Raw genomic sequence first — 72,089 nt, forward strand, 5'->3', positions numbered from 1 at the left:
AGACTCAGGGAGGGGGGTTGCGTGGTTACCTCCCAATTTAAAAAAATTGCGCGCTCCCAGGTGGTGTTTCACAGGGCCTAAAAAGGCTCAGGGAGAGGGTGCCATGCTGCCCCCTGCCTGTTTTAAAAAAAATGTATAACATATTTTATTAAGGTTTTTGATATCTTATACAATTTAGTATTAGGTTGTGCATCCATGTGCCCTTTTTATTAGAACTGGCCTGGGTTATTGAGACCCTGCAGAAAATATAGGTTCAAGGAGAGGGACCAGACATCCCCTCTCCTTAATATATAATGGAGTCCCCAGGGCCTGAAGTCCAACCTAATGCCACGCACAAGAAAAGTTGTGGGCATCATGCTGGGGTTTGGCACAGGGTCTGGCGGCAGGCCAATCTATGTGACCAACACCCACTGTGCAAGGCTGATGCTTGTCAGCAGGATGGGGTTGGCTGTCTGTAGTGGGTTAGCTGCAAGCCAGGCCCTGTAATCGACCCCCACCACTCACAGCAGAAGGCTATGTGCAACAGTTGCTTGACTGTTGTATGGTAATAAAATATGACTTTACAGGAAAAAAGAAACGTACCAATTTATGAATAAAGTAAAGCTAAAAGTAACATTAGTGTTAGGAGTGATAAAAAAGATCAGTTTTTGTTTAAAAGATATATGATGTTATAGTTAGGTGAATATGTCAGTGACAACATCAACATTTTGAACTATAAAAAACACAGAAATTCACCAGTTATTGTTAGCAGAGCTAACTATAACTTGCGCCCCTGCAATGCACTGATTATGACCTCACATATTACAACTCATCACATGCTCTATGACATCATTTAATACATCACTGATGACATCTCAAATGACATCATTGATGACATCGCTGATGAAATTCTCCAAGCTTCTTTTGTACACATTGCTCTATAAACAGGCATGGCATTAGAGTTATGAAAGAAAATAAGTGAAAAAAAGCTCATCATACATAAATCCCCACAAAGGTGAAGCAAGCTTGTGTTATGTGCAACATTGACCCTACACCATACACTTGATGGGTTGCCAAGTTCATGTTGACTATCAACCACATATAAAAAGGGAACCTGTATTGTACAGAGTGTTCAATATGTTTATACCTGTTCAGGGAGAACCAAGTTCCTCTAGATACTCAAGACTTGTTACGTAACTAATGCCCTTCTGTGTACAGTCTTTATCTGAATCAAACCCCTCACAGTCACTGAACCTACATAGAGAAAGGTCAAGTCAAGTCAAGTCAAGTCATAAAATTTATATAGCGCACTACATACCCAGAGGGTTTCAAGGCGCTTAGGAAGGGGTGGAGGATTATTTGTCAAATATCCACGTTTTAAGCTGCTTTCTGAACGCTAGGTGATTCTGGGTGAGGCGAAGGTAGGCGGGGAGTGAGTTCCATGTTTTGGCAGCCAGGTATGAAAAGGATCTGCCTCCCATGGTGGTCTTGTTGATGCGAGGTATAGTGGCGAAGGCTTGGCTGGAAGAGCGAAGTTGGCGGGAGGGGGTGTAGAAGGACAGTCGAGAGTTGAGGCAGTCTGGTCCGATGTCGTAGAGTGATTTGTGTGCGTGGGTAAGCAGTCGGAAAGTGATCCTCTTATTGACGGGTAGCCAGTGGAGGTCTTTAAGGTGACCAGAGATGTGTTCGTTGCGTGGGATGTCTAATATGAGCCTGGCTGAGGCGTTTTGGATTCGTTGTAGTTTCTTCTGGAGTTTAGCGGTGGTACCTGCGTAGAGGGTGTTTCCGTAGTCCAGTCGGCTCGTGACTAGAGCGTGGGTGACTGTTTTCCTTGTTTCGGAGGGGATCCAGCGAAATGTTTTTCTGAGCATGCGAAGAATGTTAAAGCAGGAAGAGGATACGGCGCTGACTTGTCTGTTCATTGAGAGTGAAGAATCCAGGATGACGCCAAGGTTCCGTGCGTGGTCTGTCGGGATGGGTGCTTTTCCGAGGGCTTCCGGCCACCAGGAGTCGTCCCATGCAGAGGGGGATGTACCTAAGATGAGGACTTCTGTTTTGTCTGAGTTCAGTTTCAGACGGCTTTGTTTCATCCATTCGGCGACTTCTTTCATTCCTTCGTGTAGGTTAGTTTTGGCGGTGCTGGGGTCCTTGGTGAGAGAAAGGATCAGTTGAGTGTCGTCCGCGTAAGAGATGATGTTGAGGTTGTGTTGGCGGGCGATGGCCGCGAGGGGGCTCATGTATACGTTGAAGAGGGTGGGACTGAGTGAGGATCCTTGAGGTACGCCGCAGATGATTTCAGAAGCCTCGGACTTGAATGGTGGGAGGCGGACTCTCTGGGTTCTTCCGGTTAGGAACGAGGTGATCCATTCCAGTGCTTTTCCTTGGATTCCGATGTTTCTGAGGCGTTGTAAAAGGGTGCTGTGGCAGACTGTGTCGAATGCTGCAGAGAGGTCGAGGAGGATGAGGGCGACTGTGTCTCCATTGTCCAGTAGAGTTCGAATGTTGTCTGTTGCTGCGATGAGGGCGGTCTCAGTGCTGTGTTTGGCTCGGAAGCCAGATTGTGAGGGGTCGAGTGATTTGTTGGCTTCGAGGAAGGCGGCGAGCTGGTTGTTGACGGCTTTCTCGATGACTTTGGCCGGGAATGGAAGAAGCGAGATGGGGCGGTAGTTTTTGAGTTCGGTGGGGTCTGCTGTTGGTTTTTTCAGAAGGGCGGTGAGTTCAGCATGTTTCCAGTCTTCTGGGAAGGTAGCGGAGTTGAAGGAGCAGTTGATGACGTCTCGGAGGTGCGGAGCTATGACGGAGTCTGCTTTGTTGAAGATGTGGTGAGGGCATGGGTCTGTGGGGGATCCAGAGTGGATGGAATTCATCAGGCGGATGGTGTCCTCAGTGGAGATTGGGTTCCAGGCGTTAAGGGTGTTTACGGGGGGAAGATGGTCAGCAGATGGTAGGGTGGGTTGGCTTCCGGGTTGGTTGTCAAAGCTGTTGTGGATGTCAGCAATCTTGTTGTGGAAAAAAGAGGCTAGGGAGTCGCAGAGGGTTTGAGAGGGGGTGATGTCGTTGGAGTTGGCCGAGGGGTTGGAAAATTCCTTGACGATGTTGAAAAGTTCCTTGCTGTTGTGGGCGTTGTTGTCAAGTCGATCCTTGAATGCTGTTTTCTTGGCTTTTCGGATCAGTTGGTGGTGAGTACGGGTGGCGCTTTTGAAGGCGTCCTTGTTGCTGGTGGATGGGTCTTTTTTCCAGGCCTTTTCAAGGGAGCGGCACAGTTTCTTGGATTTTTTGAGATCATCGTTGAACCATGAGGCCTTCTTGTTGCCAAGTTTGTGTTGACGTTTTTTCAGTGGTGCTAAGGTGTCGGCGGTGTTGGATAACCAAAGGGTGAGGTTGGAGGCGGCTTCGTTGGCGTTAGAAGAGAGGGCTGGGGAGGTTCGAAGGAGCGATGTGGAGATCTGATCCGTGGTGATTTTGTTCCAGTTTCTTTGTAGAGTTGGTTGGAGGTGGATGATGGGTTTCGGCTTGTTGTAGGTGAAGTGAACGCAGCTGTGGTCAGTCCAGAGGAGATCCGTAGTGTGGCTGAAGGAGACATGGTTGCTGGAGGTGAAGATGGGGTCGAGTGTGTGACCTGCGATGTGGGTGGGGGAGGTGACCAGTTGTTTAAGCCCGAGGTTGGCGAGGTTGTCTAAGAGGGTGGCGGTGTTGCGGTCGTTGATCTTTTCAAGGTGGAAGTTGAGGTCTCCCAGAAGGATGTAGTCTTTGGAGGGGAGCGCGTGTGGGGTGATGAAGTCCGTGATGTCTTCACTGAATTTTGCGCGGGGTCCTGGTGGTCTGTAGAGGAGGGTGCCTCTAAGAGTTGTATTGGGGTCGATGTGGATCTGGAAGTGAAGGTGTTCGGAGTTAGCGAGGTTGGCGTCGGAGCTGGTAGAGATGCGGATGGATTTCTTATGGACGATAGCGATTCCTCCTCCTGTATGGTCGGTGCGGTCCTTGCGTGTGATCTTATAGTCATCAGGGATAGCGATGGCGATGTCAGGGGCGGAGGAAGCGTTCATCCATGTTTCCGTTAGGAAGGCGACGTCAGGAGTGATGGTGTCTAGTAGGTTCCAAAGGTCAATGGCGTGCCTGTGGACCGAGCGGGTGTTGAGAAGGATGCATTGTAGGTGGTTGGGGTCGGGAATCTGTGGTGTGGTCGTAGCGGAGATGTTGTCGGTGCCGCTAAATTTGCAGGAGAGGCAGGAGAACGGTCCATGGAAGTGGATATGAATAGAAAAGTGGTACTATAAACACGGTTTGCACTAGGGAGAGTGTTTACTCTGTACCACACTGTTTGCAGACATTGAAACTTTCATGGGAAATACACCACAGAGAACATAATCATCGCAGCGCACCTCCGCCAAGCACAGTTTTCTGGTCAATAATTTAATAGCAAATGTTGCAGTGATATTATCAATGAAGACATAGAAGATGCCTTGAGTGATGTAATATGTGGAGCAATTAATGTGCATAGCAAGGGCGCAAGTTATAGCTACTTTAGAGCACTATGGGCCTTTCTAAATTATAGGTTGGTGCACCGGTGCCCACTCGGGGCACCCACCAAGTGCCAAATTGAGGGCTAAGAGGTAACCCCAGGGCCCCCAGGGCCCCCGTGGCCCCAGCCAGATCCCGGGTTGGTGGGAGCTCCACCATTGCTCCCACCTCAAGGGAGCAGCTGTTTTTGCTTGCTTCCTCGGGGGCCAATATCTGTTTCCCTGAAGGAGAGCGGGTAGAGAAACAAAGGTCTGCTCCCACCCGGCAGGAGCCTGTTTAAAGCTCCCGCCAAGTCAGAGGATATATGCCTTCTCTGACTGCACTCTTATAGGCAGAGAAAGTATGTTTGCTCCTGCCTGGTGGGAGATTTGAAAATGCTCCCACCAGGCAGTAGCCAACATATGTTTTCCTGCCCGTACTGGGCAGGGAAACTTCTCTGTCCCGTAGTGTGTTCCCCAGGACAAGATAATTGAGGTAGTGGTGGCAGATGGGGTCCCTGGGGCCTTTAGAGGCTCAGGGAGGGGGTGACCTTCCAGCCCACCTCCCTTTATTGTATTTTGACCCCAGGGAATGGGGTCCTGGGGCCTAATAAGGCTCTGGGAGGGGGGATGCATGCCCCTCCTTTCATTTTGTACCTTACCCCGGGGGATTATTATTAACGGAGCTTGTAGAGTGCATGGCTACCTCCAACGGAAGTGTTCCAGCGCTAGCAGCTTGTCCAACTTGTAAAGAGTGAACCGGACTAGACAGTGAGCTCTAGGGCAGGCCGAAGAGCCATGTTTTTAAAGCTTTCCTAAACATGATTTCCAAATTAGTCATCCTCAGATGCTCAGGCATAGAGTTCCATAATGTATCGGTTTTCATCAAAAAGCACGGCCCACGATCCTGGCCTTTGCAAAATGGGAAATCGCCAGTAGATTCTGCTCATTTAATCTGAGTACTCTGGCCTGGCTGTATTTCTGAAGTCTCCTCTTCAGGTTTTGGGGCCCAATACCTCTGACTGCTCTATAAGCCAAGGTCAGTGCCTTATACTCTATTCTACACAAAGGGGGGTAATGTGATGTTGCAGTGGCACATTCCTAACTAGTCTGGCTGCTGCGTTTTGAATCATCTGTAACCTCCTGAGCAAATACTCAAGGAGACAAAGGTAGGGGCGATTAGCATAGTAAAATTGAGAGGTGACTAATGCGTGCACCACTGTCTTCCTACAGTCCATTGGCAGGAAGTGAAGGAATCTCCGTAGAGCCTTCAGTTTCCAGAAACACAGTGAGGAGATATGAGCAATTTGCGACTTGCCAGTAAGTTGAGAGTCAAACTTAAACCCTAGTTTTCTGGCAGAGGCAACTGGCGGATTTAGCTCAATCGGCCACCAGAGTACCGACCGAGGGGGAGTGGGTTGATTAAAAAATAGGACTCCATTTTGTCAGTGTTTAATTTTAAGCAGCTATCCGTCATCCACGACAAGATATTTAAAAGACATTACTTAAATTGGCAAAAGCTGTCTCGTTGCGTTCCCTAAAAAAGAACACCAGTTGTGTGCTGTCAGCATATGGGACAACTTTCACCCCACATTGCTCAACAGTTGCCACGAGGGGAGTAAGAGAAACAATAAAAAGCGTTGGTCTCAAAGCCGAGCCCTGAGGCACACCACACATGAGGGGGGTGCAACTGGAGACGGTGAGGTGGAGAATCACTTGTTGTGAGCGACCCTCAAGAAACTAGCGGAACCATGCCAAAACAGTACCCGTCACTTCTAGATGGTTAAGCCTATATATGAGAATCCTGAGTGACACCATATCAAAGGCTGCGGACAAGTCCAACAGCACCAGCATCCCGCAGCTGCCCTGAACTAAAGTTTCACAAATCAACTCAGCGACTTCGAGCAGAGCTGTCTCCGTGCTGTAGGAGTCCCAAGAGCATCAGCGAGGCTCAGGGAGGGGCGTCACACCCCCTTCAAAAAAACACTTTGTGCTGCCACCTGGGCCCTTGCCCATCCCTGTTTTTGTTAATTTGTAAACATTTTTTTCTCAATGCAGGGTCCCTTTAGTACCTTACCACTAGTCCTAGGAGGTTGGGGTATTACTATCCTGCCCCCCTATGTCTCTTTTTCACATTGTGTAAGACTTATGATGGCTCATTTAATCCCTATTTGACCCCAGAACCCAATACTAAAATTAAAAGCAATTCAAAATTATAATAAACATTTCAATAAACAAGAACAATTCAATTAATATGCAATTAAAAAAATACAACCCACACAATCTCCTAATTAAACTAACAACTCCCAAAAAATTATATATGACTATAATTGTATTTAAAAATAACTAAAAATGAATTTTACAATAACACAGAAAATTCCATAATCATAACACATTATATTATAACAAGGAAAAAATCATATTAAACACTAATTTTAACTTTGATATTACTTTAAAGACCTTAAAAACGGGCATACCTACTGTCAATCTCCTGCCGGCGAGAGGGTCCTTGGAAGAGCACCATCAAGGTCATACAGTTATCATTCAAGTAAATACATTGCTCAGCCCCATATAGTCCTTCTAAATACATCTGACCTTTTTATTTTGCTGTTCATGAAGCAGGGGATCAGTATCAATTGAAATTGACTGGATTCACTTCCTGTGCAGGAATTTCACCCACCTCTAGTACCATTCTCTATCTGTCAACCAAGGAGAGCTACAATTTATATACACAAATCAAAACACAGTGTATTTTTCTTCCTTGAGCTAACATATAACTTGAAATGCTGAACACATTGTTGGAGATTACAATGTGCATTGATTTTTGAAGATGGAAATTATGATAAATGGAGTGATAGACTTCCCTTTATTTATTTTCCTTCCACATTCAAGGTGCCAAGTAAAGAATCTTTAAGTGCATACATGTTGCTGCATAACAAGCCGTCAATGTGTCAGCACCCAGATTTCTGCGAAATGATTCTGTTAAATGCCCTTGCACCATTATAAGAACTGCTTGGCAACAGTGTGCAGGACTATTTTAGAAGCACTGTTATTGTAAAATAATTGCCTCTAATGGATTACACAAAAATGTCCTAGCAAAGCAGTCAATTATTGATAGTTTAAAGATATATAAAGCATATGGCGGTAGACACAAGGCACCAATGAATAAGAAGATTACCCATGCTCACTGGTAAAATAACATGGCCCACTGGAATAAAGCAGCCTGTAAAAACCTACTTGAAATAAATTACCGGATTCCCATCGAGGCAAGATGGCCGCGGATGGGTTGAGGTGAACGGTCACACACATCCTCTCTCCCATCCTGTGGAGTCATGCACTAAGAGGTTGACATGCTGAATAACCCCCAATGGCCTCTCAGTGGTGGGTCTATGCAGGATTGAAAGGATACGCTTCCATTCAGATTCACCTTGCACAGCTTAAGGGGAAGTTGCGCTGTGACCCGGTGTGGTTCAGGGTGAAGTTTGAAACCCTGATGAATATGCTTGGGGCCAAAAAGAAACAGCAGCACGTGGTGGAAATGCCCCCCCGACCTGTCAGGATGGAGAAGGGGCAGGAGAAGTTAAAAGAGCAAGTGGACTCGGCAAAAGCTGCTGCAAAAGACACAAAAGTCACCACGGAACCCACAGCAGCCGAGGAGACAGCAATGGCAGGCGGGCTGGCACGAACCCTCGGGGCAATACGGAAAACATCGGCCCCATTTCCGAAGATGAAAACAGACCTGCGGGGGAAGGGGAGCATGAACCTGGGTGTCAATCAGGACAGCCCAGCGGAGCTCCGAAGCAAATCGCTGGATAAAGCAGGAAGACCCAGTGAAAGAACAAAAATTAAGGAAACTGCCCTGCGACAGCCTACCATGACGGAGGTGTTCATACCAAGGAGTGCAGGACAGCCAGATGGAAGCGCTGGAGGCTCCGGAACGATCGATGGAGGCACAGGTCTCAGCGGAGAACTGGATTCCGGCAAAAACGTCCTCGAGGACGCTGAGGACGAGGTGAACGTCGAGCCTAAGGTTGCTAGGCAACGACCCGGCTCCTGCCTCGACAGCAACTCCGCTGCATCAGCGGTGGCTCCGGTGGCAGAACGAGGACAGAAGGGCTCTATACCAGGCACGGTGAGCACAGGAGTGAGGTTCCGTGACGATTTGAACCCGTGTTTTCAATATTGTCGGAAATATATAATATTGGTATCAGCGAACCGCAAATGATCCATTTAGCATATCCTGGTGTTTTCGCTACGATACGAGCAAGAGCACTCCTGTTATGAACACATTTCTGATCTACCCACGGCATCCATCTTAGATCATGGCAGCCATTTTGTGTTTCTTGCCCTCACATACGCAATAACCTCTGATCACTTCATTTCGATTAAGGACACGTAGCCTTAGCCGGAGATTCACCTCTTTCATGACACGTGCACCTTAAACCAGATCACGCTGTAGCTGCATGACTCGACAAAGGCTGCCTCCTCTGCCCGAGGCCAGCCCTACTGAACTGGTTCTCGTGTCCATTGTCCCGATCATGATTAGGCGGCCGAAGCCGGTAGCCTTGCCCATTTACAACCCACAAACATCTCTTATCCCGCTTTTCTATCTTCCACACCTGGCTCCGTTCCTTTCTTTCTGAATCTTTATTAGGGGGAGGTAACGAAATTTACGATGAGGCGGTCCGGCTCTTGAATGCAATATTGACAAGGGATTGTGATGAACTAGTGGGAACCCCTCTTCGTAGATGTTTTGTATCAGATTTTATCAACGGTTCCTGTGTACGCCAAATATTTATTGTTTATGACACAAAGGTTTTGGGAATGTACCAACATGTGAAGAATTCGCCTGAAGGCCAAAATTTAGTATATAAGGAGCAACCCTCTTTGTACAAGTTGAACAGGCTCCTAGTTACTGCCCATGCGTAGTTTCTGTGACTTCTGTGTCCCTGCAGTAATAAACCTTTGGTCTTTGACGCCACCATCGAGAAGCCCGTGTTTCTGTTCATTTGCGCACCAAGGCAGGTGGAACTCCGGGGTCTTTGGGTGTTGTTCCCTGACACCTCTGGACGGAACCAAAAAGTCCAGAACTCCAATTGGCGCCCAACGTGGGGCGACGTCATTCGGTACCGGTCCAAAAGCCTGAAGAGTTCGAGAAGCTTCGTGTGAAGATTCCTGAGGGAGGCGCCCCACTTCATCGATCCCGGCATATCGCAAAAGTGGCCCGAAGTTCTCTTCCACGAGGGTTCCCGTTCAGACGGCTGCAGTGGGCCGTTGCCTTGACCGTCGCCCTGTCTTGGACCCGAGGTGCAGTCCTTAGTACAGCGAAACGTGACGGGTTTCTCCTTGGTGACGTCTTCAGTGCCTCAGTTAAGTATTTAGTGGTTGCTAGTTGGTTACTTCGTGAGGGTTGTTAAAATCCTTTTTGGTTCTTAGTTTGGTTTAGTTTCGTAAGATTATCATTGGCTGTTCTAGTTACGATAATCTATTTGGTTCAGTTTGGGTATCGATACATTAGTTCGTTTTGGTAGGCCTAAGTTCTTGGTTCAAGTGCACATATCTGTTTTGTGTTTTGTTTGTTTTGTGTTCCGGACTGAAAAATGGTAAGTCGGAGAAATTGTATGTTGTCTTGTTTTGGTTGTACCAGTGACTCACGATTGGAGGACTCATGTCTGGTTCCTCCGATTGGGACTCCCCTATATGACTTATATTGTAAACATGGTGTGGGTCCTATATCCTATAATGAGGTGTGGGTCCGCTACACTGGGAAAGACGGTGTCCTTAGTTGGCCACTGCATGGTAGTTTTGAACCCGAAATTCTTGACAATTTAGAGGCGAAATTGTTTAGGAAGAAAGCCCGGCCGGCAATGTTTGATTCTTTCCGTTATTGGCGAAAAGAATCCAAACAGAGAGAAATGAAGAGATTAAAGAAAGAACAGAAAGAGAAAGAAGAGTTGACTCTAGAGCAAGCAACTAAACAGTTGCAAGATAACGAGTGTGAAAAGGCCATAGAGGTGGCCATTAGAGAGCATAATTTAGCGATCGACAAGTGCTATCCTGCCTTGCCATCGAAAACAGCTAAGATACTAGAGGACCCCGAAAACGATCCTCTGTTGTCTTATCTGTTACGGTCACCTCCACCGTATGCACAAGGTGCTACGGCTCCACTTGTACCGAATGTTCAATTGCCAGTTGCTGGACAACCTGGTGTTCCTGCTCCTGCCCCTCAGAATCAAGCTCCTGTACCTCCTGTAGTTAATGTGAATGTTCCTACGGCTCCTCCTCTTCCTGGGTTGCCGACTTCTATACCTGTATCTGTCTCGCTTACACCTACTGCTTCACAAACTATTTTTATCGATACTCCTACTGTCCCGCTATCTGTTCCTACTTCCACTGTGTTTTCTACGTCTGCGAGTGTGTTGACTCCACTTTCTGTTCGTCGAAGAATCACTGATTCTGTGTCTAATATGCTGTCTCCTTTCTATAAAACTCTGATTAAGACTCCTACTTCCGACTCTGTTCAGAGACGTAGTCAGCATCCAAGCACTGAGGAACGGGGAATTTTAGATTCCACGGCTCTCAGATGGATTTCGAAGAGTAGGAGATATAGTACGAAAGATGTGCTAGATACATTTATGCAGTGGAAGGAACCAACGCAACGGTACGTCTTTGACGAGATGTGCTCGCTGCTACGTGAGGAGATAGAGGAAGATGATGTTGAATCGGATTTAGAAGATTTAATTAAGGTTCAGAAAGAGTTTGCTGCTGGTATGATAGTAGGTGAAAATATAGAAGAAGCGATGGAACTGATCTTAAGTTTTAGGAATGATCCATCTCTTCGTTCACCGAGAGATTTAGTGAAAGGTAAGACGAAGCTGAGTCGCCAATATCCAATGAGGGAGGTTCCTCCGATTTGGCGCGAAGCTGTGCAAGCTGATGCTCCTAATGGTATTGTAGCCGCTCCGGCGCAATTCCAGAGAGTGTGGATACACATTCCGTGGAAGCGAGCCGAAGTGCTAGCAGTGAAACAGGCCTTACCAGATCCGCGTAAGAATCCTGCTGGATATTACAAGGAATTAACGCAGACAGTTGAGGCTTGTATAATGAACTTAGCAGACATTGATATGTTATTCGGAAATGTAGTCCCGCAACCAGTGTGGGCTAAAATTCGTAGGGAGGATCATCAAGTTGCCTTAGGTGGTGATTGGGCAGCTATCACTGCAGCAGATGGTCAGCAAACGGGTGGTGCAAAACCTGAACCCCTAATTGCTAATCTTCCGGGTAGGATAATCGACTTAATGAAGACTCTGATGCCCGCATTACGTGTTAATTGGGACAAGTTATCCGCATGCAGGCAAAAGAAAGACGAAAGTGTCTCCGACTTTTTCACGAGGTTCGAAGAGACTTTTGTAGATCATAGTGGTCAAGATATGAGCACTGAAGGAGGACAGAGACTGTTTGTTGATAAATTTGTGCATAATTTGTTACCTGAGTTATGCAATAAATTAAAGGATTCAGAAAGTGCGTGGGCTGTTTCTACAACTGCGCAAATACTTGCAACTGCACAGTATTACGAAAATAGAGATAAAGAGGAGAAAGAGAAATCAGACAAGAAAACGAAAGATTTAAAGACTAAAGTTCTTTTGCAACAGGCGTATCCGCCTCGCACAAATCAGACTAATATGCAACAGAATTCGTATCAAAGGACAGATTATAGTTCAACGAGGCCTCAATACCAGTGGAACCAGTGTGCGTATTGTAAGAAAGAGGGTCACTACAAAAATGAATGTCCGATCTTAGCGCAAAATAATGCAGCAGCAGCTCAGAGAGGTCGTGGTGGTTTTGTGCAAAATTCTAGAGGTCGCGGGCGAGGTGCTATGCCTCCACAAACGAATGATCGTCCTTCCAATCACTTTGATCAGCGAAATGGACAGTCTACTCAGCAGAATAGATCTCAACAGTATCTTGTTGAAGACTATTGTGAAGCGGATGAGGGATTTCAACAAAATGGGTACTAGGACAGCCATGGACAGAGAGAGGGAGTAGTATCAGTTCCAGTGGATCAGAGTGGGCCTTATGTCGCAGTAGCAACATCAGGTGTAGTCGAACCGTTTCTGTTGGATACTGGTGCCGCAAAAAGTTCTATCATTCATGCGAAACTCCCTGGCGCACCTTTGTCCGGCTCAACAAATGTTTCTGTAGGTTTTTCAGGCGCCCCTGTTTACAACCCCATATCTGGCCCTTTGTCTATTTCTGTTGGACCGTGTCAATTGAAAGCACCCCTGATTTTGACGACGGGTTGTAATGAAAATCTGCTTGGTTTAGACTTGTTAAAACGACTATATGCGACATTGTACTGTTCTCCGGAAGGGGTACAGCTTACATTGGGTAAAAGAATCACCTCTCCGATGTACTTATCAATGGACGCACTCCCACCAGAGCTGCGTTCACTCCCTGATTCTCTTTGGGCGACTGGTCCTAATGATGTAGGCCTTTTAGAAATACCACCATATGTAGTAACTTTGAAAGCAAATGTGAGGTTCCCAAGAATTCCGCAATACAAAATATCTAGTGAAGGTGAGCGTGCACTTTTACTGATTGTGCAAGATTTGATTAAGAAAGATGTGGTCGAAGAAACTAGAGGAAATGTTTGTAATAGTCCTGTATTACCGATTTTGAAACGAACTGATCCTACAAAGCCTCCAGTGTATAGGTTTGTCATCGACCTCAGAGAAGTCAATAAGATTGTGGTCCCGCAGTTTCCTGTGGTTCCAGACATTACTGCCTTGTTAACATTGATTCCTGCTACAGCCACTTGGTTTTCAGTCATCGACTTGAAGAATGCCTTTTTCAGCATTCCGATAGCCGAGGAAAGCAGAGATATTTTCGGCTTCTGCCTAGGAGGTCGCAGCTTCAGATTTAAATGCGCTCCACAGGGCTACTGTGAGAGCCCATCTATTTACAGTCAAGCATTAAAAAGTCAGTTAGACTCCTTTGTCCTTCCTCCAGGTTCTGCTCTAGTGCAGTATGTAGATGATCTTTTAGTGGCTGCCGATGACAAGGAAACTTGCAAAGCAGCTACGGTTTCGTTATTGTATCACTTGTCTAATTTGAATCACAAGGTATCACCTTCTAAAATGCAATACTGCTGCCAAGAAGTGACCTACCTAGGTCATCTCTTGTCAAAGGAGGGAAGGAAGTTGACCCCAGAGAGAATAAAAGCAATTACGCAGATGAGTGTTCCGCGCACACAGAGAGAAGTACGTGCCTTTTTAGGTATTACCTCTTACTGTAGGCAGTGGATCCCAAATTTTTCTCTTTTAGCGAAACCATTGGTAGCTTTGACTGGGAAAAATGTTCCGAGTCCGGTGCCATGGTCTGATGAATGTCAAGAGAGTTTTATTGAGTTACGAAAAGCACTGTGTTCAGCTCCTGTATTGGGTACACCCGATTACAGTAAGCCATTCACGCTCTACGTTCACGAGAGAGAAGGTTGCGCGTTGAGTGTTCTGACACAGAAGTTTGGTGATAAACAACGCCCCTGTGCGTATTTCTCATCAACATTGGATCCGGTAGCTAGAGCGTTACCTAGTTGTTTGAGAGCTACAGCGGCAGCTGCGGCTTCCATTCGACAATCTGCTGGTTTGGTAATGAACAACATGCTAGTGGTTATGGTTCCTCATGCGGTGGATACACTCATGAATCGAACGAAGACACAACACCTTACTAGTGCGAGACTATCTGGTTACGAGCTGACATTACTAGCGAGTCATATTCAGATCAAAAGATGTAATGTATTGAATCCAGCAACGTTGTTGCCGGCTAATCAAGAGTCGAGTGATTCTGAACCACATGATTGTTGCTTTAGAACGGAGGAAGAGACAAAAGGACGTATCGACTTAAAGGATACTCCATTATCAGATCCAGATGGTACATTGTATGTGGATGGGTCATGTTTTAAAATGGAGAATGGTGATGTGACTGCCGCTTACGCAGTAACAACCTTGAAGACGATTGTGGAGACTGCAAGAGTGAATCAGAATTCTGCCCAAGCTGCAGAATTAATAGCTTTAACCAGAGCGTGTGTTTTAGCTAAGGGAAAGAGAGTGAATGTCTTTACAGATAGTCAGTACGCATTTGGCGTGGCCCATAGTTTTGGCCGTTTGTGGAGAGAAAGAGGTTTCATTACGTCCCATGGGACGAAGATTCAACATGGTCAGCTAGTTAACGACTTGTTGGAATCTCTAACCTTGCCAACTGAAGTTGCGATTGTGAAATGCAGTGCTCATAAAGCAATCACGGATGATGTTGGTCGTGGAAATGCTTTTGCTGATGAAATCGCTAAACAGACAGCTAGAGACATAATGAGCAGAATGTATGTTGCTACGTCTGCAAGGTGGATTGCTGAATCTGGAATGTGGGAGGATACAATGGAAAGTGTGAAAGAGATTCAGAAAGAAGCAACTGAGGAAGAGAAACGTGTATGGAGAGAGAGTACGGGCAAGTTGGATTCGAATGGGTGTTGGATTGATTTGACAGAACAGCAGCGTTGGATGTTGCCTGATGCGTATGTGCTTGCAGTGGTGACGATGGCGCATGGAGTAGCGCATATAAGTTCTAAAGGAATCTGTAAGATGTTGGCTCCGGTCTGGAAGAATGATGGGATCAGTAAGTGTGCAGAGAGAGTGGTGAAAAATTGTATGGTATGCCTGATGCATAACCCTGGTAAGGGAACTCCAACTCCTGCTGGTCACTTCGCTCCTCCTTCCTGCCCCTTTGAAGTGATTCAGTTAGACTCCATTCACATGGATCGCTGTAATAATTTGAAATATGTCCTGGTGGTAGTCTGTGCTTTTTCCAGATGGATCGAAGCATACCCACTAAAGGACAATACTGCCCTATCAACTGCCAAAATTCTTCTCAAAGAATATTTCCCTAGATTTGGAATGCCACGGATTGTATGGTCAGATAACGGAAGTGAGTTTATAGGGAAAGTCATGCAGAGTGTGTGTGTAGGCCTGGGTCTGAAACAAAAGTTCCACAGTGCGAACCATCCCCAGTCTGCTGGTTTAGTAGAGGGTTACAATGGCACCCTCAAACTGAAATTAGCTAAGATACAAGCATCCACAGGTTTAGCCTGGCCAGACGCACTTCCTTTGGCTTTGTTATCAACGAGAGCAACTGTACATTCTAGAGTGGGGCTTAGCCCTTATGAGATAGTGTTTGGCCGCCCGGAAAATATTTGGGGTGTGCCGAGGCCTAAGGAGTTCAGTTCTCTAGAATATCCTATGTTGATAGACTACCTTTACGACTTGACTGCTAAATTGAGTCTTATTCATCAACAGGTTTTCGATGCTTTACCAAAGCCTCCGGAGAGTCCAGGGCATCAGCTGAAACCGGGAGATCAAGTAGTTATCAGGAACTTCGCGAGGACGAAGAATCTCCAGCCCAGATACGTCGGTCCCTTCCAAGTCCTGCTTGCAACGAGGACAGCAGTTCGCGTAGCTGGACGCAAGCACTGGGTGCACGCGTCCCATGTTAAGCGTGTCCCTTTGCCACTCCCTTACGACGACTGGGTGAAGAAGGGAATTGGTGCCTCCGAGTCTGAACGCACGCCAAAGTTCATCCCTTTCAGCGATGCCGAATTGATCACTGACACTCCGAAATCTGACTCTCCTCCTGAAAAGACTCCTTTGAACTCTGAACATTTGTCTCCTGTATCAGAAGAAACTCTGCCATCTGCGAACTTGAACACTGCAACAGCTACCAGTGATACGCTATTTGCCGATCAAACAGTACCTGCTAAGCAAAGATATAATTTACGAAACCGTAAAATGGACAAATAAAAGCAGGCAACTGCATATTGTGATATCTTGAAATATTTAACTTTTGCCTTCAGCCAGGAAGTTTGCTATTATTTTATTGTTTTTTAAAATTGCCTTGCCGTCTGGGTAGCCGTAGGGTCGTGGCTGTGTGCCTAGTTGAATCTCGGGGGTCTGACACAAGGTCGATCTTTCTGTTAGTTCTGGGAACTCCCAGGGCTGATAGAGGCATTTTCATCTACGTACACATCATCAGTGGTCGCGAGCGGATTGTAGAAGATGGAGCTTCCTGCGCTGCAACGAGAAAATGTGATTTATGTTAGCAGAAACAGACTTTACAGAATTCTTCACAGCAAATGCTTTTTGATGCAATGTGCCATTACATTTCTAATTGTTTTGATAACATTGGTGGGTGGAATCGTTTTTGGTATAAATTTGATTTATGTGCCAGTAACTACAGTACCTCCCCTTAATCCTGTTACTTCTACTGTTTCCTCTATACACTCTTTTCATTCGTTTCCCGAACATGAGCAAGCCCGACGCTCAGAGTTCATTAACAACACTTTTGTACAGCTCTTGCATCAACACCAACTGGTAGTTAACACTACAGACTGCTGGGTGTGTGGCTTGATACCCCACACTATGGATAAAGGCATTCCCTATCTGGTTTTGCCTTTCAGCTACAATGGATCATTTCAGGCCCTTCAAACCATCTTTGCTTATGCCCTTGAAACCTATCCTCCGCGTCCACCACGTTCCACTAAATATAACTCTGCCAACAAAGCCTTAGTCCAGGGAATTATTGACATGATCAAGGACGTCAATAATACTCCATCATACCCTAGAGACGAATTGCGAGTATATTTAAGTTGGAATTCTTCAGAGTACCGCCTTAGTTTGGGAGAAAGCAAGCGTAAAAGCTCAACTCCAGTCTGGGTCGTACCTCATCGAGGTCAGGTCTGTTTGCAAGGTAATGGGAGAAATCAAAGAGCTCAGCTAGGGAGGAGTGAGTGCGTTGAGACTTATGTGTTTCCGGCTAACTCTTCCCCTGCCTTCCTCACTGCTAGGGGTACCTACTTCATCTGTCGAGACCGAGCATATACATGGTTGCCTGCCGACTTTTCAGGTTCATGTTATATTGCTCGATTGTTGCCTCCAACATACACTGCTTCATCTGACTACCACAGAACCAGAGTAGCGAGAGGTGTCTTCAGCAAGGAAGATACCGCTGGTCAGGAAGCTGGAGACTTTTTCAAAGGCTTCCTTCCGTTCTGGGGGCCTATGGCCAATAGTAGAAACATACGTCAGCTAACACGGGTAGTTGAATCTACTATTACCGAAACTGCTGGTGCCCTTAGCAATTTGACAGCTGAGCTTCAGGCGGATAGACTCATGACGTTGCAGAACCGTATGGTTTTAGACGTTATACTTGCAGATCGAGGTGGGGTATGCAGAATGATCCAATCGAGCTGCTGTGTCTTTATTCCTAATAATGCTCCAACAGTCTATGAGGCGATCTCTAAGCTACACAAGATTTCTGACTCTATACACATAGACAAGGGAAACTGGTCCTTCATGGAGTGGTTTTGGACTCTGATCTCAGCGTGGGGATGGAAGGTTCTAATGGTCATTGGTGTCATCTTAGTATTCCTATTCTCATGTTGCTTGATTATCCAGTGTGGTCCTGCTCTGTGTGGTCTTTGTACTGCAACCTGTTTTAGGAAACCACCTGCTTTTGGAGAAAAGGCACGAGAAAGGATGATGATACAACAACATGTCACTGACCTGATGAGCATAGAATTAGATTCTGACATAGACTGAGTAATTGCCTATGTAAGGGCAAAAGGAGGGTCTGAGGTTCCGTGACGATTTGAACCCGTGTTTTCAATATTGTCGGAAATATATAATATTGGTATCAGCGAACCGCAAATGATCCATTTAGCATATCCTGGTGTTTTCGCTACGATACGAGCAAGAGCACTCCTGTTATGAACACATTTCTGATCTACCCACGGCATCCATCTTAGATCATGGCAGCCATTTTGTGTTTCTTGCCCTCACATACGCAATAACCTCTGATCACTTCATTTCGATTAAGGACACGTAGCCTTAGCCGGAGATTCACCTCTTTCATGACACGTGCACCTTAAACCAGATCACGCTGTAGCTGCATGACTCGACAAAGGCTGCCTCCTCTGCCCGAGGCCAGCCCTACTGAACTGGTTCTCGTGTCCATTGTCCCGATCATGATTAGGCGGCCGAAGCCGGTAGCCTTGCCCATTTACAACCCACAAACATCTCTTATCCCGCTTTTCTATCTTCCACACCTGGCTCCGTTCCTTTCTTTCTGAATCTTTATTAGGGGGAGGTAACGAAATTTACGATGAGGCGGTCCGGCTCTTGAATGCAATATTGACAAGGGATTGTGATGAACTAGTGGGAACCCCTCTTCGTAGATGTTTTGTATCAGATTTTATCAACGGTTCCTGTGTACGCCAAATATTTATTGTTTATGACATAAAGGTTTTGGGAATGTACCAACATGTGAAGAATTCGCCTGAAGGCCAAAATTTAGTATATAAGGAGCAACCCTCTTTGTACAAGTTGAACAGGCTCCTAGTTACTGCCCATGCGTAGTTTCTGTGACTTCTGTGTCCCTGCAGTAATAAACCTTTGGTCTTTGACGCCACCATCGAGAAGCCCGTGTTTCTGTTCATTTGCGCACCAAGGCAGGTGGAACTCCGGGGTCTTTGGGTGTTGTTCCCTGACACCTCTGGACGGAACCAAAAAGTCCAGAACTCCAGGAGGAGGAGGAGAAGGGAGTGGAGGGTCGCTTGAGCTTGACTTGGGGAAAGCAGACATGCTGGGGGCCATTCTGTTGTTAGAAGCCGAAATGAAAGCCCCACAGAAACCTGGGTCCACCTGGGGGAGCACGGTGAGCCTGGATAACAAAAATAATGGAAGGAACAGCAGGGGCCAGGATATGCTCGAAAAAGGTGAGGGAGGTTCAATTGAGGGAGAGTGCTTTTTTTCCCTCAACGAGGATTCGGAATTGGTGCAATCCAGCGAGGGGAACTCAGATGAGAATTCTGTCTCAGAAACCAGTACTTCAGACAACCTCTCAGGTAAAGATACTACTCAGAAGAAAAAGCTGTTGAAGGTAAATAGGCAGATGCCTGGCTCACCTCGGGGCACTGAAAAGCGTCTAATATGGGATTATTCAGCAACTTCACAGATATATCAGGATGAGGACAATGCCACGGAAGACTCGCCTGGGTCTTCAAAGCAACATGCACCATTTGACTTATTGTTTAACATGCTTAAGCAAATGCAAGCAGAGGCTAGGTCAGCGAGTCAGAGAGCAAGACAGGATTAAAAGAAAATCCAGCTTACTATGAGGAAAATGAACAAGCTGTATGACGAAATTAAGGACAGAGTCACGGAGGTTGAAGAGCAAATGGGCAAGTTGGAGGACGATGTTGGAAGCTGGCAGACCTTCAAGGGCGCTCAAGAAAAACTGTCTGAGGATCTTCAATGGAAATTGTAGGATTTTGAAAATTGGCAGAGACGGAATAATGTTAGGCTCTTGGGCGTGGCGGAAGGGGCTGAAGGGCAGGACACTAGGCTTTTTGTGGTGAATCTGTTAAAGGGAGCATTTCCAGAGTCGGAGTGGAATTGGGAGAAGGAGGTACAACGGGCACACAGGTTCCCATTTACACTGAAGAAGGAGCGAGAAGCCGGGGGGTGGCCAGGGCTCCTTGCCCAGGGCTATCCTGGTGAATGTAGGGAACTTTCTGCTAAGACAGGAAATTATTGATAAAGCTAGGCCCGACAGCAGGCGGTCCTTCAAGGGCACCACCTTTTTTGCTAGGCCTGACTTCTGCCACGTTACAGTGGAGAGAAGGTGGAGGCTCAGGCAGATGATAGCTCCGTTTCAAGCATTGGGCTCAGAGGCGTACCTTCTCTTCCCCGCCAGACTGAAGGTGATCACCAAGGGAAAAGTAAGAATGTTCCCGTCAGAGATTAAAGCCCAACAGTTTTTGGATGAGCTTAAGAGTCAGAAGGGTGGTTAACTTAATTCTAATCTGAAAATGGACTCAGTCGGGGTAAGGCGATCTGAGATCTGGCTAGGGGAGGCTGGGGGGTGAATCAGCATAGTAGATGGTTAGGTGGGAGAGGGATGTGACAGACGCAACCCAGAAACGGTCACATATAGGTCTTTCTTGACCTATTTGCCTGTACAGGGGGGGAAGGGCTAGGAAGGGAGGAGGGGTAACGGGGGGATTAAAAGGGGTTAAGGGGTAGTAAAAGGTGTACAAGATTTTTGGTATTTTTGGTTTGAAACAGCACATTGCTACTGGTGGACGGCACAGTGTATACAGTACATAAAAATTGCAGATGGTTGCTTTTACATTTTGATTAGATTCTTATTGGCAAGGTTTTTGATGTATTTTAATGTCCTGTAGGATTGCATCAATCAATACCTGTGGCCTCAATGAAATTAATAAGAGACTGAGAGTTGCGGCGCTGTTTAGAACTCTGCACCTAGACCTGGTTTGTCTCCAGGAAACCCAAATAGAAGGAACAAAGTTATATCTGTTGGATCAACTGGGGTTTACAGTTTTAGCAAATAGTAAACAGGGGACCAAAACTAGAAGGGTGGCAGTATTGGGGAGGAGCAGGGAGGTAGTGGTAAGTAGGAAAAAGGAAGACCAATGGGGAAGGTGGGTTATTCTGGAAATATGTTTTAAAGGTCAGAAATTAACATTGGTTACAATATATGGCTCCACAGAGGATGATCCGAATGTGTTTCAGTTCATGGACACAGAGTTGGCACAGTGGCCAGAGCCTATTATATGTTGTGGTGACCTTAATATACATGATTCAAGGAGCAATTTTTTACAGTCAGGGGGAAATTATGTGGGGAGGAAAAGGAAGACGTATAGAGCCCTTTCAAGCATGATATGTCATAATACGTTGGGGGATCCTTGGGTTAAGCTACACCCTTATTTGGATGGTAGTACTTTTTTCTCTGCCCCTCATAAAATTTTGGTCAAGCTGGATTATTTTTTAATATCTAACTCCTTGATCCCTGGGGTACAGATAGAGAAGCAGCCCAGGATTTTTTCAGATCACAGTCCTCTGGTGTTGACATTAAAGTTGGCCCAGGTCCAAAGGAGGAATACGCAGTGGTCCTTCGAACAAACATTATTAAAGGATTTGGCGTATCGGGAACCTATGGAAGCATGGATCAAATTTTTCTGGGATATTAACAGAGGGACAGCGTCTCCGGGGATGGTCTGGGACACTTTTAAGGCTGGGGCGAGGGGGGAGACATTGAGTTTTGTTTTAGCAAGACAAAGGAGGGAAAGAGCTAGGATAGAGGAAATAAGGCAAATGCTACTTAAAGAGGAAAAAGACTTAGCCTCAGCTATACGGCAGAATCTCTCACTTGAACCACACCTGCTTAAAATTATAGCGTTGAAAGCAGAAGCTATAGAAAGTATTGCTAGGAAAGCAGCGGAGAATTATTTGACTAAAAAGGAAAACTCATATGAGTTAAGTGAAAGATTGGGGCATATTCTAGCCATCCTCACTAGGCAACGATCAGCTACAACTGACATTAAAGAGATAGTGGATACACAGGGCAATCTTGTTACGGATCCTGATTTGGTGAGGGAGGTTTTCAGGACGTTTTACACATAGTTATACACCTTGGGAAATGTGGGGGAATTGGTCGAGATAGGTAACTACCTTATGGATACCCCCCCTCCGTCCATGTCTGTGGAGGAAAGAGAGGTATTAGAAGCCCCTTTACAACTGGAGGAATTCATTGGTGCCTTGAGAAGTCTACCCTCGGGAAAGGCGGCAGGGCCGGACTAAATCCCAGTGGAGTTTTATAAAGTGTTTAAAGGGGTACTCCTGGCTGATATGTTTAACATTATGTTACAGGCACAAAGAGGGGAATCGACCCCGGAATCATGGGGCGGGGCTGATATTATCGTTATAGCAAAAAAAGGGAAGCCCCCAACCGCGCCTGGTTCATACAGGCCAATCACTCTAATGAACTCCGATGTCAAAGTCTACTCTAAAATGTTAGCAAAAAGGTTGGCAGGGTTTATTGAGCAACTTGTAAGTTCTTCACAACATGGGTTTATACCTGGCAAAGGTACAACACAACATGTCAGGATGGTGGTCACAATGTTTGATGCAGCAGGGGTCCTGGGAGACCCTATGGCAGCCTTGTTTTTAGATGCAGAAAAGGTGTTCGATAGGGTCTCCTGGGACTACTTGTGGCTAGTTATGAGGTGGTGTGGCATAGGTGGAGGTTTTATAAAGGCTATACAAGCTCTGTATAATGAGCCAACTGCTAAGATTAGAGTTAATAGGGGGCATTCTGCAGCAGTTTTTTCCTTTGTATTTAGAGCCACTTTTACGTAGGTAAGAAAGCAATCCTGGGATTTATCCAATGAGAGTAAATGGCTGCATGGTTAAAACCCTGGCCTATGCGGACGACGTGGCCATATTGACCCCCGATCCAGAACTAGCTATCTGGGAGATGGAAGCCGAGGCACAGATATTTGGGCAGGTTTCCGGTTATAGCCTGAATAGATCTAAGACCCAGATAGTAGAGAATGGGTACGCCAGCAGTAATGATGCAAGGGTGGTTAGTTCAGCAGTATACCTTGGGGTGGTAATTTCAGCGAATCTTGATACAGTGGTTGAGAACAACATGGCTCCATTAATGGCTAATGTAAAAACGGATTTGGAAAGAATGAATAATCTACATCTTTCTCTCGTGGGCTGTACCAATGTCATCAAAATGCTGATTTTGCCTAAATTTCTTTATTTTTTCAGGTCTATTCCTTTATATTTTGAAGCTATATGGTTTAACACATTAGAGGTAATCTTGAATAGGTTCATATGGGCGCATGGGAAGACCCGGAGGGCTTACAGATTTATGTCACTCCCAAGAGAAAGAGGGGGGTGGAGGTCCCCTGATTTCAGACTTTATTATTGGGCTGCAGCCTTTCAGTATATGCAGGGACTGATTGGTGGTGGGGGAACTGAGCATAGAGTCACAACTATGTCCACGGAAGTGTACGCAGTAGCGTTGGGAGTAGAGGCAGAAAACTGCTTTTTAAAATGTACCGAGTTTGGCTATTACAAGAGGACAAGATTCAAGACGGTTTATGCAGCAATTAAAATATGGAATGCCTTTTTGAAAAAATCCGGATTGGGGAGGTTTAATAGGTACATTATGTTGCATAACAACAAGTCTTTCCCAGCAGAAGTTTTTGCTGACTCAATAATGGCTGGTTGGGCGGAAAAGGGGATCACGCAGATAGGTGATCTGAGAGACTTAGAGGGGATAGCACAGTTTAAAGATCTGATAACTAAAATATAGCATAGATCGAAGGAGCTTTTTTAAATACCTGCAGGTCAGGAGCTTCTTGAGTAATAAGCAGGGTGAGCAAGTAGGGTACAATTGTAATGACATTCTGGAGAAAATAAAGGTTGGCGGGGACTGCACGATTAGATCTTTCTATGCTTGTTTGGTAAAGGGAAAAGTGGATGATATAGATAAATATAGTAACAAATGGGTGGAGAAACTATGTGGAGAATCCGAAGTATTTCAGGAATCATTGGACCTGGGTCATACAATTTGTGCTCGGCTCCGCTTCAATCCCAGCATTACAAAACTCTGTATTCACTGTATTTCACCCCAGCTAGGATAGCAAAGTGAGGGGGCACAACAGGTACCTCCTGCCCTCGGTGTAATTCGATGGAGGCAGATATTGTTCATATATTCGCTACCTGTCCCCAACTACATACTCTGATTAAAGACATAGAGCGTTTTTTGGATAGGTCATTAGGAATACAAGCAAATCTGACTCCAACTTGGATTCTGTTGGGGATCGGTCCAGAGGGGAATAACCCGCAGAGGGAATTTATGTTTATGGCCACCGCAGTGTACAGATTGACTCTGGCCAGGGCATGGCTGGATAAAAACCCTCCGGCTATGCAAGTTTGGTTGGCGAATTTATTGGCCGCGTACAATCTGGAAAAACCCATATATGCTCGGAAGGGGAGGAGGGGCAGACTGAGAGGATTAAAAATATGGGATCCTATATCTAGCTGGAGGGAGGAGATGGGGTTGAACTAAGGCGGCTAGTCTGAAATTAGTTTTGGTGCTTTTTTTTCTTTTTTTAACTGTAATTAATTGGGAATCCAAGATGAACTGTATAAAGTGGGTACTGTATATTCATATTATCAATTGTCAAAATTTCAGAAGGTTAAGTGTACAATGTGTGTTAAAAGAATAATAAAAAGATATTATAAAATAAATTAAAAAAATGAAATAAATTACCATTTTTTGCATGATGATTCTTTAATGCTTGCCCTATTTGTTTCACTGGAATCAGAACTCTGTGCACTTTACCCCTGCCTAACATAAGTAAACTGTTTGTGCTCTTCATTTAAACATGTCAAATTGGCTTAATCTGATTAACTTAATTAACTTTATTATAAAGCCATGATACATTGTGTGGAAATGTATATCTGGCATGGAAAGTTACATGACAGCATATATTGTGCTATCCACTTACAGGGGCAATGAAAACATGGCTTCAGGCCCACCCTGTAAAGCCTAGCAGTAGCTTGATCCCTGCTGCATAGGCCTGTAAATATCACCCTTTTGTTCGGTTGGAAGACCTGATTAAAAAATTAAATGAGTAATCTCTCTGAGCACCCTGCTCCCCACAAGGAAGGGTACATAATATTGAAGAGTGAAACATGTGTGACATTAAAAATGGCATGTTCCCCCAGTGACTAGGCACAAAATGACATTATCAGGCTGTAACTGGATTGGTCATGGTGATGGTGAACGTCTTGGAAGGCAAGAGGTTTGAAAAACAAAATTCTAAGTCCCAACACAGAATAGGATTGTGTCAATTTCCTGAAGAAAAATATTGACATTTCTTCTAAGTCCCAAATAATCACAGAAATACACCTCTAAGGCTCCCAGAGCCACAGCAAAGTTCATTTGGAGAATCTCACAGGATTATACAGATACCAACAGTAAGTCCTACCAAAGTCCAGTTGCCACTGGCCAGCTGGCCCCTTTAGGAAAAGGGTCTCTTGTAGCATGTTGTATCCCTGTGTTGATGTCGTCACACAGCCTCCCAGCTGTTCCTGCCCTCCTACTTGATGGCATCTGCTGCGTGACTGGCGCACCACTGGCGCGCTGCTGGCATGCCAAAGGCAAGCCCGTATGTGACCTGACCACGACAAGCGCCAGGAACTCTGGTCCTCCAACCCGCCAGTGCTACGACTCAGCAACATTCCATGCATTCATCCCCAGAACAAGCAACAACTGCAAGCCATCAACACCAAACACCACCCAAGGCCTGTCCTCCTGCCAGATGCATCTTCAGCTACCTCTGGACGCTCACCATCAGCACCTACCCACCGGACGCCAGCACTCCCACACCCTTGAGCTGCATCCTCCTCAACATTCCGTTCCTGCACAGACCCACAGTAGACATCTGGGACCTCCTCAAAACCCTCTCAACCAACCTCTCCTTCCTCACAGAAACGTGGACAAACACCAGCTCTGCACCTGACATCGCAACTGCCATCCCCGACGGATACAAGATCTAGGGGAAGTACCGCCGCAACCACCCCGGACTCTCCATCATAAACAATACCTCACCACATCCAGCATGAGCAACTCCACATCCCTCATGGAACACCTGCATTCCCAAATCCAGATCAATTCCAGAACAGCTCTACACAGCACCCTTATCTACTGACCTCCAAGACCACGCGCCACATTAACCACTACCATCGCAGACTTAGTCGCTCCCCACTCCATCGCATCCACAAACTACTTATTCCTCCGAGACCTGAACTTCTACCTCTACAAACCCAGCGACCCCAAGTTCCCTGGCCTCCTGGACAATGTCACCAACATCGGACTGAGACAGCTTATCACTACCCCCACCCACAAGGCCGGACATACCCTCGACCCCATCTCCGCTGGAGGACACAACATATGCTTCAGCCACACCACGAAACCCATCTAGATGGACCACCACTGCATCCACCTCTTCTCCAAGCCCACCTCACACAAGCTCACACCTTACTGCCCAGGCAGGAACTGAAGCAAGATCACCCAGGAGCACCTCACCACCGCCCTCAACCACATTCCTCCTCCCACCACAATCAATGCCAACTCCGCGGCCAACACACTCCACAGATGGATCACCAAATGCGCACACACTCTCGCCCCACTCCGCAACTCCGACAGACAGCCCACCACTAAAGCCACCTGGTTCACCACTGACCTCTGAGACTCCACAGGTATGTGCCAACGACTAGAGAAAGCCTGGAGGAACAGCAATCGCCCAGAAGCACGCTCAGCCTACAGAACTGCCTTGAAAGATCACCACCAATTCATCAGAACAATGAAAAACTTCATCCAGAACAGAATACACACCTTCTCCCGCAACTATAAGGAATTCTTCAGCATCATACTAGAATATACCAAACCATCCAGCAAATCCTCCGACATCCCTCCCTCTCAGGACGTCTGCAAAAATCTCTGCTCCTTCTTCCATCTGAAGATCAGAACTTTCTGCAGCAACTTCTACGAGCAGCACCTACACACCGATCTCACTCCCCTAACTGACAATACAACCCAACCTTCCATCAACAACTGGGGCCCGTAATCACAGAAGACACCGCCAAGACCATGAGAAGTATACACTCCCGAGCACCCACCAACCCCTGCCTACCTCATATCTTCCACAGAGCCGCCTCCACCATTGCACCCAAACTAAGACATACCATTAACTGTTCCCTCGGAACAGGCACTTTCCCCGATGACTGGAAATGCGCAGAGGTCAAGCCCCTCCTCAAGTATTTCACCGCCGACCCGATGGACCTCAAGAACTACCGGTCCATCTCTCTCCTCCCCTTCGCACCAAAGTCATAGAGAAGATCATCAACAACCAGTTCACTAACTTGATAGAAGCCAAATCGATCCTCAATTATTCCCAATCCGGTTTCAGCAGCAACCACAGCACCGAGACTGCCCTCCTAGCTGCCACGGATGACATCTGCACCCTCCTAGACCAGGGACAAATGGCGGCCCTCTTCCTACTAGACCTCTCAGCAGCCTTTGACACCGTGTCCCATTGCACACTAACTGCCAGACTCCATGACGCTGGCACCCGAGGAGCCGCCCTCACCTGGATTTGCTCCTTTCTCACCGGCCGAACCTAAAGAATCAAACTCACACCCTTCCTCCCAAAACCCACAGTGATCAGCTGAGGAGTAATCTAAGGATCCTCACTCAGCCCCACGCTCTTCAACATCTACATGGCCCCTCTCGCTACCATCTTCAGAAAACACGGACTCAGCAGTGTATCCTACGCCCACAACACCCAGCTCATCCTCTCCCTCACCAACAAACCCAATATCACCAGACATAGCTTCCAGGAAGCTATGAAAGAGGTCACCTCCTGGATGAGCAACAGCATCCTGAAGCTCAACTCCCACACCCACAGACCATGCTCACAACCTCAGCATCATACTAGACTCTTCCCTCACCATGCACTGTCAGATCAATGCTGCATCCTCCACATGCTTCAACACCCTCTGCATCTTCCGTAAGACCTTCAAATACATCCCCTCCAAATCCAGAAGGATTGTTACCCACACACTCATTACATGCAGACTGGACTACGGGAATGCCCTCTATGCTGGAATAAACAAATCTCTACTCCTAAAACTCCAGACTATCCAGACCGCCACACCCAGACTTGTCCTCGGCATCCCATGACAACACCACATCACCCAACCCCTACTAGAACTCCACTGGCTCCCCGTCGAAAAGAGAGTGACCTTTAAGCTCCTCACACACGCCTACATATCTCTCCACAACATCAGACCCCAATACCTCAATGAAAAGAAATAACCATTACATCCGGAATACAGTTAAATACCATTAAAAAGAGACTTTAAAAAACATACAGTTACATGTATATAAGGTAAACCTCATCATACTAGGAACACATAGGGCCCGATGTAGGTAGGGCGTTACCGATCGGTAACGGCCGAAAATACCGATTTTTGGCCCTTACCGATCGGTAAACAGCCATCGAGATGTAGGGAACAAAAAACATAAAGAATCGGAGTGAAAACCGAATAGGAATGAGTACCGAATGGGAAAGAATCCGATACGTACATACCGAAAATCGGATATGTAACGAATCGGAAAAACACCGAATCGGATGCAAAGACCGATTCGGTCCAAGTACCGATTCGTTAGTGACACCGAATCGGAAAATCACCGATTCGGTCCATGTACCGAATCGTTAGTGACACCGAATCGTAAAATCACCGAATCGGTCCATGTACCGATTCGTTAGTGACACCGAATCGGAAAATCACCGAATCGGTCCATGTACCGATTCGTTAGTGACACCGATTCGGAAAATCACCGATTCGGTCCATGTACCGAATCGGTAGAAAGACCGATTCGGACATGAGCCGAATCGGAAAACATGCCGATTCGTATGAATCGCCGATCGGGAAATTCCCCGATTCCGACAGTTGGGGAGATGTAGGGAGGCACAGAAACACCGAAATCGGCTCAAAATCGGTAGAATTCACTCGGTATTTACCATGGATTGCAATCAGGTGGTAACCAACTCCAACCCATATAAACAGTCCCAAAATGCATTGCAACTTGCAGGATGGCAGCTTTCTATGTCATTGCGAGGCGGCTACGGCTACAGCAGGAAGGGCAGAGGGAATGGCTAAGAAATGAACAGGTCTACAGACAGAGGATAACCCTGTTCATGCTCACAGAGGCAGAGATACTACAGAGATACAGGCTGGACTCTGACACCATACTTGAGCTCATCAGGGATCTCAAGCCATTCTTGGACCACCACACCCCAAGGGCACACGCCATCCCTGCGCACATCCAGGTGCTATGCAGCCTACACCTGCTAGCGTCTGGCAGCTATCAAAGTGGTGTAGCAGCAGCAGGAGGGGTGAGCCAGAGCAGCCTGTCAAGGTTCTTCCACACATTCCTTGACGCCATGATACACAGGATGGACCAATACATCTCTTTCCCTGCAACCCACGCAGAACTGCTACAAACCAAAGCTGACTTCTACCAGATGGCACAATTTCCCCAAATCATCGGTTGCATAGATGGCACGCACATTCCGATTTGCCCACCAGCGGACACCGAATACATATACCGCAATCGCAAGTCTACACACACCATCAACGTGCAGGTGATCTGCAATGCAAAGTGCACCATCACAGACCTGGTAGCAAAATTTCCAGGGAGTACCCATGACTCCTATATTTTCCAACAGAGCGGCATATATGCACGGCTGATGGCTGGCGAATTTGGAGAAGGATACCTCCTAGGTGAGACACATCATCAGACCCCCATTACACATAGTAGGTAGGTGGAATACATGTATGCATGTGTCTAATGTGACCCCTTTCTCTTCCAGGCGACAGTGCATATGCCCTCCGCTCATTCATACTCACCCCCTACCTCAACCCCTCCACACCCAGCCAAAGGAGGTATAACCGGGCCCACATACGCACAAGGAATGTTGTCGAACGGACCTTTGGCATCTGGAAAAGTAGATTCAGATGCCTGCACAAGAGTGGAGGTGCAAGGCAGTATACCCCCATCACCTGCTGCAAGATCATAGCTGTATGTGCAATGTTACACAACCTTGCGGTGAAGAAGGGCACTGAGGTGGAGTTGTCTGACTACGAGGACCATGACGACGACGAACTATTTCTGACTGAGTACAGATGCAAAGACAGCAAAATGTTGATTGGAAAAAACAAATTTTAATAGTGTTGCAACACAGTTACAGCACTGATGTGCAACAAAAAATGGTGTATGGGAAATAAAATAAAGTCCAAGGTTCAGGTTGCCTCACCCGCCCTTGCAAGGCTATTTCTTTGCCCGCTTGCCAGACCCACTGGGGTGTCCCTCAGCCCCCTCTGAATGCCCAGCAGCATCAGCGGAGCGCCTGGTGCTCCTCCGTGGCTCAGACGCAGCGCTGGCCGGGCTGCTGCGGCTGCTGCTGTCCCCAGCATCACCCAGGTCCAGGGCAGGATTGGAGGCGGTGTTCAAAATAATCATGGCCTCCATAGCAGTGGTGATCCGGGCCATCCCCCTTGTGAGCTCAGCCGTATGCTGACTAAGGACAGATTCCTGGTTGGCGCTGCGATGGCACAGTTGTGCCGTCGCCGCAGCAAGGCGGCCCATGGCGCGGTTCAGCACCCGGGCATCCCGCCTGCGCACCAGCTCATGCTCCTCCTGTCTGCTAGATGAGTGGGTGATGGCAGTGGTTAGCCTGCCTAACCCTGCTGCCACCTCCTTGTTCGATTCCACGACGGCCTGGAATCCCTTGACCAACTCTCCCATCTGCAGGTTGTGCTGCAGGAGCTGGCGTTGGCAGGCCATAGTGGATCTTGCCTGTTGCCTCTGAATCTTCACCATCTGTCCCTCGAGGCCCAGGAATACACTGCCCTCCCGTGCTGGTGCAGCAGTGGTGGTGATGGTACGGCGCCGGGCACTGCTGCTTCCGGCCTGCTGAGTGGGCTGGGGTGCCACTGGTGGGGGTGTGGAGCTGGCCGGTCCCTGAGCCCCTGCTCCCAGGACAGGTCGTACAGGTGGCAAGGCCATGGTTGTGGCAGGAGCTGGTGTAGGCGGAATGGTGTCCCTTGTAGGGGAGTTCTCTGGGGAGAACTGCAAGGGGGGTGTGCTGGCCATTTGTGGGGAGTGCAGTGCATCGAAGTCTATGACCAGGTCTCCCTCCATACCTAGCCCTAGGGTGTCTCCTTCCTCCTCCTCCTCCTGGCCAGCCTGGCTTGTGCTCGGCCCTGCGACTGCAGTGTCAGACGGTGCTGCTCCCTCTGATGTCAATGTTGTTCCGCCTGATGGGGCCCCTAGGTACAAAGAAGCATTTGTAAACTGAGTGCCGATGTATTACAGTCAGTACAATTATAGCATTCAATACATACCACAGGTACCAGAGGGTCTAAGGTCAGTATGCCCACATACAAGAAACCAAACCAGGACTCACCCTTACAACCAAGTAGTGACACAGAGAGCTCTCCGTGGATGAGGACAAGTACCCATCAGTCACCATTCAGATCCGCCCTTCATCATTTGGGAATTTTATCCGTACCACCCGTCAGAGATTTATCGGTACTCTCTTAGGAGGTCAACCCGGTGGTAGGGGGTAGCCTCACTAACATAAGAGGACGACAGTGTGGTGTACCACTTGATGTAAGTAAGTGGTAAACAATATGGGACTGGGGTGTGTAGTGCAAAAGAAGAAGAGAAGGAACAAAAAAAACAAAGGGAGTGGATTTAAAATTGGTTAGGGCTAAGCACCCAACAATGATTTTATTCCAATTGTGCTTACCGTACCAATGTTAAAAGCAATACGCCTGCTCACTGACCAATAATGTGGACAGCCTCAGGACAGTGTGGTCGACTAGTTTCAGCAATTTGGCGACTTATTTTGTCAATTGCTTTCTTCAGGACCGAAAATATCAATAACAGCTACTACACCATGTGAAAGAAAGTAAGTAAGTAAAAGAAAGTAACACCCTGAAGAACACATAGCAAGTGCAGACAGTCACCTGGATGTTCTGGGTGTCCTTACAGTCTGTACACACTATAGGAAGTGGATGAGAGAAAAGGTTTACAAGTAGTAGAGGGCCACATAGTCTAACCATAAATATATGCTTTAGACTGAAACATAACAGTATGTTTAAAAAGCACTACCTTAGCGCAAACTTAGTACAAAAACATTTGGAAAAAAAGTTTTAAATGCCAAAGGTTGATAAACTCTTACCTAGACATGTAAGGTAAGATGGCCTCACCCCACCTGGCTGTACATTTAAAACGTTTTTTTCCAAATGTTTTTGTACTAAGTTTGCGCTAAGGTAGTGCTTTTCAAACATACTGTTATGTTTCAGTCTAAAGCATATATTTATGGTTAGACTATGTGGCCCTCTACTACTTGTAAACCTTTTCTCTCATCCACTTCCTACAGTGTGTACAGACTGTAAGGACAGCCAGAACATCCAGGTGACTGTCTGCACTTGCTATGTGTTCTTCAGGGTGTTACTTTCTTTTACTTACTTACTTTCTTTCACATGGTGTAGTAGCTGTTATTGATATTTTCGGTCCTGAAGAAAGCAATTGACAAAATAAGTCGCCAAATTGCTGAAACTAGTCGACCACACTGTCCTGAGGCTGTCCACATTATTGGTCAGTGAGCAGGCGTATTGCTTTTAACATTGGTACGGTAAGCACAATTGGAATAAAATCATTGTTGGGTGCTTAGCCCTAACCAATTTTAAGTCCACTCCCTTTGGTTTTTTTGTTCCTTCTCTTCTTCTTTTGCACTACACACCCCAGTCCCATATTGTTTACCACTTACTTACATCAAGTGGTACACCACACTGTCGTCCTCTTATGTTAGTGAGGCTACCCCCTACCACCGGGTTGACCTCCTAAGAGAGTACCGATAAATCTCTGACGGGTGGTACGGATAAAATTCCCAAATGATGAAGGGCGGATCCGAATGGTGACTGATGGGTACTTGTCCTCATCCACGGAGAGCTCTCTGTGTCACTACTTGGTTGTAAGGGTGAGTCCTGGTTTGGTTTCTTGTATGTGGGCATACTGACCTTAGACCCTCTGGTACCTGTGGTATGTATTGGTTCTGTTGGGGATAGTACCCAGAGCTAGGTCTTTAAATCTCCCCTAGGTCCTCCTCTACCGTTTTGTGTTTGCAATTATAGCATTCCACATGTCCTTGCATCTCCTTACACTGTGTCACACTGTTTCCTGTCTTGTGATTCTGCACTGCCATATTTAGCTAACTTCTGCTGACTACATGTACCATGATGCTTGTCTCTTGTATGTTGGTGACAGTACTGTGCTGGGGTTTGCCTATGCATTGTGTCTAATGGGGAGGTGTCTGGTAGGGTGTGTCATGATGCGCATGCTTCTTACCTGTAGCTGTAGCTCTCGCAGAGCTGTCCAGGGTCCCGATTCCACTGACACTCTCCCTCTCAATGGTGCTGGAGACCAGTTCCTCCAGCTCGGTGAGGGGTGGCGCCGGGTTCCTGCCTCCTCCAGTGCCTCCAGCCTGCCTCTGTATCTCAGCCATCTTCCTTTTTGTGAGGCTGCGGATGTCATAGAATCTCTTTTTGAGTTCTTCTATGGACCTGGGGGTGACACCTGCAGCATTCACCTTCTGGGCGATTTCGGCCCAGATCCTCCTCTTGGTGCTGTCCGGCACGTTGAGGGACAGCTTGCCAAACAGCTGGCGGTGCACCCTCACCACCTCCTCGACCAGCACCTGAAGTTCGGTGGTGGTGAACTTCGGCTTCCTCTTCTGGGAGGACTTCTGGCTTTCTGACTGCTCTGCCATGTTCTTCAGTTCAGTTGGCAACCTCCTATTCCCACTGCTGCTAACTGTGAGTGTTGAGCTCAGGCTGGCTCTCCAGAAACTTCTTAATTAGCTGCACCTGCCAGGGTTGCCACTCCCTGTTTGGGTGGGGGAGGGGGAGCCACCTCATTGGCTGAATCGGCTTTTGCCGAATCGGCTTTTACCGATTCGGATATTACCGATTCGGTAAATTCCGATTCGGTAATATCCGATTCGGTAAAAGCCGATTCGGTTCCTTCAATGCATTCCTATGGGCTTTTTCGCCATGGGTGTGTTTTCATGGCTACGAATCTATGATTGCCGAATCGGATTTTACCGATTCGGCTTTTACCGATTCGGTGTTCGCCGATTCCTGACTATCCGATTCGGTGGTAGCCGAATCGGTAATTTCCGATTCGGACCGTGCCGAATCGGAACGTACCGATTCTCATTACCGATGCCTACCGATTCGGTATTCATTCGCATTTTTTTCCCTACATCTCGTTTTCCGATTTCAGAATACCGATTCGGCCCGCCTCGGTATTTTGAATTCGGAAAATCGCGTTTACCTACATCGGGCCCATAGTTCTTTCTTATTCTTATAGCACTTAGAATAAAAATCATAGTATTCACAAACATATCTTATCAAAAGACAGTTGTTGCAAACCTTTTAATGCTTGTTTAGTCCTCCTTATCTTAAAATCTCATTATAAAGCCAAAATATAGTGTTTCCTATGTTCGGAATGAATAATGCAAAATATAATAAAGTGCTAGGTGCTTTGTGAGGAGTAATTGTCACAGGGAAAGAAAATTAGATTGTACGCCTCAGATCCATGATTTGGAAACGCTACTAAAAAATGCACAATGTTTAGCCTAAATTGTGTTAAATAGAATCTATGCTGGAGATTCAAACGATCCACAGATAAAACTCCATCCAGTAAGCAAATCAAGATGGTGCTGAACTGTAGTTTTATTTACTTCCTGGGATAACCTAGCCTGCTCAAGGGTTGCCCTATATTGTTCTTTTGCCAACTGCTTGCTTCATGGTAAGGCTTGTTCATTGTTGTTAAAATCCTCTGTCTACCCCTGGTCAAAGAATACCATTTTTACTAATGCTAACTAAGGATATGGCGAGCCTTATCTAAATTTAGGCATTCCTTTATAATCTGTTGCGTGAGGATCAGCTCCTGTTTCTGCCATATATATATATATTTGTTTTTTAAGTGTCCTAATTTTGCCCAATATCTTGATGGGTTTTACTTCTAGTCTCTCAAGGTCTTATCTTATCTTGGTGGCCCTAGCTGTAGGCCCTAGAACGAGACTCAGAAGAAAATATCCCACATGTATCCAACTGTTTCCAGTTCCATCTTTGCATTCTAACTGTGTCAACCAGGATGCCAGGAGATAATATGGCCATCAGAGTAAGTGGCATAATCATTGGACTAATGTTGCCATCTCCTTCCTCTTTACCAACGGAGCCCACACCTTTTCCCTGTTTTTTTATCACACGCCATACCAGCTTCACTAATATATACAATGTTCCTGAGGCACTCATAAAATGTTCAGGGTTTTCCAGATTTCTAAAGTTTACAGATTTCACGTCTTTTCAGCAAAACAACATAGAACAAAAATTTTGATTTCACAGCCAAAAATTGCGCTTCTTGGTCCAAACTTAATCCCCCAAAAAATTATTTAATGTTGCCTTTAATTGTACCCCTATGGTTTCACTCAAGAAAAAAATGATCTCATTCCAAAGAGGGACAATCTTGGGACATGACATAAGCATATGTATATTGTCAGCCTTTACCTGCATACACCTGGGACAGGTAAAGATATTGCCAGTAACCTTTGAAAGTTTTACAGAAAACCAATATACCCTTTATGTGATTACGCCACATTTGCATTAGATCATGATTTTCCAACTCTACGCCCCACAGTTTTAAGATTTCATTCTTAATATGACCTTCTGTCTCCACAAAGACCCATTACCAAAACGATGTTTCTTTATGCCACTGATCAGCGTTAACGTCCTCAGCCACTGTCCAATCTTGCGTAGCCCAGCAGGAGCTAAGTTGATAATATTTGAACCTTATCAGCAGACCATTAGTACAGTTACTCAATGTCTCACATCTCATTAAATTTATGCCAACCTTAAGGTCCGCCCAACAACAAATACCTCAGGTTTTCAGAGGTTGGCTCAATTGGTCCCTCAAACACTCCGGCGTACCGGGAGAATCACAAATTGGTGCCCATGATGAGAAATATGGGATTTTTAAAGTTTTCCACACATACATCCATACCTTCAGTGCTGATTTCAAAATCCTAAGCCTCACTTAAAAAGAATAATTTAGGATCCCCATATTTAAAAAGAAAACTAATGTGACCTTGTGGTACGTCTGCCAATAATGCTTCAAAAAGCGTGCCAATCATTTAATGATCAACCTTATTGGCCAGCATATGAACATTCTTGAATTGGAAGGTGTAACAAAAGGCTTATATATCTGGTAATGCGAATCCTCCAATTTCAAGTCTCCTACGCAATTTTTTCCAGGAGATCCTGGCACCCTCTGATGCCCAGAAAACATTTCCTATTCTTCCCTGGAGTTTTGCTATATCTTTCTTTTAGAACGTGAGTAGAATGGAATTGAACAGAAATGTTACTTTTGGCAAAATAATAATTTTAATAGGGTTTACCCTACCGTAAATATTAAGTGGTAAATTCGCCCATTTAGAGAGTAAACCTATAACTTCATGGCTAACTTTCTTCCAGTTTACTTTAATGATGTCTTCCATGTTCTGAGTTTTTTGGACTCCCAAATATCTTATTTGGTTCTTAGCCCCACTACTTGCCACCCCATGATTCCAATCCATGATCTCAGTTTTACCTGGATTTACTTTATAGCCTGAGATGCGACCAAAGGCCTCCGCCTTCCTCATCAAATTTGGGATCGCTTCTTGAGGATTACTTGTATAGAGCAGCAGGTCATCTGCATAGAGCCCTAACTTCACTTCAAAAGTATGAGATTTAAAAGGAGAAATGGCCATATCCCCCCTAAACAAATCAGCTAAGGCCTGGATATATATATTAAAAAGGAGCGGGGAAAGGGGGCAACCCTGCATGTCCCTCTGAAAATATCAAACCAATCAGACAGCCTTCCGTTTATTAAGACTGAAGCTTTAGGGCCTTGTTATAGAGCCTGGATTGCAGTTACCATACTCAGCGGAAATCCAAAACTACGCAAAGCCTCCCATATGACCAATGTACCTGGTCAAATGCTTTTGCAGCGTCCACTGCCAATATGGTCAGAGGTAATTTCCCAGCCTCTGCCAGATCTATGGCTCCTATTAACTGGAAGGTCAACTCATTTAGTTGTCTCCCCCGGATAAACCCTCTTTGGTTAGGGTGGATGACCTCTTGTATTGCTTTAGCCACCCAAGATGCAATAATACCAGAAAAGATCTTGTAATCTGTATTTATCAATGAGATCGGCCTATATGAGTCTATTTCCGTGGATCCTTTTTTAGGTTTCTGAATCATTGTGACTGTTGCTTCAAGCCAGGATTTAGGTACGGAGACAGCTCTCCTGAGGGCCACTGAAACCTTACGTGAGGGAGCAGATGAGGGAAAGACAATGGCCCTCATCATGCTTGATCTCAGTGCCGCATTTGACACTGTAGCTCACTCCATCCTGCTACAGTGTCTAAATAAAGCGGGAGTTACCAACAAGGCACTGGGGTGGCTGAAATCTTTCTTGAGTAACAGGAGCTTCCAAGTTCAAAGAGGGACTTTCCTCTCCGACAGGGTGATGCTTGGGCAGGGGGTTCCTCAGGGCTCTGCCCTGAGTCCCACCCTGTTCAATCTCTACATGGCCCCGCTGGCAGAGGTGGTGCAGTCGTTCGGCGTGGAGCTCGTCTCCTATGCCGACGACACGCAACTTCTCATATCTCTGACCCAAGCCCCTTCTAAGGAAGCTGATAACTTCAATGCCTGCATGTCCAAACTGGCTATGTGGATGAATGAACACTGTTTGAAACTTAATGGGACAAAAACAGAGGTCCTCATTATTGGAGGCAATGAGGTCAAATGGACGACAGAGTGGTGGCCCAGCTGCCTGGGTCCTCTGCCCTCGCCTGCACGAGAGGCGAAGAATCTAGGTGTATGGGTGGACAATAAACTGTCTTTTGACAGCCACGTAAAGAAGACTGTTGGCAAATGTTTTGGGGTAATGAAAACCCTCAACTGCACCCTCGACCTGCTACCCATTAACTCCAGGCGCATCATGACGCAGGCACTGATAACGTCCCGTATTGATTACGGAAACGTGCTGCTCATGGGGACATCAGAGAAAAACATAAAAAAGCTACAGGTTCTACAAAATTCGGCAGCTCGCCTGGTGCTAAGACTTCCTCGCCGAGCTCCTTCACGCCCCTCTCTAGCAGCCCTCCACTGGCTTCCGATCAGTAAGAGGATTGTCTTTAAAGCTATGCTCTGGTGCCATAAAATAATTCATCACAGAGCACCGGCATATATGTCTGACTTGGCGTCTGTGTATGAACCTAACAGATCTCTTAGATCCAAAGGAAAGGGTCTGCTTAGAACTACCTGCCCCAAAAAAGCTAGAATGGGAGGCAGATCATTCCGCACCTTAGCTGCCAAGCAATGGAACCTCCTGCCTCTAGAGACCAGGCTGGAGAGTAATGAAATCATGTTCAGGAAGAAGTTGAAAACCTGCCTCTTTACTATGTGATTGGATTTTTTCTTTGCAGTTGCATTCCTCTCCACAGCGCGGGGACACGCCGGGAGGTGTTACCAAGCGCTCAACAAACTCCCTTAAACTAAACTAAACTAAAAAACCTTCTTTCTACCCATATATATCCTATTTAAATAAATTACATACAACAGGAGTTGCAGTATATAGAATACACATAAAACCTTCTACGTGAAGACCATCCGGTCTGGCTGCCTTTCCCATTTTGTGGCACTGAGCCCTTATCTCACTCTCCTTAATCTCTCTTTCTTAAGTTTTGAATTGCTAATTAGATAACTGGGGGAGATTTGTTAACACAAGCCAATCCTTTATGTCTGCCTGGCTTGGTGCTGTGTCCTCTCTATATAGTTCTTTCATATATCTACAGGCCTCTTTACACAAATCTCAATTATCGTTCAGGAGGGTGCCTGATTTTCCACTGATCAATTCTCGTATTGTATTTTTTGCCCTATCCGCTTTTACTTTCCAGGCTAATAGTGCCCCACAATTCTCACTATAAGCAAAGTGCTGAAGTTTGCTTGCCTTCCACCTGTCTATAGATTTTTTATCCATTTTCACCCAGAATGCGGCTTGTAGCGCCTCTAACTCCTTACTTAAAACATTCACTCCATTTGGATCCTCTATAGATGCCATATGTAGCTCCCCCTCTTAATATCTTGGGTCGCGTCTTCTCTATCCTGTTTTTCTGCTCGATTTTTCCCTATCATTGTAGATTTTAAATATGCATTGAAAGCATCCCAGACTATATCTTCCTCTGCTGATCTTTCATTGGTGATAAAAAAACACTCAGATTTCTCCCTTAAATCGACTACCCTTTCATGCAATAGGTTCACCCTATCCAGAGTCCACCTTCTATACTCCTCTATTTGCTGATATCTTAAAGATAGTATCACCGCAGAATAATCGGATGCTATTGCTGGGATAGGACTCACATCCAGTACATCTCCACATACATCCTGATTAATCAGAAAGTAGTATATGCAGGAGTGGTGTCCGTACTTTTTACTATAAAAGGTGAATTCTCTCTTATCTTTTTTTAATTATACGCCATATATCTATTAGGTTAAATTCTCTTCTTATAGTAGTCAGTCTGGAAAACATTTTCGGCGGGTTTTTGTATTTTGATTTTGACGTCCTTTCTAATCCTTTGTTAAAGACCAAGTTAAATTCCCCCCTAATAAGATTGGGGCCGCTGTCTCCAATAGACAAGACTCCAATTTTTCCAAAGAATCTGGGTTGTTATTAGTCGGACCTTAGTAAACAGCGCTTATCAGAGGTCTGACATGCACTAAGAGAGCTGCCACCAACCATTGGCCCGAAACGTCTGATTCAAATAAAAGTAATCTTATTTCATGTTTAGTCTTAACAATTCTAGTGCTGCCACTCTGGTTGGAGCATACTACCTCGTGTACGTTTTTTAAATCGTTGGTTACATTCTATCCTTTCTAAATGGGTTTCTTGCAACAATATTATTTGAGCCGTACTATTCTTACAAAATTCAGCAACACCTGCCACTTTTTTCCTAGATACTAATCCATTTGCATTCCACATTAATATATTAATTGATTTGGCTTTGTCTCCACTCATCTCATCGTATAGAAAGAGTCATGGATCCCCCATACGACATCAGCCCCATCTAATTCCTCTCACAAAAAAAACTGCAATAATGAGGACAATTAAAAAAAAAAAAACACTGCACAACACACCCAGCGACCCTCACCCCCTCTACCCCAGGAACCCCACATTCTACCTTTTGGGCAATACAATCCACCCTTCGAGAGCCCCCATCTTGAAAGGACCGAAACAGAGGAGGCAACCTCAAAAAGATAAAAGGAAAGAAAGAAACAAACAAAGAAATACTAGGCCACACTACACACTACTCTTTAGATATATTTTTTTCCTTTCCCCTTTCCCCTTTCCCTTTTGCTTTTTTTCCTTTTTTTCTCTTTCTTTCCTTTCCCTTAAACCTTTATCTCTTTTTTCCCCTACCTTTTCCTTTCCACCTTCTTTATCTATTCAGACATGCAGCATCCCATTTATCCATCTGTTATATAAACATATCTCATGTATCTATATTTTATATAAACATATCTCATTTATCCATCTGTTGTATGAACACATAAACTTCCTCGGGATCGCTGATATTATGCATCTTATTCCACCACATAATTTTTAACAAGGCCATACATTTTTATTGCACCTGCACACCCACACCTCTGAGCTCACTCATTCTTGTACCCAGCTCCCACTGACTGAGCTGTCCTCTTACTCAGATCTGATCTTATCTGGTAAGTAAAATCCTCATGCCTTAAAGAACATGCCTTCCCTAAACCAACTCTTTCAGAGTAAAATTCAAAAAGTTGACCCAGATTTTTCTTGGAGTCTTCCTCTCAGGGTTTAGCCTAAAGAGGTCTTGATGTGCCCTCTGAATCTCGCTCTCCCATGCAATATCCAATTTATCAGGCAGAATTTCTCCTAAAAGAGTACAAATAAAGGTCTTAACGTCTACTTTCTCCGCCCCGTCTGGGATTTTTAGAAGCCTCAGGTTATTACAACAAGATTGTGTTTATAGTCTTTCTAGATCTTCTTGTAATATCCTGTTTTGTTTCCTTAACCCTTCAATATCTTTTGAGTCCTCTGAAACAGTTGATGACAATGATTTAACCTCTCCTTCGAAGGTACAGGTACGTTGCACAATGTCATCACATTTCTCCTTAAGAGCTTCATATTTATCATGAATCCCCTTTTGATTGTACTCAGATATCTCAAATTTCTCAAGAATATCTTGCCTTAAATTAAGAAATAATCTTTTCATAGATTTTTCTTCATCTCCATCTCTTCGGTATGTCAAGCCCTCTTCATGATTCTCCCCCTGTTTTGAGCTATCCATCCCTCCATGAAGGATTCTGATCTTGTATGAGCCATAATGGGAGGGATGGGGCTAGGACTAGGACCCGGATTAGAGCTAGAACTCGAGCTACACTGGCGCCAGAATTGTGCTCACTAGTTGGCTCCTTATTAAGCTGCTGCCCGTCATCAATAGAGGTCAGTCCAGCTAAAGCAGAGAAACTATTTTCTACTGGGAGAGTAGCTGAGATCATATGCGTTGGGGCTTTCTTCCCCTTAATTTGAGAGCTTGCGACATGCTCCATAATTTTGAAGTATGACTTCAAAGAGGAAATCGGTTTTGTTGGAACACACACCTCCTTCTGCCCACACCGCTGAGGTTTTTCAATACCCTTTGAACCTTTCTTTATCGCTGAAACAAGAGTGACAACCGTAGCCTTCCCAGAGGGCTGATCCCGAGTCACCCCTCCTTTCCCACTTTTACTAATTTTCTCGCCCTGGAGTGATCTTAACTGGTATCTGCTTCTCACTTGAGTCTTAGGCGTTAATGGCGTAGTACCAGTTACTATCGCCGATGGCCCTGGCCCTTGCCCCTGCCCCCGACCTTGCTCGCCTGAGGGGGCTATTAACGGTGATTTTGTTCCTTCACCCGTGTTTTTTCCACTATCGTGGAGAACAGAAGTACCACCCCTCCTATGTCCAAAATCTTGGTCAAATTCAGCAGCACTAAAGGGCAACTTTTCCATCAACCTTCTCCTTTTCAGGCCCCCAATTGGTGCCTGTATAGTTTCTGTCTTCTTCCCCCTGTGCCCCACCTGCCACCATCGGGAGGGGACACTCGGCAAATTTTGTAGAGAAAGCATGCACTTAGCTTTGTCTTCTCTAAATCTACTGCTTCTATAGACCTCAGCGTCTTCAGCGTCTTTCTCCTGCAACCACTCACGCAGAGGTCGAGGTCGAGCTGAGCTGCCTTTATCGACCCGGAAGCCGATCTCCAGGAACACAGCTCTGGACTTGCGCAATAGCCCGGCCACACGCCGACAGGCTCCTTAACCTGCCTTTGGTGCTTGACTCATAGAAGCTGAAACAGACGTTCAATACTAATTTTTACACCAGCCTGCATGCAATTCGAAATTAAGGTAAGAGTTCCTTTTCTTTCAAATCATTGCTAAGACTCTGCACATATTCCATTCGCCATCGGTTTTGCCTCCTCCTCACTCCTCTCTGCCCGTGAGCTCCCACGACTGGCGCCAGCCCGCCGTCATGTTTCCCCTCCCGCTGGGACTTGTTTCTGCCATGTTGAAATCCTTTATAAAATGATAAAACATAGGCTAGTCTTCATCTGGTCCTCCACAAATGATATAATTAGCTCACCATGGCATATATAGGTAGAACAACCTTGGGGAGCCACCAGCAGTCTTCTACCGACCCTATTCTCTACTTTCTGAAGTTGATCAGTATTCTGGTATCCCCATAAACTGCCACCATATGTTGCAATGGACAGGCATTTAATTCTATATAAGGTAAGAATTTCCCTCACAGATATATGGGCAAGTTTATCTGCAAAATTAAACATAGGACACACCGATCTCTCTAACTGTTGAGATCTAACATTATTCAAATGGACCCAGGTGAGTGATGAACGAAAAGTAATGCCTAAATAAATAAACGTTTTAACCTGCCCTAGTGCTGAGTGCATTATTATTTATTTATTTATTTATTTAATATGTATTTAACCCATTGCGTGCTCTTGACAAGCTCAGCTCGTCATGAGGCACGGTTGAGCCTCACTCATGACGAGCTGAGCTCGTCACGGCCGCTGGAACGTTCGCACGCGGGGATAATTTCCCCGCTGTGCTGTACGTTCCAAAACAGGTGTGGTCGTGACGAGCTCAACTCGTCATGAGTGCAGCTCCACTGTGCCTCATGACGTCACAAGCACGACAGCGCTCCGCGCGGCCCCCTCCCCCCGCACAGCAGGTGAAAACACCCCGCAGCCAAGGGGTTAAGAGTTTTGTACAGCGAGGACGTGACCCTTGGGTATCAGAGTGCTTCACATTACATGAGGTAGTTTAGAGGTACATCTTGTATAACAACCTTTTCACCATGACATCAGATAGATTCATATACAGTCATACATAGTAGCCTAACAATATATATACATAACTATATGAGGTAAGTATTTGGATACATCTTGACAACAAAGGAGTAGTGGGACATCCAGCACCTAGTACCTGGTAGATCTGGAGTGTGATTTCTCTAAGCACTCTCCCTCCCTGAGACAGTTAATGCTTCTCTCCAATATCGCTGGTGATTTTCTCTTTTAATTACAAGGCTGATCTGTTTGGTGACATCTATGTCACGGTGCTAGTGAAGATCTGTCTTGTCTATGGTAGGAACTTACGCATTTATTAAGTGCCGAGGAGTGTTAGTCTTCTTTGGGCCACAGAAAGGTCTTCGTGAGATTAACATTGAGGTCCAAATTGTTCATAAAAATTGTAAAATGATTCAAAAGATCCTGATGACTGTTCCCCATTCTGGCGAGCAGAAGTGTGTCATCTGCATACAGTAGCACTGGAACTGGGCCTTTATCTACAAGAGGAATATCCTTTCCATATTGAACTAAATAGTCAAATGGACAATTAATATAAAGAATAAATAGAAAGGGTGCTGATATGCAATCTTTACGAACCCCTCTAACAAAATGCATAGTTCCCTGTTTTGGCCAAAACAGACTCTCGCTGTATTATCCCTATGCATATGCTTCAAGAGTCCAATTAGTGGGTCCTCCACACCTATTACTGACATTACGGACCAGGGCTTAGAGTGATTTGCAGTGTCAAAAGCGTGAGTCAAGTCCATACATGCCAGATGGATTTGCCTGCCTTTGGAACATTTAGCAAATAAAAGATACAAATTGAGGGACTGTACTCTCGTCCCTAAGCCACAATGAAAACCATATTACACAATCTTCAGGATAGCATTCTGATGGGTAGAAGGACCCTAACTAAGATCTTAATAGTGGAGTCCAGCAAAGAAATTGGGCGATAGCAGGCAGAATTGTTTCTAACAGCCTTCTTAAATATGGGTTCAATGGTTGCTTCCAGCCATTCAGAAGGAAATGGGTGTTTGGTAACAGCTGTAACAACATTTGTTATTAGGGGGCCCCATAAATCTAGGTTGTTCTTAAAAACATCAACCTGTATGTCATCAAGTCCCGGTGCCTTACCACTGGGGAACTTCTTGATAGTAGAAACTACCTCTGCTAACTCAAAGGCCGAAGTGAGAAGTCTGCAATTACTCACATGGGCCTCATTATCCTCCACAGGTCCTTCACAACCACTCTGTTTGGAAGAGTATGATTGGCTGAAATGAGTTAACCAATCTTCAGTGGGGATCAAGGTTTTCACCTTTGGAACTACAGTCTCAGAAAAATGATTGAATATTAACCTTACGAAATGCTCTCCTATCTGTTAATTCACAGGCTCGAATAAGATCTAGCCATGTTTGGTTTCTGATGTCACACTTCCATATATAGGCTCCTGCATTACTGAACCTTCTCTCAAAACCTTGGTTTCTTCTTAAGTGCTTCTGATAAATTTCAACGTGCCACTTAGCAGGCTCTAGGAAACCAACTATAAGACGTCATAGTCCTGTGAACTTTATTAGGGGTCCACATTTTTAAAGCTGCACAAAGCAAAGAATAGGTGTTAATTAACACAATGGGATCTGTATTAAAATGTAAACAGATATCACAAGATCCCCTCCCCCCTATTCTTCACCAAGTCGCAAAGAAGCCAATTACAGGCCAAATTACTCCATTGCATCAAAATGCCCCTATTACAGGAAAAGTATAAGTTTTCCTGAACAGGGTCAACCATGCCATAGTCACTTGACTATTATAACTTCATAGGGAGTTGATTGTGGTCACTGGAACAATTTACAACAATATAAAATTCATATATCCAAGCTGACAGCTCCTTGTAAAATAAAATATAATCAGGAGCAGTGCCAATACCTCCACCTGCAAATGTCAACATGATTTGGTCCAGTGTTGGACAAAAACCAGTAACAAAGGCAAGATTATATTTAATCAATTGAGAACCTCGCCATAATTATGCTGTTTAAAATGCATGCTATCATGATCTTCAAAGTCAGCCAAACCACAAACAGCAGCTGTCCTCTGTTTGCACACTGTAACATTCAAATCTCCATACCCCAATCATATTACCTGCAGAAATACTATTTGACATGAGTTTACCTGATTCAAATTCCAGCTCATTTATTACTATAGGGTTGCTTCTTGGGTTAAAATGAGTTACAATACAGATTAATTAGTACAAAGCTTTTCAAATTGGCAACTGGGATTTACAGCAGTTGAAAATATGGAGAAGAAGCAATACTTTTCATTTTACAAATTTTGGAGGTGATAGAGAAGAAGATACAAAGACCTCCCCTAAATTTATCAGGGTATAATCCTTCGGTGGGGCTACAAAAGTAGAGGAATCTGGGTCATGTTCATGCTATATAAAGCCTCAAATAAATAAAATAAATAAATAGAAAGGTTCAAGTGCCCAAGGTTCTCGACAACAGACTACATTGCAAGAGCCTAACAAATGTAATCCAATCAGGGTTCTTTAATTTGGAGATAATCTGTGAAACATTCCAGTACACATATGCAAATAATTACTTATATATTCCTTTGTTTGAGATTAATAGATTTCTGATTCTGGGGCAGCTTGAGAGGACCCCGAAAGTAGGTTTGAGCCTAGAGATATGTTCCTTTCCTGCCAAACTGGGACACAGCAACACCACACAAGCTAGTCAATCAATCTCCTCCAAATCACCCAAAGGGGTGAATAAATGTACATCTTCAATATTGTATACCATGGCAATTGGGCTTTTAGCTTCCAATTCTAGAGAATGTGGTGTCTGTGCCGAACAGTCATGAGGCAGATAGAAGAAACCAAGGGGATGAGCCCATATATTATCAGCTGAAGCAGGAGCCTGACTACAGCAATGTAAAAGGTGTTCAACGACACTGAGGTTTTTAAAAGTCATCCAAGTACAATCCTATTTGCTGTTTTGGGTCCTTAATCCACACAAGCCACGCTTCTAACCATAGAGACCTTCTAAAAAAAATCGAATCAATTTCCCAAATGTTTCTTGGGCCAGCACACTACTGTACTGACTATGAAGCTCTACAGGTTTCTTTTTTGTTTGACATAAAGAAAAGATATTCTCAAGAACAAGGACATAGGTGGTAGATGCAGAAAGAAGTTGCAAAGTGTCCCTGCAAGGTGCTGATTCATTATTGGACTTATGAGATCAGTTTGCAATAGTTGACTTACTTACTATCTTGTCCTTGTCTTGAGTGACGGACACCCTTATTTAATTTTTTCCTACAAACTGAGAAATTGTTCATCTTATCCGGAAGAGAGTTCTGATTCCCATCCTTTACCTGAGCATTCCACTGCCTATTGCTCTTGGGCTTTGAGAAAAGGACTCTCCATTCCTTAAAAGGAAGAATTTCAACATTCAAACCAGTACCTAGCCTACTTCAAAGGGGCCCATTCTCCAAATACTCTATTCTTTCCTCGATTTTATCACTAACACATTTGATATTCTGTTTAAATACTGACAGGGCCCTATTGAGATATACACATAAAGCTTGAAAGAGGCCAATAACATCTTGAATTTTAGGAACATCAGAAACTAACAGTTCTCCTCTCCCTGCTATAGTTTCTCATGAATTAACTGACTTCAAAACCTCAGGGCTTTTAGTGACGTTCAATGGAATGCAGGCAGGATCCTTCTTCTTTTTTCTTCAATGGGGGGGGGGGGGGGGGATTATTCAGTTTCCTGACCATTTATCATAATTTGTAAATAGCCATTAAATATACAAGGAATGTTTGTGAGTCTTTGAACCTTATCAAGTATATTTCTATAAATACATTCTTATCAAACTTGACCCAAAGGTATCAGGTATCAGAGCGCTTTACACGAGCACCAGTTGCATTACATGAGGACACATTCATCTTTGTTAACCATGGGGAGATTACGTGATTTGCCCAGAATCACAGGATGTTGCATGTCCTTGCTGATACACAATCCTGGTTCCCCAGATTCGAGGTCGACAGCCCTAGCTGTTAGGCCTACTTCTCTCCCATAATTCTAGGCATGGAAATTGATTCTCCTGAAGGAGTACCAGGAGGATTAGTGTGGGGCATAGTTTCAGACACTGCTGAGGGGTGGAAAGGGTGATGTTGGGCTTCCAGTCACTCCCGTAGCAAAGTCAATCTCTGACGTTTTCACACCCATTGCGCTAGTGAGATATTTGGTGATTGAAGAAAGTACCACCACCCCCAGGTTAATTGATTTACTCATGCCCATACTGACAGTAATTAAGATTCCCTCTAAAACAGACACAAAGATCAAGTAAAGTTGGGATTTCTTTAATAATGCAAAGAGGGGTGGCCCAGTCCAACCTCCTCCATGATCTGACAGATGCAGACAGGCCATCTCTTGGCCCAGTCTTCTCATGGGCACATCCCGCACACATCCTATGCTGCTGGAGTCCTCAGGTGATTTTGCAGAGAGTGTTAAGACCATCTCCTCAATCCTTAGAGTTATGGGTCAAGTAGTCCAGGCCCCCAGCAGGCATCAAGCAAACAGTGGTTTAACAGAGTGTCCCACACTGCAGGAATCCTCAAATCCTTTTAAAGCACCCACTGGTGCAGAGAGTATGTTGAGTCCGTCTCCCTATCGTTGGGTCCCCAAGATTTATTATATTTTTCTTATTCAGTTTAGCATTTGTATTGCTTGGTCTTTTGACTTTATTATTGTTTCAGGACTACATAACTACTTTTCATATTGCCCTATGGTATGCCTGTCTGGTCTGTGCCATAGCTTCCAGGGCATATAGCTCAGGTTACTTAGTGGCATCAAGGTTTGGCACAGACAAGAGTTGTGTTTATTGTCTGATGTGGGCAGTCACCACCCCAAATAATGATGTAGGTTCTGACGCTACTGAATCAAGGCTGATTTGAAATTAAGTGAAAAGGGGTTCGAAGAAGCTGTCTGTGCATTACCAGAGAGGAGATACTGTGCATTTAAAATGGAACAGCTCTATACTTTTCATCATTGCCTTTGAAAAGCAAAGAAGAGTGGGTAACCAGTAATAAAATTGAAAAATGTAAGAATATAAAGCTGGACTTGAGTTAGGGAATTTGTTGTGACCTTTTAAGCCATATACGTCTTTTTGTGCACCGGACACAATGTAGTGTAAAACATGAATAATGTCCTAAGTATATGTCAACCTGCCATTTTACAATTGTATTATTATTTGTAAAGGTGTATATGCAAGTAATGCACAGAATATACAAGGTTGAATCTTTACTTTAAGGCAACATCACAAGTGTTTTGCACATCTAGGTTGAAGGATTCAGTTCAATAGAAGTAAGATCTGTCGATGCTTTGCACCCATATGGTACTAAATACTAGAAATAAATTCTAGTATTGCAGATTGTCTTCAATGAAAAATCTTTAGTTAAGGGAAAAGAGAATGGTGCGATGTGCTGTTGATACAGCCACAAACCCACACATTTATATGTATTGCCAACTTTTTGCACAGTCTTTCCCACTATGAAAACACATTTTGAAATCCTGCAAAAGAGCATGTATACATGTTTCCACAGATGGTAGAAGAAGGGACCTCCCACATATTTGCGAGAAAGCAGTAGGGCGAGGCTCCTCCGCCCAAATGAAGGAGCCGTCCTTGAATTTGAAGTGGATTGAGAGCGCTGTTCTTAAACAAATACATCAAAACATGCGCAAGTACTGCAGCTATTTTAACAAAAGGATTAAAGCCCAAATAAAAATAATCCATTGCCTGGTAGAAGAAGAGAGATGAAGAAAGAAACGTTCAGGGATGAAGATGAGATCTTGATTGATTGATGTCGATTGACTAACAAAAAACAAAATGTGGGCCTACCAAAGCTAAGATCAGCAGCCACAATGGGACTGCTGTTTTGGAATTTAGTTGGTCTAAGAAGCAGGTTGAGTGGCCTCGAGATGAAATAATGTATTCACACGTTGTTGGTTCTAAATGTTCTCAAGGGAACACAGGGCCTTATTTAGGGGTTGACAAAGTTGAAGGAACACCACAAAACTAGCTGCCCTCCTTCCCTGCTGAATCTCTCTGTCTTATCCATTCAGTTTATCATCAGAGAAAAGGGTGGTTTTCTGACTAAGTAGCTCAGCGATGAGAGGTTTTTAAAGAGTGTGATTAGATGTAGTAACTTTTTTTACGGAATATAGTATGGTGCTATAAAAAAATCGGTACTTTTTAACTTATGATATTTATTATTTATACTGTTTTTAACTTTTTAATAGAATTGTTTTTTTTCTTTTACATGCTTTTATGGTCCCCCATGAAGAAAATCAATAAAGATTCATTTGAACTTTGAGAGTAATCGTGTATCTAGAAGTGTAATTTTAACCCTTAGTAATGTGCACAGTCGATCAGATGGCCCATCCCTTTCCAAGCTGCAAATCATTGTTAACCAAAGGCATGGCATATATAGGTGAAAGCAAGGCGGGGAATAGGAGCCCATAAACAAACACCAGATAACTTCTTTTAATATATAAAATTATTCATATATGTTTATTCTGATAAAGCAGCCCACTGTGGAGATCAACCCTCTCAGAGGTGTGTTTGTTATTAGGTTGTCAAGAAGAGAGCGGATTTACGTGCCTAAATTAAAATAATAATTGACATTTAAGAGCATTGGCTGAAAGCATCTTTAAAAGGGGCAAATAATATATTCATGATGATTTATAGTGACGTGAGTTCGTTGCATCTCTGATTCATATAAAGGTCGTGCAAATTCATTTTGCACTACATCATCTTCTACACAGCCTAACTACCCTACTATTACTACTAACTGCGTCTGATTTAATCAAAACCTTTGAAAGCTCGAGTGCACAAGATCATGGTGGCTGGTAGGCAATCATCGTCAAAGGAGCATAGATTTGTAAGTTCCTTTTCAATCCTCTCCTCCAATGGTTTCCGAGGTACTGGTGAAATTCCTGAAAATTGGCATAGCTTATAATGGTTCTCATGTTTAAAAAGGGAGTGAAACCGTATCCCAATTGGTATAATCTGCTTTCCACACTAAGCTAAGCTCTCCAGCCAAAGTCTCGAATCCTATTTGAAAAACTGGTCACTTGGGCTGGCAATGACACCCACATTCCTAACACACAATTGTATTTTTAGACGGGTTTTCTGTGCTTCACAGGACAATGTCTCTAGGTTTGTCAGCTAGCCATTCCATATCAATTAATTTACCACTTCCCTTTGTAGCCTTGTTGACTTGCCAAGGACTTTTATTGTGCCGATCATAGCATTCTATTTACTAAAATGCTTTAGTTTCTGCACACAGTGTTGTTTTTTAAAGATGCCCCACATACGGACATTTAGACATTTAGACATGCAGCGCACCAGAAGATCAAAGACGTGACTTATGTAAAATAAATTCTCTGTTCACAAACGTTGAGTACTAGAAAAATGGCCCAGAACACGGATAGGTTGCAAGTCCCTGTATATGTCACGCACACTCTTAACTGAGTGTGCTCAGCAAAGTCCATAGCAGTGCACCATATCATACTAGAAAAAGTGCTGTCCTCACAACTGTGACTGTTCACGCCTGAGCCAGAGCCATGGTTTGGAACCACAGCTCCATCTTTCACCAAGAGGTGGAGGGGCATTCAAAGAGAGGGAAAGATATCCCACAAAACGCAAGTGCAGTGAGCTACTGTAACTTCCTGGAGATGGCTGCCTGGGGTCGCCTCTGCTGTCCCCTTTCTGTCCTTTTATGGGACACCCGGAAAGTTGCAGTGACTGTGCACCACCTCATACATAGTGCACAGTCATTGCACCTCCATATGCATTCCTTCCTATTGCTACCACATCTGTCATATGGCACAGGAGCAAAGCCAAATTGCCCTCTTCATTTGCATGGAGCCATTGAGGTGGGTCCATTGGTAATAATAAAAGCACCATTCGACAAGAATTTCGAAATCTTACCTTGTCTACTCTTGTGGGAGTCATACAAATGAAAATGGGGGTGGCTTTAGCTTGGGCATTGTCACTATGTACTGAGCTGCTAAATTGTAAAACTGGAAAATATGTAGTCTTCCTACCTTTCTTTTCCCAATGGTTAAATAAATTGGCCCACTGACAATGGAGCACATGCTTAAATAGTGGCTCCTAATGCAGCATAGTACCACTTGACATCCCACAGTGCAATGCCCTACTGAGGCTTGAGATCAAACCTGAGAAAACATACAAAAAGCACAATGATGAGGCATACAGGCTCATAGCATAATAAAATGAAAGCTTATATTCGAAGTCATTCTCATTCCTGAGATGTATTGGTAACAAAAGAAACAGCTCTATCACAATTAGAAGTTCCATATATAATGATCTAACAGTTCAAATGGTATACTTTGTAGATACAATTGTAATAAAATAAAAAAAATCTACAGTTGAAATCTTTATTCAAAAGCTCATAGTACTACATAAAAGTGGTGCCACCCATGTTAATCCCTGCACCGTGTGGCAGGCACCTTGGGGTTAACACAATTCCACAATTCTATATGGGAGCTAATGCTACTGCTGGTTTGCGGCTGCCGCACAACCTCCCATAGAGAAACGGGAGTATGTGACCGCACCATGTGTGGTTGCATTTTTATTGGGGTGCCAGGACCGCCAACCAGAGGTCGTCAGTCCCAAGACCATGACGGTTTGAGGCAACTCCAACCAGCATCATATCGAGCCCACAATGTAAGCAAAACATATTATTTTGCAAATACGAATTTTAAATGATGAGAAGCTGAATCTATTATGTCCTCAGAGATTTGTTTACTTCTTTATCAGAGATATTCTTATTTTTTCCCAGTCCACTAGAATTGTTCAGAAATTATGGAACAGGAAATGACAGGTTATCTCTTTAATAGCAACTGATACAGAGTCATGTATGCTCTATCTAACCTGCGATCAAAACATACAGCTTACTATCCAACTTAAAAACTAACATTAGCTGCATCTTTCCAATTAATTGTTATTTGCTGAAAGGCAATCATTTTAAATAACACTTTCCATTGTTATTATTTGAAGGACCCACATGAGACCTTCATCTCGCCATGACCTCCCAAAAATTGTACTGTTTGTGACTTTAACATTTCTATTAGACCATACAGAAGACATGAAAAAATTACAGGAAAGTATAGATGCTTTGGATGCCTTGTAAATGACACAAAATCCTTAGAGGATACGACAGCAATTTAGACGTGTACTCAAGACTGAATTGCATATGCCACAGTCCAAAGTGAGGTGACATGGTGTGCAAAATAATTATGAATGGGATGCAGCCCAGAGTAATTACCAGTGGCTGTGATTAATTCCAGCATTCCACCCATCAATTTTTTAATACTTTTATAAAGGTGGAATTTTCCTTCCCTATTTGGGGCCTGCAACCTTTTCCTGGTTGTCATGACCAGGTGTAGTTGGCAGTTGGACTTTGTTTATTTCTCTCAGACTGCAACAAAATAGAGAGATTAGTTGTGCCCATCCATTACTGGCAGGATATGGTGAGGTAGCTGGGCACAGCCCCACATGCAGCTGAATACACTGTGCTGTGCCTTCTCGCAAAGGACTTATCACCCCTGCATTGTTTATGCAGGAAGCCAGGGCAGGGGAAGCAAGAAATTTCAAGTACTTCAAAGGAGATTCTCTAAAATTCTCTTAGACTTCAGAAAAGGCACTTGGTATAAAAATAGGTCCTTCAGACCCACTCTTCAGTTCACTTTCTGGACCTGCTGAAAGACTCTCAGAAGACTGCCTCCTGCCGAGGCCTGTTGTGTCCTTCATAAGGCTGCTTTGCTAAACCTGCTGCATGTAGTCTACCTCGAACCACCAGAGGCCTGTCCAGTTGTTTGAACCTGGTTCACTGCTTGAACCAGGGACTACCAGAGTGACTCCAAAGGCTAGTTGGGTGACCTCATGATCAGAGCCTCAGAGAGAGAAAAGCTCCAACCAACCTGGAACTTTGCCTGGTCCCAGCCTGAGTGAGTCCTACTACTCCAAGTTGTGCCCCACCAGCCCTGGAACTTGGAGGGTGGTGCTAAAGTTGCCCTGATAGCCAAAATCCAAAACTTCAGACTTCTGATAATTTTGGCTAAAAACTGCTCTGAGAAGAAACCAGGACCAACCTGCTTGTCTAACCAACCAAGGTGCATCACCAGTTGGCCTGACTTCGCGGCAGCTCCTGCTTTGTTTTCTTCAACAGCAGCAAATCCTGTTCATCAGTCCTTCATTAAAGGGGATCCTATCTCTTGGAGCTGTCATTGACTACAGCCACCAGCCTCGTCTGATGGAGATTTTTAAAATCCAGTAAAGGCCTTGTGGCAAAAGATTTGGGATGCATACACACCCCTTTCTTGTTCTTCAAGGCAAATTCCAACATGGAACCCTTTCTTCAGTCCCCTCTTCACAACACACATATGGGCAGAAGCCCGGTAATGGGTAGATGTTATTGTTCTACATGTATCATGTTCATGTGAGCATCTGACACATATGCAGTCAAAATGTGCATATTGGCATCAATATATTTGGAAAAAGGACTTACCACTTATGCAAGATCTCCGCAGCCACAACACCGGCACCATGGTCAACGTGTAATACTGCAGTGTTTGGCCTGCCAACACCATGGACTGCTGTTGGGGATGAATGTGGTTCTCCAGTATTTAGACCACCAAACTCCTACTAAGGCCCTCAGTCCGAATGTAGAAATCTTCACCGCAACTTCATCTAGGTACTCTCGGACAACAACGCCTCCTCCTCAGACACCGTCTACAGCCTTGCCCTGATGAACATTATCTTCTTCGAATATTTTCCTTCACATTGCTTGTAAGCCGAAAGGTAAGTGCAAACTGGGCCCAATCCACTGCTCTTATCTGGCCTGCAATCCATTACCAATGGCCATCTTATTTACTTTAACCCGGTTTCGCATGACTAGATGTCTGCAGTTGGTGCTATGATCTTTTAGGCTCTAGATTTTCCCTTAAACTTTATAAAATCATAACTCCTGTTCTACTAATTTGATGTAAGTCATTTTCGTGTCCAAAATTACTTAAAATGTATTCTAGTTTTCTAAATTGATGTGGGATGGATATTATGTTGTGTTTTCACTTTATTGCTGTTTGTGTGCTGCTAAATTGCTTTACACATTGCCTCTGAGTTAAGTCTGTGCCATGCTACCAGAGGGAAGAACAGGTCAATTTAGAGATTTTGTGGTTCACCCTGACAGGGGTTGTGGCTGTTGCTTGAGCACGGTTAACACCTCTCTCAACCAGAAAGCACATTTCTCAAATAGTGATCAGCAGTGGGATCCTGTACTGTGCAGGGCCATACAGTGATTTGTGTGACACAAAAAAACCCTTACAAATAATTGGACATCAGAGTTGACCACTTTTTCAATTCTTCTTAGTTTATCATTAGCTCTTATCTCCTTTTTCTACATTTAAATGCCCTGCATCCTTTTTCATGGAGATGGAGCTGCTCAACGCTGATACTCTCAACCTTGCTGAGCTGTTGAAGCTCTGCAAAGACAAGGAGCTAAAGGCAGGCAGGAAGGCTATAAAGTTGGACATCCCGGTATCCTTCTGAGTCTATGAGGAAGTACAGACCTGGCTGTCCAATCCAGAGGGGGATGATCAGAAAGAGGGAGCATACTTGGAGGAGACCTGCAAACAGCACTAACACTGTCGAAGTACATCCTATATTGGGGCAAACAACACACGCAACTACTTTCAGTTTTTCAGGTATTGGTAGTGGCACAATAAAAAGTGTATCCTCCCCAGTTTGGCACTTCTTTTAGATTAGCAAGCAGAAGGATAACATTGCAATATTGTACATTTGCCATGTGAGTGTTGGTCGAGGTAAGCCAGGTTTGCACTACGGTACTGGATGCCAAAGTTTCCAACTGAAAAAACATCAAACAATCTGGTGGGGTTATTACCTTAAATGATAGCTGGTGGTGATAAAGGGGAAGAAACACAATTCACAGTAATAGAAGAAGAACATGGTCATGTGGAAGAAGTGGATGATGGCATTACACAAAACAGCCCTGTAGCGTGCCAGCATCGGCATCATCAGCAAACTCCAAATGGCACAAGACTCTGCTGCAGACACAGCCACATGCAGGGTTTTCTGCTGTAAAATGTACATTGAGTCCACCACCTCCTGCTCCTCTCCTCAAGACACCTGTGTCAGTGGCACAACAAATGCAAAAAATCCAAGCTACTGTTGCTGACAGGTTTAGGCAAGAGGAGCCGTATAAACACAGTCACCCAACATAACATCTGTACTACTGGAAGTTGGCTAAAATTTTAGCGCTGGACCATTCTCCCTTTTTCTTTTGTGGAATGAGTGGGATTTTTAGAATTTGTGCATCCTTCTGTCCAAAATGGAATGTTTCCAGATGGACTTATTTTGCCACAATTGTTGTTCCAGGGTTCTATCACAATGTGCTGCAACTGTATGGCCGAGCTATGCAGCAGAGTGCTGTTCATATTACTCACCTGACGACAGACATACGGACCAGTGGTCAAGCAATTGATAACTTATGTTTGATTGCACACTGGGTCTCTTTTGTTGAGGATAGGCAACAGCTATCTGCATGGACGAATGTTTTAAGAGCTTTTGGTTGCATGCAACAATAGCAATGTTCACAATGGAGAAATGCCATACAGCTGTAAACACGTTCAAAGAGTTTAACAGCAAGGTGATTGAATGGCTTTTCAAATTAAAAGAAGGTTGATGCACACTGCCTCACATCTCAGAACTCAGTTTGCCCCAATGCAGCACATTAAATGCGGTGCACTATAAAATTTACTTCAGTGACAATCTTTAGTTTTTCACCCTTGTTGGTGCAGCCAGTGATATCAGAAATGCTGCCCAAATTCTTCTCAAGCTCTGTACCACTCACTGGACACAGGTGCATCAGCCAGAGCTTGTCAGCTCATTTGCTCAAAGGTGCCTTTTCAAACAAAAAGAGGGTGGGAGGCCAATGCCTCACATCCCAGCACTCTGTTCACCCCAACACAGCATGGTAAATGCAGTGCATGATAAGACTTACTTCAGTGACAGTCTTTAGTTTTTCACCCTTGTTGTCTCAGCCAGTGCGTGTATCCCTTAACATGTGTTTCATGATAGTTGTCCTTCTTAGGTAGTTATGTATCAAAACCCATTGGTTTATTGGTATGGGAAGTTGTGACAATATCCAGAGCTCAGCAGGCTGGCAATAGAATATATTTTCTGGTAGCCAATATGTCGCCCGAGCATGTGTTCAGTGCAGCTGGCGCATTTGTCACAGTCAGAAGGACCAGTCTCTTTCCTCAAAACGTGGTGAAATTGACCATGATTAAAATGAACAGTAACTTCATACCAAAAGACTACCTGTTCCAGTCACAGCACAAGAGGAGGATCAGGGCAATTTGGCAGACTCAAGTGTGTCAGATGATGAACGTCTGGGCGAACTCCCTGAGTTTGAGAATGAACTCTACTTCCCTTACTAAGTAGCTCACAACAGAACTTGCATATATTGTCGAACTGCTTTGAAATAAACATATATATAGAAGAGTATTTATATATTTTGTGTCTAGCTTACGATGCCCCATTTGACAAATATGGAGTGGACCACTCTGAACACAAGAAGCCTCCATTTGCTTAAAGGACTTGGAGACAATGCCTCCCTGTTAGATTTGGGGTTCTCTAGTTGGCAGAGGTAGGTACCTCTGACCAAATATGGACCTTTGCGTCTAGTCAAAGTAAGGGGGTACACTCCTAAAATAACCCCTGCTCACCCCCTTGGTAGTTTGGCACGAGCAGACAGGCTTATCTCAGAGGCAGTGTGCAAAGCATTTGTGAACACATACAATAACCCAGTGACAACACTACAGATGGACACCATACAAGTTGCAGTATAAAAATAAGTATTTTTATATAGACGTAACACAAGACCACAAAAGACAAAAATCCACAATACTATACTTCAAAAAGGGTAGAAATAGCTCAGTTCTCTTAAGATGTAAAATGCGACACTTGAGTTCAATGTACCTTTGGATGCGTAACGCTATACAATGAAAGTGCTGCAGGGAAGGTGATGCTTCTGTTCCTTAACCGCAAGACGGTGATGCGTTGGGCCCCTACTGATGCGTAGGGGATGCGTCAGTTCTTCTCGGAGTGGGGAGGTGATGTGTCGGTCTCTTACTGCGCGTCTGTGGCGCTGCAACTAGCAGCGCCATGATGCGATGAAGATCCAGTGCAATGAGCAAAATGGTGTCTTCTTCTTGATGCGACACAATGTGTGCACGCCCGATGGCCATGCGGCGACTCAACGATTCTTCTGAGCCATGCCAGGTGCTGCGACACGCTTCTCCTGTGATGCGGCAGCATCTGATGCAACGTCTATCTTCTTCTCTGTCGATGATAGGCTCTTCGGTGATGTGACAGCTGCAGCTGCGACACCCTTCTTTAGTGATGCGACGACAGCGGTTACAGCGACCACATGCTTCTCCGATGATGTGGCGGCGTCGGATGTGATGCCGATCCTCTTCTCTGGCGTTGTGAGGTGCTTTTATACTTCAGTGATGCGACACCAGGGGCTGCAGCTGTGAAATGCTTCTCTTTCGTGATTCGCGCTTCCAGCTCCTTGAGACACGAAGTCCTCCATAAAGCCCAACACAACAGCAGGCACTTCAAAAGAACTCTATTGTGGAGCTGGTTGTTGAAGTCTCTTGTCCCTGAGACTTCAGCAGGAGGCAAGCTCTATCTCAAACTTTTGGAGATCCTTCACAAGTTGAATGAAAGTAGCACCAAAGTCCTTTCTCCTTTCTTTGGCAGTCAGGCAACCACTGCAGGCCAATCCCGCAAACAGCATTCAGCTTAGGTAAAGTCTTCTCCTCAGTCTTTCTCTTTCATCTGCTCAGCAAAGGTTTCTTCTTGTTTCCCAAAAGTGATTTAAAGTTCTTGGGTATCGGTCCCCCCTTTTATCCTCATTTTTTATTTGTTCTCTGAAGGCAGAGAGACCTTTGCGTAGTCCAAACCAGTTCTGGTCAGTCCTGGAGCACTTTGTTGACAAGACTCCTTATATCCTTTCACAGTGTAGACCAGGGAAATCAGACGCACCACAGTAGGTGGAGCCAGCATTGTGGAGGGAAGGCACAGCCCTATTCAGGTCCCAGGTGCAACTGCTCCCACCCATCTACATGCAGATAGCTCTATTCAGCCCTGTGCTGACTCACCCTGTCTCCGGGCATCCTCCAGCCCCTGTCACTCAAACTTCAGACAAGGATACACAACCTAGCAGAGGCAGGCTTGGATAGTTAAGTAAAAAATACCTACTTTATAAAAGGGGTATTTTCAAACACAGAATGTTAAAAACAACTTCACTAAAAGATGTATTTTATCATTCTGAATTCAGGCATACTAAACTCGAATTTCTACCATGTTCCCTGGGTCAGTTAGGATTATAAGATGTTATAATCAAACTGCCTATTCTGGCCTATGGGGAACAGAAAGACTTGCAATAGTGGAGAAAAACGAAAATGGCTGTAATTCACTATCAGGACATGCCGGAAATATCATGGCATATCCTACCGTTTACCTACAATGCACCCTGCCCTTGGGCATACCTTAGGTTTGACTAATATGTATAAAAGGGAAGGTTTAGGGACTGGCCAATGGGTGCACTTGCCCAGTCAACATGGCAGTAACAGACTGCACACAGGCTCTGTAATGGCAGACCTGAGACACACTTTACAAGCTGATCCGGTGGGTGGCACAATCAGTGCTGCAAGCCCACCAGCAGCATTCGATTCACACGCCCTGGGCACAGACATTTCACTGTACTAGGGTCTGACAAGTAAACCAAATAAGTCAATCATGGAGCCACTAATCCATACACCAATTTACAATAGGGAGAGCATATGCACTTAAGCACGGATCAGCAGTGTTGAAGTGCCCAGAGTCATAAAACAGCCAACAACAGGTCAGAAAAAATACAGGAGGAAGGCAAAACGTCTAGGGATGACCCTGCAAAAAGGGCTAAATCCAAAACTCCTGTTCTTAGCTTCCTTTTTTTCATTCCCTAGCTGGGTTACCAGTAAAGATAAATGTAGAAGACGGCCCTTGAGTGTATTGCTTCAAATGGAAAAGAGATCAAATAGACATACATGCTCCAAGCTTGGAACAGGTAACTATTGCACCAATGAGTAATATATAGAGTGATTGATTATTTATGTGGTGACTAGTAGAGTGTGCAACCTCATTTCAAAAGTAATTTATAATGTTTGGGACCCAGGCGATGATTCTGCCTGTACTCTTGCCTTGCTTTCACATTTCACTATAGTTGCTTACATGGTCCTTTCATGTACTTCTTTTTTTCCTCGTTCGTCCGAGACCAGTCAGTTTAGTTGCCAAAACTACACAAAATGATTAAATTCAGGTCTATCTCATTTGGGTCGGGGGTCGGGACAGGAGTAGCACAACAGCCAGAAGAAGGAAGTTAAGAACAATGCCTATATACTTAAATGGGAAACAACATGGCTCAAAGAAACCTACTCCTGTGGATTGGAGAGCAGTGCGTTGCTATGGGAAATGTAGAGTAGTGGCTCCAATGTCAAACTCTAGTTCAGTAGTTGTGGTCTTGTGGGAACTGTCACTGGACCATGTCACATGGTGGATGCACACAGCTAAATGTTATAGATGTTTATGAGATTGATCAGCAAAGTACATGCAGCCATTTATCTGGGATTGGTAGTAAGAGATTGTTCTCATTTCTCAGTTAATGACACATGGCTACACCAGCCTATGGTCTGCCCTCTTCAGCCTCCACACCCACGATGAAGTTTAACTATAATTTTTCTTCCTTAACAATAAAAGTTTTTAGAACTGTGAGGGTCCTCCCAATTTTACATTTGTCAACTTACATGACATAACAAAACGATAACTTGGGACTCTGGGGCTGAAGGATGGTTTGCATTTAGTAACTTGACTGTCTCTTCCTTACACAACAGATGTGATGATGTGCTTCTCATTGACTTAATGAATATTGTGTGTGTCTTTCTCTCACCTTTCCCATGTTAAAGTTTTGTTAAAAAATTTTAAACTGCAATATTTAGTCCGGACGGAGCGTCCCCATGCTAGGATTGCCCTATCCAGAAACAAAAGGTCAGAAGAAAAGAAGAGAGAAACTGCCCAGAAAGGAAACTGAATCAAAAGGAGGCAAGCAAACACTAGCAAGAGTCCGAAAGTTAGGTCAACCTAAACACCAATGTTTTAAGTTTCTTCCTGAAAGTTGTTTCAAGGGGTTCTTGTCTTGGGTGAAGGGGCAGGGTGTTCCATAGCTTCGAGGCCCAAAAGCTGAAGGTGCAACCTCCCAAATGGGATCTTTTGACGATGGGAACATCCGCCAATTCAGCCTCTGTTGATCTGAGTCTTCTGCTGAGTTGGTAGTGTTTCACCAAATGGAAAAGCTACCGGGGCTTTGTCTTTAAAACGTTTATGACAAAAGCACCTGGCTGTGAAAGGGATTATTTCTGCTTTTCCGGTCACATATTCCACCTTCTAAAAATATGTAGCACGTGTGACTGGAAAAAAAGGGAAAACATGATTAAATATGTAAATGGTTCGAAAATTGCGGCTGGCACGTTATACCAACTCCAGACCCAACAAAGGCTCGCACAGCAACGAACGGTGTGATAATATCACCCGATATTAACGATACCGACCCATTTTGCTGAAAGACTCGCAAGGAAGTCGATAGACCAGTAAATGATTGCTGTTCCACTGCCTTCCTGCTCTCAGTATCATTGATAGAAGACATCCTGTTGGTATTGTGCACCTTTCAAATCAGAGGCACTCCTACTGACAAAAAACGGTCGAAATAATTATAACTCTCACTCCCATCGTCCATTTCTCTTCACCGGTTCTACATTTTATAGACAGATCACCTCCATCTAGAAAGCATTATTAAGAAGAGCTTTAAGCTTTATTTGGGAAACATCCCAATCATCTCTTATTAGTGCACGTGACACGTGGGGTAAAATAAATGACTGACACACTTGTTAAGAAAAGACAATTAGGGCATCAGCACAGTCGGCTCTACTGCGTGTTTTTAGTAAACTTGTTCTCGACCAAAAGGCACTTAAAGGGTTTATAAAAGCAACGATACCCTCAGGCCCAACTTCTGAAGACACAAATGTCAGGCTTTATTACTCAAATAACAATCGTGAACCTAAATGTCAGAGACTTCCAAAGGCAAACAAAAGATAAGCAGTTTTACACGCAAGAAGGAAAAACACACAATTACTTCTGAAATTTGCTTATTTTCTCTCATTTGTAAAAAAAAAAAAGATTGCTCATAAGTTAAGTAACCACGTTGTGAAAGATCCATGCTCTGTCCTCTCCGAAAATAAATGTCTTTTTACTCTGTCAACCAGCATAGCTGACAAAGTGCCATCATTATTTCATTGAAACCCCTTTCTCCATTCCGGGAGGTGCAATAACTGAAACGAGGCAGCTTCTGGTAGTGGAACAAAATAAACAGAATACTTTTATTTGACAAGATTAATGGTCTGTTCTGCCAGGGATTGCCATGTGTGATGAATTACTCTGCTGAACACCAGTAGGGTTCTTGGATGGAAATTATGGAACAATAGCTGACCCAATGATTAACATGTAAATGAAAGGGTGCCAGTGTTCTGTCTTTTTTTTTTTTTTTTTTGGCTGTTATTCGGCTTAAGTAGTCTACCAAGTGCAGTAATTTCACCCAAATCATTGTGGTTGAAAACAATCTGCACTCGATTGAAGGAGGAAGTGAAAGACTGGTGGTGATTTCATTGGATAATGTTGAGATGTTCGTTATATATTTAGAAGAATATCTAAAAAATATTTTTTACATCGAGGACAGGATTTTTAAGGGACAAGGAGAAACATTAGCTGCAATTTTCAATTTATTTTGCACACCTCAGTTCTGGCCATGTGATCAATGAAGGCAAGTTAATGACATTAATTTCCAATGCTCATTCAGAGAATCGGGACATGTGAAATTTGTCAAAGTGTACATTTGAAAAGTGTACTTGTAAATGCTGAAATTCTAGCAATATGGTCGAACTGACACATTTGTAACAATTAGAGATAGGAACTGGTTTGTAGGCCATTTTACAAAATTAAGTGAACACCTGCTAACTGGTAAGTTTTCAGGTCGTTGGTTCGTTTGAAAACACATGCAAATGTATTTGTGTTAAAGAAATGGAGACACACTATAATGAAAATAAAACAAAATGTATATAGCGCTCTAAACCCAGAGGTATCAAATCGATAAGTCCAAAGTAATCCAAAACACCATCAGGGATGGCCCAACCGAGGAACATAATATAAAAAGCAGTGTCACAGCCTACAGAAAGGGAAGTCAGAGGAGGGTCTCCCGTGGGAAGGACCTAGAGATAACTAACCTAAGAAGTAAAGATCCTAGTTGCTAAGTGTTTTCTGAAAGAGGTGAAAGAGTTGATCTCTGAGATGTGGATTGGCATTGCATTCCATAACCTGGTAGTGGCAATGCAAAAGGAGAGTGCGCCCCATCTAGATTTTCTAAATTTCAGAACAGTGACTTTCCAACTTGAAGTTGATCTCTAGTACCTGGTCAGTCAGTATCCATGAAAGGATGACCTCATATGTATTGAGCCTGTATGGCATAGAACTAGATGGACTGTGCTAAATGCCTTAAACACCACCCATTTCCTGATTGGAACCCAGTGAAGATTACAAAGGCCTTCTATCACTGAAAGACATTTTGGGATATTCAATATAATATGTGCAGTCGTGTTTTGAACCATCCAGGGTTTGCTCACAGCAGTGTTATGTTTATTGAGATATAGAACATTGCAGTAGTCTAATCGCAGTGATCAACATGATAGCCACTGACTTCAAGTTCCTCAGGGATGAACGAGAAAATCTTCCTAAGAGATTTCATAATGAAAAAGCAGGTACTTGTGGTATGGCTTACCTGCAAATTGAAGCTTGAGGGTGGTATCTAATAGAATCCCTAGGTTCTATACATGTGCAGGGAGGAGGGCCACAGGATTCCGACCACCACAGCTCTAACCAGATGAAGTGCTGGGCTCTGAAGACCATGATTCAGGTCTTGTCAGCGTTAAGCTTGAGGATGTTATCCTTCATCCAGATTGCCATACAATGCTTACATTTTGCAGACATCTCAGGTAGATTGTTGGCGTGGGACACAATACCTTGTGTCTTGTCTGGATATGATAATACATGGAATCCAAAGGTTTTTACTTAAGCTGCCAGTGGGGAGCTGTACAAGTTACAAAGAGTGGGACAAAGTGAAGAGCCCTGTGGTACCTCACATGGTAAGTTGAATGCCTTAGCCCTAAACGGACCACAGCTTACTATCTGACGCCTCTCAAAATGAAAAGAATGAAGATGTTCTAGTACCTTACCACCTACCCGAACTTGCAATATCCGTTTCACCATAAGTATGGAGAAGACAGTGTTCAAAGCTTCTGACAGGTACTATAGGAACAGGCCAGCTGTCCTGCCCTGAGCAACCTGCATTCTGATAGTCGGTGCAGCTATAAGTGTAAACTCCTTGCTATAGCCGCTCCCGAAGCCGCTTTGAGAGGGGTCCAGAAGGTCTTGGGGTGGGGCGAAAAGAGATCAGAGAATAGCTCTTCAACTCTTCAGGATCTACATTGAGATTTTTAGGAAGAGGAATAATTATAGTTTCTGTACAGATCCTGGGGAAGACTCCAGATTTCAAAATGTCGTTAAAGATTTCCAAAAACTGTGCTACTGGTCCGGGGGCCAGCTGTAGAATTTTAGGTCACGGGTGGATGGGACAACCCAATTTATTACTCTTCAGCATCTCCTGCTATGCTGCGATCGGTGGGAAAGCCTGCAGCAAGGGGGTTAAAGGGACACATACTAAGCCATATTAAGCTCCTCGAGGATCTAAGCAGAATTAAATTCAAAGTATATGTTGAGAATTGTGTCCCTGAAAGAAGTTGCCAGATTATCACAGAAAGTTTTGAAGGCATTGGACTGTTGCTTATTGGGTGGATTATACAAGCTTTTGACCACTTTTTAAATGTTTGATCATTTAATTGCTTAATGATTTAATTTATAATGTGTAGTAAGTGGATTTAGCCTTGAAAATTGCAAGCCTATATGTGACTAATCAGACTTTATGATTGTCCTTCTGATTAAAATCTAAGTTGGTGAGCCATTTCTGCTCCTGCCTACGCCATTGCTGCCTCAGCTTTCTGAGTTTTTCAGAGTGCTAGGGGTATGACATTTAACCTCTATGTGGGTATTTAACCCTCATAGACGCTACCTTATCTAAACCTGTATGAAGCCAGCGATTACCACTTTACTGGATGCTTCGAATAGAGGTCTACATTTAATACTGAGGTGTTAAAGAGCTAGTTGAAGCTCTTCTGGAACAATTGTGTTCCAGTTCCAAGCCCATTTGTGGTTGCTTGATGCTACTTTCCAGAAAGGAGAGAGAGGACGTGAAGAGTACTACACAGTAATTTGACCAGCAGAGGGGGAGAGTATCTTTAACACGGTAGTAAGCTGAGTTAGTAAAAATGCCTTGCAGAGTTTAGTTTGCACTATGGGTGGTGGTGTGAACTAGTTGATTATAGCCACAATTGGCCATAAACTCTAACAGCAGGATGGATTATTTATTGGTGGAGTACTCCAGAGGAACATTAAAGCCACCAAAGATGGCAAAATTGGGGTGCATGATGAATGATTTCAGAACCTGTCCCCACATAGTAAGGAACCTTATCTGTTGATGCTGTGGGTGATAGTTCAGGAGGCCCATGAAAGTGGCCTTAGCATGAGGTTTTAACCTAAAATGTGCTGCTTTGCAGATCTTTTGCAGAAGATTTCGGGGCATATTTAAAAAGAAATGATGCAGCACAACACTGCAAGCAATTTAGCACCACCCCACTGCTTCATTTGAAAAATGCAGTAATGGGCCTCATTCGCAAGAATACAGCACACCTCAGTGCTTTTTCTTGCACTGGTACTAAAAAAGCTGCCTAGCGCCAACACAGTTCTGTCTGTCAGTGTCAGTGAATGTTTAGGTGCTTCACTTAGTATCTCACTGGATGTTTTGTTGTTTCTCTGCTTTTTCACGTGCATATGTCAGATTGAAGTCTGGGTGTTAGAATAGATATATAATTAGGCCCATGGGTCTCATGAATGCATATAGGTTACTCCATATTGAGAGTACAGTTACCTTTCAAGCACATAGCTCCCTGCCCTATGGCCTAGCTACAGCCCACCCTACTGTTCAGTTATATGTGGTGCAAGAGGAGCTCACACCTTATGTAGGAATTTTAAATAACAATAGATCACTAGCAACAACACTGCATGCACAAGGTAAAAAATAGCAGGTGTAGGAGATGAGGATCTGCTTACGATGCTTAACCCCACTTTTTGCTGGTGTTTCACTATTTTTCGACTTTAGTCTGGCTGGGGCCCTACTATCCAGGACCCCAGCCTTGCTGCTTCCTCCCTAAATTGATTGCATGTACATTAGGTACACTCCAGATTGGTTACTGGGTTACCCTTGCGAGTCCCTAGTTTATGGTACACCAGGTACTCAGGGCATAGGCACCCCAGAGGCGTACCAGCGGCTGAAGCATGTATTATGCGCCACCTCTCGGAAGCCTTCCAAAATGGCACCACAGGACTGCTACTGCAGCCTGGGTTAGGTGGTGCCTGCACCCATTACTAAGATATAGGTGACCTATATCTACCTTTAAACACTGACACATATAAACCTATCAGTCACATCTATGGCAGGCCTCATCAATCCTGAAGCCAGAGTGCTTGGTTTTGTGTGAGAGGGTGCCCAAGCATGAGCTGGATCCCTCTGCAGCTTTGGGAGCCTATTCTCTGAGGCTGTTCTGTGATGCAGCCAGACAATATACTCTTAAATGCCAGTCAGTCAGTCAGTCAAACCACTTTATTCGATTAATTAAAATCATAAAAGTTCATCAAAAAATTCACATAACATTAAAATACATTTGGGTGACACAACATTTTTAAAAACAATCTCATGTTAAACTAATTCCATATACTGTTTTGTTTTATACTGAAAAAATACAATAAAATTCATGTTACAATCATTACTGGACATCTTATTTTCTTCCTCCGGGCAGCAGCTACCAAAAAAATTGCAATATTAAAAATATTCCATGGGGTATCCAGTAATTGCAAATACATTAAAGCAGGTTTGACCTGTAGAAACCCCTTCCCTCATAAAAGTGGGAGAATAAACTTCTTTCTAATATCAGAGTACAGATCACAAAACAATATAAAATGCACAGTATCTTGAATTGAGCTGTGATCACACTCACAAAGTGCTGCGTCCTCTGATTTATTCCTGCCATGAAAATTCCCCAGTATAAAATGGATCAGGTTAAAGCGAAATCTTGTCAAAAACCAGCGATGGAAAGGCTTAGTTACTAGCTTTAGGTAAAGCTCAATAGATGGGGATGTAATTAATAAAAAATGAGCCCTTACCAGGGTTTTTTTTAGTTCTTCACTCTCACGTTCCTGTTATAATGCACTCTTAAGTGCATTATAACCTTACCGTAAATGCTAACTTTGGAATGGCTGCATGGAAACATGTCGTGTTTGGTGCCAAACACTTTGGAATCCTACCCCCCTGCCAGTCCTGGTGGCGGGGGTAGAAGTCCACTCTTCTAGAGGGAGAGACATGTACACACTGGTCTGCTCGGTAATAGTTTAAAAGAGCCCCAGTATCACAACATGGATGCTGCAGTCACAGACACGAGTCTAGCCTCCTGCTGCTGACCAAACTCCGACAGGGGAGACCTGGACAATAGGTTTCCTGTCAGAGGGAGGTGTAACCACCTCCTAGACGTGCTTTAGTGTATTGGGGCTGGGTAGGTGCTCTCTGAGAGTTCTTTGAAGTCTGCACTGGGGGCACATTATGTGTCCCTGTGCATAGTTCAGTCCAAACCAGTTGCAGGGGCTACCAGCCCCTGCTCTTATATACGAAACTGGACAAAGGAAATGTGTGTAGCCACCCCTCTTTCCAGACCCTCCCTTAGGTGGGTCCCTAGAGTATGTCCAACCCCATTTCTTAGTATAAGTAAGGGACCCCTGGCAGCAGGACTTTAGATTACACCTGGATGAAACTCTGAAATTGAATCCTGGAACTTCGATGCTCTACTAAAGACTAGAGGATGGAAGAATCTCCCTTGGGGTCAAGGAGTGACAGCCCTGTTCAAACAGGTATCACCAAAGTATTTGCCAGTCTGCATCCCCGAAGCTCCTGCCAGACTACACAGTATTTGCAGCCCAGGATGAGGTTTTCCAGACTTCTGGAGTCCCCAGCAAATTTGAGACCACAGTCTTCATGAGTTATGTGACACCAGATTCCTTGGACACCATGCACAATTGCTAGTGCATCAACTTCCCGAGCTTATCCACAGTTGCGCATCAGTTTACTTATAGCCCAAGCCCCAAGCACCAACTGCTCCAAAGATTGTGGGCCTACACTACACAAGTGTTCCGTGAGCTTGCTTTACGCCTTTCCGATTGAGACTCCTTTGCTATCCCTGGTCCGTCAACTGGTGGCTCCCCTCGAAGGTAACTCTACTTTTCCTTGGGCTTTCTTGGTTGCTCCAGATGTGCCCTGACTTCCTACCAAGTGGTGAGTCCCTCAAATCTTGCTGGCCCGGCACCGAAGCCTACCTCTGGTTTCTGTGTGGGATGCTGTTGCCAAGGCTTGTTGGGTCCAATCCGGGAACCGACAAAGCGTGCTGCATTAAGCAGGTCACACATAGAAGTGACAAAATGGCATTTAAGGATTGTTCATGTTAAAGAAGGGACACCTTCCTACACATAAACAATCCTTCCCTGCACGCAGGCACCCTTGCACTATGGTGCAAGGGTGCCTGTATTGGCACTACACTGCTAAGTGTATTACCAGCACAAGGAGAAACGCAGGGCTGCACCATATTTTTGTAAATATTGTGCAGCCTTGTGTTTCTGAAGTTGCTTAGTGAGGCGTTAAGCTATGACGGCTAACGCCTCACTCTGCCACTTCCATATACATATGCCCCGAATATGCTTTGGAAACCTCGATTTCACCCATGTTATGGGTGCTATAGCATATTTTGTGCTTGCAATAAGAGTGGGTGCATGCATAACTAAGTTACTAAAACTTTCACTTTTTAAGGCATGAAAGATCATAATTTACGCCATATCTGGAGCATATTTCATAGTTCAGTTATATCTTGAAAATCAAGCATTCAGCACTTCACAAAAACATGTTACCTGCAAAGTGAAGCCACCAGTAAAACTTCTCAGGGGCACTCTGCACTAGTAAACCTGACCCATGTTTTAAACAGTACATGTTTAACTACACCAGAGCCTCATCCAAACACATTTGACTTTGTACAAGCTGAAAGAGCATATGTCAACATCTAAGCATATACAAACTTGTCTTATAATTTATAGGCAGTTTCACTAAACAATATTGAACACCAAGCTGGCAAGTTCCACAGGTTCACGATTCATATGAACATTGTTCCTACAGTATATTTTTTCCTCTTTCAATTCTGAGTGTTGTTGTCCACTTTTACAATGGAGTAAATACAAGTCCCAGAATGCAAACAAAAACATTCTCTATGACCAGGACTTCATTTAAAACTTTCACATCTTCAAATATACTATTACATATAACTTTTAGAATTAGAGTACTGTGGGGCTTATTTACAAACCCCTCTTGGTACAGGTGCATCACTTTTTGTGATTCACAGGTGGTGCATTTTACTGCCCCATATCTACAGGGACAGGAAGATCCACCCTGTGTGGCTTAGCCTGTCTGGGTAAATATGGACTCTTTACATACAGCACTTTGCATGAAAGTGCTATGCCATGGGGGACAGATTTCCAGATTTAAGAGAAATTGTAAACCTGTAAATGCGCCTGAATGCTACATCTCCCCAGGGGAGGCATAGGGATGCGCAATGAGGGGAAATGTATTCATTTCTCCTTGTTCTTTTCCTCTTTCTATGCGCGCTGCATTCTGCAGCACACAAAGACAAGGAAATCACCTCTGGTGATTACTTATGTATAGGAAGGTGTCCCTTCCTGCACACAAACAATCATTACAAAAAATAATATTTTGCAAGTTCTATGTGTGCTAATGCAGCACACCTAGAAATTACAAAGCGCCATTTCAGATTGTTTATATGCAGGAAGGGAACCTTTCCTGCACATGAACAATCATCCCCGTGATTCAGGCATCGTTGCACCATAGTGCACCATGGTGCAAGTGTGCCTGCGTCGGCACATGGCAGCCCATTGTGTGCAAGCGTAGGGAAGAGCACAGGATTGTCAAAATAATATTGTAATTATGTTACATCCCTGTGCTTTGAAACTGCAGCAGTATGTCGCAGCCAAAGGACTTGCAGTGCTGCACTGCAGCACTTTCTTGTAAATTAGGCTCTGTGTTTTATTATACCATTTAGATTAAAGCAGTACAAGGGAGTATGAAGCTCCATGCTAACACAATAATTGCATTTTCTTTGTTTGCCCTATGTTCGCAGGGTATGCCGAGACATGGGTCCCTTGCTCACTTTGCCACTGGATTCAAGCTATCCTGGCTGATCGGGGTTGTCAACCCAGAACCGTTCCCAGGATGCTTTTTTCCAGTTCAGGGAATGCCTGCCTTGCAGTTTGGGCTGGACTGTTCCCACGAGGAACAGGGTCAAGACTGATTTGCTTATCGCTGGGGCTGAACTGGGGTGGTGCAGTGGGCTAAACAACAACGATGGATTCAGCCCAGTTGTAAAAGTGACTGGGAGTGAGTGTCTGGAAAGATTCAGTGCTCCTTCCATCATCTCCATGTGTTTGTTTTGTCTGCCCTAAGTTGACAGGGTATGCCCAGACGTGGCTCCCTTGCTCACTTTACCACTGTATTCAAGCTAGGCTGGTGGATGAGGGGTGTTACCCTGAAACTGGTCCCAGAATGCTTGTTTCTTGTCCAAGGAAGACACAGCTTCAATCAATAAATCAAAAGACATTTATAGAGTGCTCTACTTACCCGGAGGGTCTCAAGGCACAAGGGGGGGGGGGGTGCTGCTACTGCTCGAACAGCCAGGTCTTGAGCTTCTTCCTGAAGGAGAGGTGGTCTTGGGTCAGGCGCAGGTCGGGAGGGAGGGAGTTCCAGGTCTTGGCGGCCAGGTAGGAGAAGGACCTTCCTCCTGTTGTCGTTCTTCGGATGCGGGGGACGGCGGCGAGGGCGTGACTGGCTGATCGGAGGTGGCGTTTGGGAGCGTAGAAGTTGATGCGGTTGTTGAGGTAGCTCGGGCCTTGATCGTGTAGGGCTTTGTGTGCGTGGGTGAGGAGACGGAAGGTGATTCTTTTGTTGACGGGGAACCAGTGCAGGTCTCTCAGATGTCCGGAGATGTGGCTGTGTCGTGGGATGTCCAGGATGAGTCTGGCTGAGATGTTCTGGATCCGCTGGAGTCTCTTCTGGAGCTTGGCGGTGGTTCCGGCGTAGAGGGCGTTGCCGTAGTCCAGTCGGCTGGTGACGAGGGCCTGGGTGACCGTCTTCCTGGTCTCGGTGGGGATCCACCGGAAGCTTGGTAGTTTGGGCTGGACTTGTCCCAAGAGGAACAGGGTCAAGACTGATTTGTATATGGTTTTGTCTGAACTGGGGTGGCGAAGTGAGCTAAAGAACGATGATGTATTCAACCCAGATCTAATTGAGACTGGGGAGTGCTCAGTATATCATCTCCTTGTGTTTGCTTTACTCTCCTACTAATACATATATGAAGCCATTCATACTGCCAGTTATAAAGTGTCTCATGTACTTTAAATACTTTTATATTAATTTTAGACTATTTTTCTAATAATCTCACATACACATATACCTTCTTAAATAGTTGTTTATTTAAAACTGAACGTAAATCAAATGCCATAAGAGTTCATTGATGAAATATATATTTTTGCTCTTATTCAATAGATGCAATAGTCTCAGGGTTTGTAAAAACTAAGCACAACAATGGCACAACACTCTCATACAGAGCAAACATACATTTTATTTATTTATTTATTTTATTTCACTTCTCAATCGTTAGTATGCCCTGTCACTCACTTTTACAAAGAACCACCATAAATGATGCCCGTTTGTGTATAAAAGCAATTCAATGCGATCACTGCTATGAATACGCAAAATAAAATGGGAGCCCATAAACATATTTACCTTACCTTAATAGTTTTATTTCATTTCATTTTATTTTTTGTTTTCGGTCACTTGGACCATAAAAGATACAATTTATAAAAACATTACATATCGATGCTGCTTCTGCATACTATGGTTCACAAATGTAATCAATATGTGGCACAGGGCAAAGATAGCTGGGTAATTAAAAAAAAAAAAAAATTACTTTCAGCCTCTACACACTCAAAATTTACTAGATTATAATACATTGAAATTTAGTTTTAAAAACGGTTATAAATAT

Source organism: Lissotriton vulgaris, chromosome 1_1 (assembly GCF_964263255.1).
Source record: "Lissotriton vulgaris chromosome 1_1, aLisVul1.2, whole genome shotgun sequence".
Taxonomy (NCBI): domain Eukaryota; kingdom Metazoa; phylum Chordata; class Amphibia; order Caudata; family Salamandridae; genus Lissotriton; species Lissotriton vulgaris.